Consider the following 72089-nt stretch of genomic DNA (forward strand, 5'->3'; position numbering starts at 1 on the left):
TAGCACATAATTTCATATTGCCATAGTTGAAGCTTTTTTATTTAATATCACTCTATTTTAATGAAGATCATAGAAAACAATTCATTTGCTCAAAAGTTATTTGGAAGAGATAAGTTCACCTTTATACAAATGATTAATGTTATTTTTCCTGTTTTGTTTTGATTTTTGTACAATAAAGTGTTTTTCTACTACTACTACAATAAAATTCGCATTGCCAAAATATTCTAAAGTAAAGACCAGTATTAAGTTTTTCAAGTTAAAAGAAAACACAACTTTATGAATTTATAAACACTCACCCGGAGAATTGAAGGCTTCTATGAAGTGGGTAGCTCAGGATTCCCTGGCCCCGCTCTGATGCTCGGCTACCTGGCCCTTGTAGCTCTGCAAGCAGCTCCCGTTGCCCGAAGTTGTTCGGAGAATGCCCGCTAGGGCTCAGCTGATGTCTCTAGGGCTCCTCCGGACTCCAGAGGCTCCGCCGTAGGTCTTCGGTGACTCCACTTCGCTGATGGTCTTCTGTCTTCTGTGGCTGGCGTCCCGGGCTGCGCAGGCTCCGCTAGGGCTCCGCTTCGGTCCCTGGGGCTTCTCTGGATCTCTTCCTTCTTCTTGGTTCTTCTCCTGGAGCTCTTCTTAGTTTGGCTGTTGTAGACTGAATGAATCTCCTAGGCTTTTGGCCCGTCTATTTATACCCCCTAAATTATGGTATTATTTTGTTTTGTTCGTAACCATGGTTACAATCGTCGACTTCGTCACCATCGTCACCATCGTCGCCTAAAATATCTTTGTACTCTTCTAACAACCACAACATGCATTTTTTTTAGCTAAGGCGTGCAAGCAAATTTGAACTTTATATATATGAAATTAAGGTCCATTTTTCAATGACCCTGTATACTGCAAATTTTCCTATGAAAATTGTTTTTCTTACTTTTTACAAAAATTACTAGTTTTTAAGTGATTTTTTAAGCTAAATTGGATGTATTTATTTTTTATCTACGATTTTCAATAAATTTCTTCCATCAAAACTCTATACTTTTGAAGTAATGGACAAAAACAATCTAACATTTTATTTGCATGTTTATGTGGAGTTTTTTAGTATTTCCACTCTTATTTATGGCTAAAACTAATTCTTAAGCTTATAATCTAATTTACTATGGCATTATTTAACAATACAAACACTATTTTCATGTTTTTTTTTACAACTGAACTTTCCTTGCAAAATTCCATTAGTACTAGTAAAAATGTGATCTTTTATTATTTAAATGTCCCATTTTTATATACAATATGCTTTATAAATTGACTAGAATACACTACTCTCATACTTCCAAATTCCCCTAGTCTCACAATGGCATACAAAATTAGCTTTTCTTGGTCTATATTCATACATAAATACACTCAAAAATTATATGCAAATTTTAGCTTTTAAGACATTATAAAATTTCAATGCCTTACTTAATTACATTCTACATAAATGAATCATGATATGCTTCTATAGTTTTAACAATTATTAGCAAGAACAGGTTCTCATTTTTCAATTTATTTGCTTATTCCATATATGTATGAAGGAAATATTTATTTTAATGGATTGACTAATTATTAAATTCCTATGTACCATACACATATAATGACTCATTTTACAATGAAATTATGTATATCAGTTCTCTAGTTTTGTAGAAATTAACAAAATTAAGTTTTTTTTGTATCAAGCGAACACTAATATTGTCATACTTAGCCATAAGTGATGTCTACAATGTCTTATGTAAACCATATATCTTTCTATCAATTTATTTATGTTTACAGTTTATTTAAAACATCTCTACATACAAACAAGCTTATAATTAATTAGTTTAATGATGACAGAGAACATTATTTTTTAATAAATTTATTTTTCTCAATAATTCCTTTCTATGTAAAAACATCTTTATATGTAACTAAATGCCCATAACTTTGATGAACGAGCACAGAGGTCATCTGTCTCGTTTCACTTGTTTGATTTAAAATTGTTACATTTCATTTTATTTATTTATTTTTAATTGATTCATAAAATTTACACAGCATTACGGCGGACTAATACACTGTGAAATTTATAATAGACAGTATTTATACAAACTAGGTAATGGTAGTCTAGAAAGGAAAAACAGAACAAAATGTCAGAAAGAACTTCATACATTCTTTACACAGATCCATCCAACTACTTACTTGCAAATACATCACATTCCGGTGCTGTTGCGAGGAGCGCATTAATATATTGTAGAGCGCGGACAAGTGGTGATTTGCTATGGGACATAGTGCGTGTTTTAGGCACAGCTAATAGGTGATGACTTCGTGGTCGAAAATTAAATTGGGCCTTCTTAGCCATAGATGGAACGAACAGGCGTACGAGCTGTGCAACCAGTTCAGGGCAGTCCGAGTTCATATTAGTACCTTCACATTTCACAGATGCTCTGTTTAAAAGACTACATGCTAGCTCATAAATATTTAACGACGTCTATGTGTAACTTGCAACGTAACTCCCTGAAAACATCTGGAGACCTGCGAGTTAAAGTACAAGTTACCTCATAAATATTGAGCTCCGCCGCGTCCCGTGCCTCGAGCCGCGAACTATTGTGTTAGTTTCAGCGAAGGATGTGGACCGTGACCGAAAATTAAATAAGTTACCTCATAAATATTTACAAGGGGCAGCGTCGCTTTAAAGGATGGATTGAATAAGTGTTAGATTAATGGAATAAATTAAAGACCGCAGCGGAGTTCGGAAGGGCTACAGCGTTTACGGAGTTGTTGGTTTTTGAAGTAGCGTTAAAAGTGCCTACTTTGCTACCCACTGGGTAAGGGCCACCCCACATTTAGCGTCTTTCGAGCGTTGGCGCCTACAACTTTATGGCCGCTGCTCGACGCAACGTCGACGCAACTACGCAGCGACGTCATTTTCCATAGCGCTGACCAGACGCCGACGCTCGAAAGACGCTAAATGTGGGGTGACCCTAACTGTGCTCCAAAAGATTTAATTATGAAAACTGTACCACTACCTCATAAATTTAAGTCTTACAATGTGATAGTCTGCTTTAAATCGGAATACAAATGTGTAGGTAATCACTATAAAATTTGATTTTGTAGCAAAGTAGTCACATATTACGGTACATAATATACAGGTCAATCGACAAACTGTAACAAAGGTAAGTATACTAAAATTTAACGTATCATTACTTTAGGGTAACATTTAAGTACCTATTTATTGCTTAGAACACGCCATATACAACATATAAATATATACAACATATATATTACATATAAATATTTATTTATATATTGTTTATTATAATAAAAACCAATATGTTTAATTTAGGTAATTCTAACTTGAAGCAATATAAACGTCAGAGCAACGTTTCCGCTTTAAAACAAATCGTTACAGCGTAAATCACCTCGGAACTTTTGATATTTATAAACGAGGATAAAGGCTCGTTTGTTCCCGAAAAGTCGTACAGTCGCCATCAGATATATCCTAGCGGCCGAGGTGCTCAAAAATATCTGAACACACACTCTAACGCCTTCACCATAGAGTTGTTTTCAGATATTTGTGAGCCTCTTGGCCGCTCCGATATATTCGATAGCGGTTGTACAAACAGCAGCACTTTACCGAACAATTTTGGACTTTATCTCTTTGGTTATAAGGTCTTCAAATGATCAAATAACAGATGTATTAAAATAATGTATTATGTTATGATTGTTGAGCTTTTACCATCAGCCCTCTTGATTGCTTTGCCGAAAATGGAATTGCTTCTCTGAAATATTAAATAATCATACTCGTGTATTGTCTTACGACTTACGTTTGTAAGTAATAGATAAAGTGACTAATAAATAAATAAATTAACATTAGGTACAGGACATTTTTACACAATTTGACTAAACCCCATGGTAAGCTCAAGAAAGCTTGTGTTGTGGGTACTCAGACAACGATATATATAATATATAAATACTTAAATACATAGAAAACAACCATGACTCAGGAACAAATATCTGTATCATCGTACAAATAAATGTCCTTACCAGGATTCGAACCCGGGACCATAGGCTTCATAGGCAGAGTCACTACCCATTAGGCCAGACCGGTCGTCAAGATAAGAATAGTAGTTTTTGTGACTGCTTCATAATGAAAGGCATTAAAATACGAGTGTGGGTTTATGAAACGAGAAGAAAGAGAGAGCAACGTTGAAATTTGGACTTACCGATAGCAGTTCCATACGACGTTACGACCACCATTACCTACGGCATTTGATATCTAAGGGCCCGATTCGGATTTTGAAATAGACATCTATTAGACATATTTAGACATCACCAAGATACGATAACGATATGTTTAAGATCTAACCTGTCAAATTTGACATTTGCGCGATTCTGGAGATACTCTGAGATCCTATTCACATCTAACAGATATTTTACTCTATCTAACGTAAAAGTGACATTGGTTGCCCGAATTGCGCTGCAAAAGAGAACTAGTTGATATCTAAACTATAACGTATCTAGAATGGATCTAGTACGTGTCGTCTCTTGTGAATATCTTGAAGTTCGAATACAGCAGTTATAATATGCACAATGTAATAGAATTCCGAAAAGTATCCTAATTAATGAATCAGTAGTGTTAAAGCCTCGTAGTTCTCTTTGTTGCATTGACTGGTAGAGAATGCTTTTTGGCACGAAGTCCGCCTTTTGTACGATTTTTTTTCATTTGTGCAATAAAGATAAAATAAATAAAAAAACCTAACACGGTTCTTAAAATTCGTACGCCAAGGTTATTTAACTCTACATTTGACCGGTATGTATCAGGTAAAATGTATGTACTTACTTACTGCCGTGGCGCAGTGACCCGAAGTCCTCTGACCACTAAGAAACGCCATGCTTCTCTGTCTAGCGCCGTTTCTGTCTCTGTGTATGTGTGTGTGTGTGTGTGTGTGTGTGTGTGTGTGTGTGTGTGTGTGTGTGTGTGTGTGTGTGTGTGTGTGTGTGTGTATGTGTGTGTGTATGTGTGTGTGTGTGTGTGTGTGTGTGTGTGTGTGTGTGTGTGTGTGTGTGTGTGTGTGTGTGTGTGTGTGTGTGTGTTGTGAAACGGATCTGGTAAAATGTACATTATACAATTTGATATTGAAAATATCGTGGATGTAGGTTGCTGTTTATCAAATATCTGTTTATTTAAGAGTATAACTTACAGTATCGAGACTTTTGTGTGGCCTAAAAGGAAATCTAACAAAATTCTCCGTTCAACAGACTTTTTAGCAAATACCCTATTACTTATTTATTACTCACTGACCCAATAATTCAATTTGTCAGCCATAAGTACCCTCGCCCACACTATTAACTGACAGTTGGTAAACCTTATTACAGAAGGCATAAGGTCCATCGATGGACAGTTATCTCTATAACTACAAACAGCAAGTTATCTCTATAACTACAAACAAGAGTGTTAACACTCTTGTTGCTGTTTGTAAGTACAGTCGCTATTGGCTCCTCTACACGATGGACCAACGCCGGCTACTCCAAGGGACGCAGCCATGCGGTAGAATGAGATAGCAATGTCACTTGCTCCCTCTAACGCATAAATGCGTCCCTTGGAGTGGCCGGCGTTGGCCCATCGTGTAGAGGAGCCATATCAGATATATCGGAGCGGCTAAGTTGCTAGCAAATATTTGAACATGCCTTTATCTTCAAGGCGCTAGAGTGCGTGTTCACATATTTCTGAGCGCCTCGGCTACTTCGATATATCTGATGGCATGTACATGAAACAATAGCGGGAAACCAGGCCGCACTCGAATAGATCGCCAATGAATATTTGATCCCGGTACTGTCGCGCCGCACACAATGGACCGGTCTGGTTTCTGTTGGAGGCTGAGTCGAACGGGATCCTGACCAGTGCCATTGATGACATTAATGTCAAATTAAAGATGACATGGTATATGGTACAAATGTCGGTACATGAAACAATAGCGGGAAACCAGGCCGCACTCGAATAGATCGCCAATGAATATTTGATCCCGGTACTGTCGCGCCGCACACAATGGACCGGTCTGGTTTCTGTTGGAGGCTGAGTCGAATGGGATCCTGACCAGTGTCATTGATGACATTAATGTCAAATTAAAGATGACATGGTATATGGTACAGATGTCGGTACGGTCGTTTCTCAAAAAGTTGGCACCGCCACCTGTAAATAGGTTTATGTTAGAACTTTTTTTTCGTTATGTACTATTTTTATATATAAAAAATTAATACATATTTAGAGAGACTTTTTACACAGAGGCCTAATACTTTGAAAAAGATTTAATAAATATTGATTACAAAAAAAAATATTGTAACTACGTTTATCCGTTAACCTGCCGTGTCCCAACGCGAGGTACTGATGTTCCGAGCTATGAAAACCACACAAAATATTAACTTAATTTAACGGCATTACCGTATTTTATTAACATATATCCTTAAGTTTTAAAGTATTACTATCGCATAACAATATTATACTTATATTTTAAGTTATTCGGCTTCAAAGTTTGTCCAAGGCAATTCTTAACAGTCACCTGGCGCGTCACATTCACGACGATTGTATAACCCCCACCGCACCTTTCCCGTCTCACTCCGCACGAGCTGAAGCCGTCACTCATCAGCTATCACCTGGTAGGACGAAGACGTGGTTATTGTGCTTCGCAAATAAAACACAAACGACAAAGTATCGGAAATTGGAGTTTGTAATGGGTAAGTACTCTTTATCCTGGAGTCGATATCTTGCTAATTATGTAACCTATCGCATTACTATCAAGATATGTAACGTAAACAATAGTTTAGTTTTATATGCCTAAGTATGGAGTTCATCAAGCTAATACATTTTGTGTATTCGCGATATAACTGCCATTTTCCCCATCACCTGCATATCGTCCACCTGGCTAAAACTGCCAGGTGGATGAGATTTTGCGGCAGGTTAATGTCACTGATACCACAACTAATACTCGTAACTATATAATTATATAGCGGTTATATCGCTTTTGTGTGTTAATTTAGGAATAAAAACTATCCTGTCTGTTAAAGCTGCATATTATTGAAATTTTTGTACTTTTGTCTTAAGTCTCGTTAACCTGTCCAAAAAAGTCAGGTGAATGATGCAATGGCAGGTGAACGAAGCGTCCTTCACCTGCCATATGACAGGTGATCGATAATTATTAAAAATCCACGTTACATATACTGAAACTAGATTTGTGACGTCCCACGGGAAAAGGTACCTTATGAGGGTTTTTAGTTTTAGACATATATTAAAATGTTTTGTAAAAAGTATAAGTATATGCAGATTAGTCCCGTTCTTGTCAAAACCCAGTTCTGATGATGGGATCTATGAAGAATCGAGGGAACTCCTCAAATCTTAAAGGCATACATATAGTGATTTTTGTGTTTTTATTTACAAATCAAGCATATACATTCACAAAAGTGACATTGGATGAAGTGGAACTGCTGATGAAGATCAGAACGAAACTCTTCAACGACACATAGTTCACGTTTGGCGATTTGTCCTCTTCGTTATGTTTGTTAAGCAAGATAAGTTTATAAGCTGCATTTTTGTCAATCTCGAGTTCTGATGATGGGATCCATGAAGAATCGAGGGAACTCCTCAAATCTTAAAGGCATACATATAGTGATTTTTGTGTTTTTATTTACAAATCAAGCATATACATTCACAAAAGTGACATTGGATGAAGTGGAACTGCTGATGAAGATCAGAACGAAACTCTTCAACGACACATAGTTCACGTTTGGCGATTTGTCCTCTTCGTTATGTTTGTTAAGCAAGATAAGTTTATAAGCTGCATTTTTGTCAATCTCGAGTTCTGATGATGGGATCCATGAGGAATCGAGGGAACTCCTCAAATCTTAAAGGCATACATATAGTGATTTTTGTGTTTTTATTTACAAATCAAGCATATACATTCACAAAAGTGACATTGGATGAAGTGGAACTGCTGATGAAGATCAGAACGGAACTCTTCAACGATGCATAGTTCACGTTTGGCGATTTGTCCTCTTCGTTATGTTTGTTAAGCAAGATAAGTTTATAAGCTGCATTATTGTCAATCTCGAGTTCTGATGATGGGATCCATGAGGAATCGAGGGAACTCCTCAAACCTTAAAGGCATGCGTATAGTGACTTTTGGATTTACATCAGAAAATCAAGCATTTTCATTAAAAACTGTCGCATTTGATGAAGTGGAACTGCTGATGATGATTAGAACAGAACTCTTCAACGATGCATAGTACACGTTTGGCGATTTAGATTTTGACTTGGATTGGGACTGGGGCTGGGACCCGGACCCAGACTCGGGCCCGGACTCGGACCCGGACTGTGACTCAGACCCGGACCTAGACTCAAACCCGGAGTCGGACCCGGACTGTGACTCAGACCCGGACCTAGACTCAAACCCGGAGTCGGACCTGGACCTGGATCCCGGCTCTTATCTGAACCTGAACCCGGACCTAACCTGACCTGACCTTGCACCAAACCTGAGTTCCACTAGGTACTGCGAGGGTTCAACATCAGCTCTATCTTGGGTACTGCGCTCCCAAGTGCTCATCAAGACGAGTCGAATGACCAAAACAGCATGTGTCTATGTTGCATCAAACCTGAGTTCCAGTAGGTACTGCGAGGGTTCAGCATCAGCTCTATCTTGGGTACTGCTTTCCCAAGTGCTCATCAAGACGTGTCGAATGACCAAAACAGCGTGTGTCTATGTTGCACCAAACCTGAGTTCCACTAGGTACTGCGAGGGTTCATCATCAGCTCTATCTTGGGTACTGCTTTCCCAAGTGCTCATCAAGACGTGTCGAATGACCAAAACAGCGTGTGTCTATGTTGCACCAAACCTGAGTTCCACTAGGTACTGCGAGGGTTCAGCATCAGCTCTATCTTAGTAACCACTTTTCCAAGTGTTCATCAAGACGTGTTGGATGACCAAAACAGCGTGTGTCTATGTTGCACCAAACCTGAGTTCCACTAGGTACTGCGAGGGTTCATCATCAGCTCTATCTTGGGTACTGCTTTCCCAAGTGCTCATCAAGACGTGTCGAATGACCAAAACAGCATGTGTCTATGTTGCATCAAACCTGAGTTCCAGTAGGTACTGCGAGGGTTCATCATCAGCTCTATCTTGGGTACTGCTTTCCCAAGTCCTCATCAAGACGTGTCGAATGACCAAAACAGCGTGTGTCTATGTTGCACCAAACCTGAGTTCCACTAGGTACTGCGAAGGTTCAGCATCAGCTCTATCTTAGTAACCACTTTTCCAAGTGTTCATCAAGACGTGTTGGATGACCAAAACAGCGTGTGTCTATGTTGCACCAAACCTGAGTTCCACTAGGTGCTGCGAGGGTTCAGCATCAGCTCTATCTTGGGTACTGCTCTCCCAAGTCCTCATCAAGACGTGTCGAATGACCAAAACAGCGTGTGTCTATGTTGCACCAAACCTGAGTTCCACTAGGTACTGCGAGGGTTCAGCATCAGCTCTATCTTGGGTACTGCTCTCCCAAGTCCTCATCGAGACGTGTCGAATGACCAAAACAGCGTGTGTCTATGTTGCACCAAACCTGAGTTCCACTAGGTGCTGCGAGGGTTCAGCATCAGCTCTATCTTGGGTACTGCCCTCCCAAGTCCTCATCAAAACGTGTCGAATGACCAAAACAGCGTGTGCCTATGTTGCACCAAACCTGAGTTCCACTAGGTGTTGCGAGGGTTCAGCATCAGCTGTATCTTGGGTACTGCCCTCCTAAGTCCTCATCAAGACGTGTCGAATGACCAAAACAGCGTATGTCTATGTTGTACCAAACCTGAGTTCCACTAGGTACTGCGAGGGTTCAGCATCAGCTCTATCTTGGGTACTGCTCTTCCAAGTGCTCATCATGACGTGTTGGATGACCAAAACAGCGTGTGTCTATGTTGCACCAAACCTGAGTTCCACTACGTGCTGCGAGGGTTCAGCATCAGCTCTATCTTGGGTACTGCCCTCCCAAGTCCTCATCAAAACGTGTCGAATGACCAAAACAGCGTGTGTCTATGTTGCACCAAACCTGAGTTCCACTAGGTGCTGCGAGGGTTCAGCATCAGCTGTATCTTGGGTACTGCCCTCCCAAGTCCTCATCAAGACGTGTCGAATGACCAGAACAGCGTGTGTCTATGTTGCACCAAACCTGAGTTCCACTAGGTACTGCGAGGGTTCAGCATCAACTCTATCTGGGGTACTGCTCTCTCAAGTGCTCATCAAGACGTGTTGGATGACCAAAACAGTGTGTGTCTATGTTGCACCAAACCTGAGTTCCACTAGGTGCTGCGAGGGTTCAGCATCAGCTCTATCTTGGGTACTGCTCTTCCAAGTGCTCATCAAGACGTGTTGGATGACCAAAACAGCATGTGTCTATGATGCACCAAACCTGAGTTCCACTAGGTGCTGCGAGGGTTCAGCATCAGCTCTATCTTGGGTACTGCCCTCCCAAGTCCTCATCAAAACGTGTCGAATGACCAAAACAGCGTGTGTCTATGTTGCACCAAACCTGAGTTCCACTAGTTACTGCGAGGGTTCAGCATCAGCTCTATCTTGGATACTGCTCTTCCAAGTGCTCATCAAGACGTGTTGGATGACCAAAACAGCGTGTGTCTATGTTGCACCAAACCTGAGTTCCACTAGGTGCTGCGAGGGTTCAGCATCAGCTCGATCTTGGGTACTGCCCTCCCAAGTCCTCATCAAAACGTGTCGAATGACCAAAACAGCGTGTGTCTATGTTGCACCAAACCTGAGTTCCACTAGGTGCTGCGAGGGTTCAGCATCAGCTGTATCTTGGGTACTGCCCTCCCAAGTCCTCATCAAGACGTGTCGAATGACCAAAACAGCGTGTGTCTATGTTGCACCAAACCTGAGTTCCACTAGGTACTGCGAGGGTTCAGCATCAGCTCAATCTTGGGTACTGCCCTCCCAAGTCCTCATGAAGACGTGTCGAATGACCAAAACAGCGTGTGTCTATGTTGCATCAAACCTGAGTTCCACTAGGTACTGCGATGGTCCAGCATCAGCTCTATCTTGAGTTCTGCTCTCCCAAGTGCTCACCAAGACGAGTTGGATGACCAAAACTGCATGTGCCTATGTTGCACCAAACCTGAGTTCCACTAGGTACTGCCAGGGTGAATAGACAGTAAGATTGAATGTTTACTTATTCACAGAAACTTGTTGTTAAATTGGGAATCGAATCGAAGGTGAGGTGGGTCAGAATCCAAAATTTTAATCATCATGGTGGACAATAAGGTCCCTTTTTACAGAAGATGACACATTTTTCGATTATTTTTAGAAGGCATTGAAAATGATGTGGTGGACAGGTGGATGACACTCATTACAGGTGAACGATGACAAGAAACCAGGTTAACGGCAACGGACACAGGTTAATGACGCCTCTCGATAACCTGTCAATATTTTCATTGGAATTTGTACTTATTTCTCGATAACCTGCTTCTACTATCGATAACCTGGAGACAAAATATCTTTCACCTGTCCTTGATATCATTAACCTGAATTTCAAACGCCTATATCTCCTAAACTAATTGAAGGAATTGCTTCCCTTCCACATTTTCTAATAGTTAAAGTTGCCTTTTAACGATCCCAATAAAAAAAAATGCGAAAATGCAAAATTTTTGAAAAACGTTAACGTTAACCTGGCGGTGCCAACTTTTTGAGAAACGACCGTACATGAAACAATAGCGGGAAACCAGGCCGCACTCGAATAGATCGCCAATGAATATTTGATCCCGGTACTGTCGCGCCGCACACAATGGACCGGTCTGGTTTCTGTTGGAGGCTGAGTCGAACGGGATCCTGACCAGTGTCATTGATGACATTAATGTCAAATTAAAGATGACATGGTATATGGTACAAATGTCGGTACATGAAACAATAGCGGGAAACCAGGCCGCACTCGAATAGATCGCCAATGAATATTTGATCCCGGTACTGTCGCGCCGCACACAATGGACCGGTCTGGTTTCTGTTGGAGGCTGAGTCGAATGGGATCCTGACCAGTGTCATTGATGACATTAATGTCAAATTAAAGATGACATGGTATATGGTACAGATGTCGGTACATGAAACAATAGCGGGAAACCAGGCCGCACTCGAATAGATCGCCAATGAATATTTGATCCCGGTACTGTCGCGCCGCACACAATGGACCGGTCTGGTTTCTGTTGGAGGCTGAGTCGAATGGGATCCTGACCAGTGTCATTGATGACATTAATGTCAAATTAAAGATGACATGGTATATGGTACAGATGTCGGTACATGAAACAATAGCGGGAAACCAGGCCGCACTCGAATAGATCGCCAATGAATATTTGATCCCGGTACTGTCGCGCCGCACACAATGGACCGGTCTGGTTTCTGTTGGAGGCTGAGTCGAACGAGCTCCTGGCCAGAAATTAATGACATTAATGTTTTTTTTTAAATTATGAATGGGCTTACTCATGGCCACAGACTAGCCGAGGCGTAGACGTGGCCATACGATGGTTTTGGTGGTGGTGATGATTTTGATGTCATTAAAAACGGTAATGTAGAAACCATTTTCACCCCACCAACCCGTAAAGGCTTTCTATCTTCAAAAACTGATGAGAAAGTTGCATTTTATCCACAAGAGTAGTTCTTAAATTATGCAATGTATAGTAATATACGTATATTATGCAATTTATAGTAATATATTATGCAAATTATATTCACTCGGGAGCAAACTTTGTTTAACCCTTGGCCTTAGAATACTCGCAACGCCTCAGATTCTACTTTTCGAACCTCTCTTCACTCACTTTTGGGCTATAACGTTTCAAAAATGTGTTCTTATTAGTTAGCTGCCGACTCTCCCACTCTTTACCCATCGGAATTACATTCAGCCTGTGTATTATTGAATGAGCCGCATTCGGTAGTCTATTGAAAATAGCCATTTCGCTAATAATCTATTCAGTGGTCTGTTGCCAGCCACACTTACTGACGCGATTTAGAACTAGATGTATGTAGGTATTTAACATAGATCTAGAATGACGCTTAAGCTTGACGATAATTGAAAATTTAATTATACAAAAGGGAAGCCATAAAAAACCGGCCATGCTCAGTGTAAGGGATCATCCATTAATTACGTCTCACGAATTTCTAGGTTTTTTGACCCCTCCCCCCTCCTTGTCACACTTGGTCACATTTTGCAAACCCCTCCCTGGTGTGACGTCACATGGCAATTTTGTTTTCAACGAAATCGGCAATACTAACTCGGCATTATTTACTTAATAAAAAAATATTTCTGGTAAAATAAATATTAGTAATTTTATAACAAAAAACCAATTAGGAACGAAAATTGCATACTTCCAAAACCTCACTACCTATTTAAATGTACAGCGAATAAAAAAATATAAATTAATTTTCAGTTACTGATGAATAGTGATGAAGTTAAAAATGACGTCACAATGTTTGTGACGCCCCCCTCCCCCATGTCACAACATGTCACATTTTCTTGACCCCCTCCCACCCCCTAAACGTGTGACGTAATTAATGGATGACCCCTAAGGCTCCACAGTTATCCGTCTGTCAAAATAGGCTGCCTTGAACAGTGGGTATCCTGTACAAAACAACAAGTAAAAGAGAGTACGCATCGTAGCAATTTTACTAAAAAGGGAAGACTCTATGCAAAAATTCAAAAACGGCTTAACCGATCACGTTCTAACAAACGTTTTTAGGGTTCCGTACCAAAAGGGTAAAACGGGACCCCATTACTAAGACTTCGCTGTCCGTCCGTCCGTCCGTCTGTCTGTCACCAGGCTGTATCTCACGAACCGTGATAGCTAGATAGTTGAAATTTTCACAGATGATGTATTTCTGTTGCCGCTATAACAACAAATACTAAAAACAGAATAAAATAAAGATTTAAATGGGGCTCCCATACAACAAACGTGACTTTTGACCAAAGTTAAGCAACGTCGGGCGTGGTCAGTATTTACTTGGATGGGTGACCGTTTTCTTTTTGCATTTTTTCCGTTTTTTTTTTGCTTTATGGTACGGAACCCTTCATGCGCGAGTCCGACTCGCACTTGCCCGGTTTTTTCTTTTCATGCGAACCGATTATTTCCGAAAATATTATGTTTATCAAAAGATTATTCTCGAAGACCCCTAATTTGTTTTGAAGGACCCATCCAACGACACCCCGCACTAACAAGTTTGAAGCAAAAAACAAAGCCCACTCATGAGCTGTGGCTATAAATCGGGACAACGCCAAGAAGATATATACCACTAGTTATCAAAGCAATTAAAATTTTTCTTAAAACAAACTAAGGTAAAACGATTCATTTTTGTACCTCCAACGATTGAAATCTTAAAAATTAAAAAGAAAATATTCAAATTTCGAATTACCATAGCTATTAATTGCTATCACAAAACAACGAAACTCTTCATCACAGTTGATTACGATTTCAGTTAAATTTCAATAAGAAAATTGCTGGAACGTTCCGCCGGTTCCCGTTCGCATTAGTCGTCCGTCAGAAAAACTTGTGTTTTAGGACGCGGGCCAAATTCGCACCGATTCATTACGAATTTCGCGTCCGACAGGAAACGGAGAGCAGTTAAATAATGAGTGGGCCAAGTCACGAGAGTTGAAAACCTACTGGCCATGAGGTTAGACCGAATATATCTTAAGGGGCTTGCAGTTTTTATCCGGCTGATTGAAGGGTTTTTCAATTGTCTAGTTATAGAAGTTAATACATATTTGTTTAAGTTATACAGAAGGAATAAAAACGACTAAAATCTGGGCCACTTTATAGAAAATTATACATTCCTTTTTAAATTACTCGGAATAATTAGTACCTATGGAAAAATCTTGGGACTTTTTCACACATCGAACAAGAACGGAATTTCGAGTAAAAATAATATAAGGTCAGGGGGTAAGAGAACTACCACGGGAAGACAGACACAAATCATAAATTTTATTATCCTTACGACTAAGTTTGTGCAAAGTTAGCGTGGTCAAAAACTAATGTTTCTTTTGCTCCGAGAAAAATAAACTATGTTCCTTTCACCCTACCTGACCTTTTACAAGTTCCCAAATTAAAAAAGTGAAGTAGACAACTTTCTTTAAGCTTTTCCACATACATACATAAAAACCATAATCAAAGAAAAAGAGGAAGAGGGAGGTTAAAAAGTACGTGGAAGGATGTCATACTGTACGTACGTTCTAAAATAAGCGTTAAGCAGAAAAGACTCAAAGAAATAATATGACAACTGCTTCAACGTCAAGAAATTTTTCAGTAAGTGTAAAATTTTAAATCCACCTCTCTCCAGTAATTTGCACCACACCCCTTTAGGTTTTGTTTCTCGTCCGAGTTGGAGCCATTTCAATTAACGTGGAATGTGAAACTACGGCCGACACCTCCGTCCGCATTACCGGCGCTTTGCCGCTCAATTGTGACTAGTCTGGCTTTTACTGAGCATTTAAGTAGTAACTTCTTTTCCCAAATAAACTGTTAATTGATCTTTTTCGCAACTCAATACAGCACTTACTTACAGTGACATGAAAAATAGCAACATTAATAAATACATACAACAACAAAGGCCCGTTTCTCAAAAGCTTGTAACTTGTAATACAAGCGGGGATGTCACTTTTAACTTGTGTCATTGTCTATGTATTTGTGTTGTCATTACAGATTGGATTTTATATGTGGGGGAAACGTGCATTCCCCCGGCAAAAACTGGCAGAATGATTTGTACGATGAGATATAATTTGGGCTCCTCCCTTGAGTCCCTTCCGACATGTCGGAAGCCGGTGTTGCTCGAAGCATCTGGATATAATTTACATTACGGAAGATAGAGGTTTTAATACTTTTAATTGATGATCTGATACCGTTTGACTTTCATATATTGATAGAACTATCTGTTAAACTTTAATGTCCTCCAGACACCCAAGTTGAAGTTTCGAACCTGTCGCCCGAACTTTCCCGAAGACGCTTCGGCAAACTTCGTCCGCCTAATGAGTCTAATGACCGCTCATTGGAGCAAATTAATCGATTGTTTATTATCGTCGGTGCTACTGAAGGACTGATTAATTTGTCACGGTTCGTTGGCTGGTAATTACTGGGTTCTTTTTCCTCGGGAAAGGTTGGATTAGTAAAGTATTACCTTAACGTCGTAGGGCTTTCAAAATGTCGGAATCCACATGAGAGATTACCTGCCGATGAATGTCATTGTTATCTTTTGTTACACCAAACCTCTAATTACCAGTGAAAATGGAATGAAATAATAACAAAAGATTCCATACAGATAACATCTTCACCGCTTGAAGAATAGAGTTAAATTACAATAGTAGGTATAGCCTATACCTACTCGATATAGGACCTCGATGTCTCTCTTCCTTTCTTGCTGTATCCGGCAACGGCGACTCCATCGACAGTTCTTATCCGGATTATGAAATGCCCTAATGTGGCTCACAAAACCAAACTTTGGGCCCGATTCGGATTTTGAACTAGACATCTATTAGACATCACCAAGATACGATAACGATATGTTTAAGATTTAACCTGTCAAATTTGACATTTGCTCGATTCTGGAGATACTCTTGAACGATTTCCACAGGATATGACTTAGAGATCCAATTCACATCTAATAGATATCTTACTCTATCTAACGTAAAAGTGACATTGGTTGCCCAAATTGCGCTGCAAAAGAGAACTAGTTGATATCTAAACTATAACGTATCTAGAATGGATCTAGTATTTACGTGTCGTCTCTTGTGAATATCTTTAAGTTCGAATACGGCAGTTTGTCTTGAAGATGCGGTCACACGATGCACATTGGAGTTGTCCAGTCGAGTTGCGGGTGTATGTATATAAGGGCTTAGGTCGCGTCTTGCGGATATGTCGCTTAGCATCTAGATCTTCCAGACGCTGCTGCTCAAATTGATTTACATTCGCAGGACCTCGATGTGGTACTGGTAAAAGCAAGCAAGTATTTAAAGTGGACGTTCTGTCATAATATACTCTGTACACGGGTCCCACAGCTCCGTACCCAATTTAGATATAAAATTTAAAATTCCGTTACTTATCGGAACTTTTTGCTCTGATTTATAACGGGTTATTTAGACCCGGCAGATAGATGGTAATGGGAATTCTGATTATCAAAGTTGAATAAACAATGTTATATATTGAACATTAATCTGGAGGCTGACGGGAAACAGGTATTGATAAATAAAGGAGCGTTTACATTGACATTTATAGAAAGGGAGGCGAATTCTAATTTAAATATTTCATACCCATAATCATAATACTAAACATGGATGCAAACATGGACACCTGCAACTATCGGAACGGTTAAAAGTGCGTTGCCGGCTTTTAAGATGGGATTCGGTCGGAAAAGAGTGTTTTTCTTAAAGGTTTGCATTTCTATACTTTTCTATGTATTCTGAGAATGAAATAAAAAAGTAACAGAGGCAAAAAGTACAATATTCTGAATGAAAAACATTTTTACTAAACAATAAATGAAATGATACTTAGAAAAATATATAATGCTAGAATTAGATTTACTATAAAACCACGATAGAGGAATGTTCCGAAATAAAACATTTCTAAGTAATAATAAAACAAGATACCCAGCTAGCTATAAAATGTATTGCTAAATGAAGTAATGGAAAACCATGTTTTTATTTAAGCGTATGGGGTATTAATATTCTAGGCAATATAATCAAAAACAACGTTAAAGGAATGGTATTCCAAAGAGAACATTTGTATTAAAACTTGGTACAGTCAGCATCAACACCAACAGTTACAGATAAAACTATTAGCCAAGCAACAACGAAGCCGCCACATTAATGCAGCTCCAGTTGAAACCTAGAACCCTAAGGTTATCTAAGGTTAGATTTGGTAAGAATAACACTGGGGTAAGACAAATACTTGTAGGGAATCCTCACACTGTTTCCTTTGTCCCGAACAAAATAAACTATGCTTCTCTTGCCCCTCATGACAGTCATGACCGTATCTCAAAATAAACTATGCTTCTCTTGCCCCTCATGACAGTCATGACCGTATCTCAAAATAAACTATGCTTCTCTTGCCCCTCATGACAGTCATGACCGTATCTCAAGATAAACTATGCTTCTCTTGCCCCTCATGACCAGGGGTCGGACAAAAAGTGCGGATGACGTAAAAATGACGTAATCTTGCACACAGGATGTTTGAGTTTGTATTTAAACTTCCGTGTCACGTACCTCCCTCCAAATACGGAAAATTGCCACAATATTCGAGTAAAGATGACATTTAGAGCGTTTTCTTATACATTAGTAAATATAAATTTTAGCTAAATATAATCGTGAAGATTCAATAGCTAAACAATAACGAAGTCAATTTATTGTTCATCTGATTGACAATGTGTCAGTCAAAAACGTACTTACTCATTTCAAGTGGCGATATCGTTTAATAAAGAGGTTGATAAATGATAAGTGATAATTGTTTATGAAAATCAAAAATACTATTTGAAATCATCCTATAAGTGGTTTGACGTCATCCGCACTTTTTGTCCGACCCCTGCTCATGACAGTCATGACCGATCTCAAAATAAACTATGCTTCTCTTGCCCCTCATGACCGTATCTCAAAATTATTTTAGTCAGGAGTACATTTCAGATTGCCGAATACCTAAGTCGTCCATTTTATTTGATTGTCCCCGCCTGAACCCATAAAATAAGCACACACGTAAAGCGTGGATTTTATTACACACTCACGCTCGCCTCTAGACTAGATGAGGCTCTTAAGTTGATACTACAAAAAGTACTAAAAACCCTTCAAGTTTTACTACCTCGAGTCAATCTTTTGATAGGACAAGGTTGCAGTTTTTTCAGTCTCTATCAGATAAATCATCATTTGACAACTTCTTCATTACTTTCATCCTTCGCCTTCGATTTGAGGCCATGATGATTCTGTTTTCAAAGTTTAGTATGCTTAAACAGATTAGTGTATTCAACTGAAGCATGTCAAAATGAAGTTAAAGCTATTTTAACAGCAGAATTCACAAGATTAACACACGCCCCGTTAACTTTCAAGATCCATGAGTATTTTAAAAACCGAGAGGTCGCTAAGTACTGCGGAATAATTTTGGTCTCTTTGTCTTAACTAAACTTAACTTAAAAATTCAATAGGCCATCCCTGTTTTATATTTGGAAGACGGTTATAATTAATATGGTTTATAGTAACTATAAAACAGTTCAAATATAGGTAATCATTATAAATTCTTGATGTTGTTAGTACATACTTTGTAATTTTTCAGGCATTTATCTATACCTAAGCCGTGGCTACGAGCCGACCTGTCAAGCTTGTTCAATGTTTATGGCCTATAAGCCGCCATCTTGTAAGTGAATTTTACGCAAATGACCCTCTTCCCGCGGCGCTGTCTTCATTAAAATGGAATGGAAACACTTGTGTATTCAAATCACAAAACCTTATAAAGGTTTTGGGTATGGGGATGTTTTAACTAACCAAAAAATAAGTAAAAACAGAAACTATTTTGATATTTCTAATTTTTAAGCACACCTGGAGCTTACTACCTATTTTTAATTCAGAGGTTGGTAAATATTTTACAATAAACAAAGTTGTAAATACACGAAATCATTACCGCACCCAAACCCCTGGAGCTTATAAAAAATAACTTTTGCCCGCAAACATATCCGCGTAGGATGCATTCAAAACTTTTAAACCCCATTTTCAAAGTATGGGATTTAAAATTTTGTAGAGGATCTGTACAGCATTTGAATTATATATATTTTAAATTTGAATGTCGTCCCTTAAACGGTTTATGCTGTACTTAGGATTAGACAGATACCTATTTCGTAAATAAGTTCCGAAAGACTCGAACCGGGATTCAAGGCTACCAACGGTTCGCATTTAATATCGATGTATGAATACCAATATTTCAGGATCCGTTTAGATCACTATATATTCCAGAACCTTTAGGAATATCAAGATATTGCAGCGAGTGTCTGGCTTGTTTTGTTTATGGTCCATAAACCTCCGTCTTGTATCGTCAGTGAATCTTATGCAAATGTCGGGACTCGGCTGCCTCTATTTAAAGTGGAGTGGAAACAGTCAGATACTCGAATGATATTTCCAAACCTTTCGCGAATCAGATTTTGGAATACAATTTCTATGGCATTTTAGTAAAAATGTCAAACCTTAAAACCCAGTTTCACCATGTTGAAAATTTAGACGTGCTTTTGTCGGCAAAAACGCTTATAAATGTATATAATTATTTAAGGAACACCACAATTAAGCCCTTTATATGCTACGCTGTAACAAACTGTAATGAGCAAGTTAGTAAATGTTGTAGTCAAAGCTTTCACAACAACGAGATCATTTTCCGGCTCTCCTAGTTGCGGTCAAAACGGACAGGATAGGACGACTGTATATTATTTGTATACATAGACACAAGACAGACAAATCCTGCCAAGTGAATACACTTCGTTATTCTATATTTCGTTTTTTTAGCATTAGAAAGAACTTCGCAGAAGTAAGCTTGTGGTTCCAAATCCGGCACTTTTAACGGTAATAAATTGAAGTAAATTATATGTATTGACCGTGCTACATTAGATAATTCAATAATTATTAAGAATTAAAGAGGCTGATAGAAACTGTACGCTTACTTCTCTGGAGTTCTTTCTAATGCTAAAAAAAACGAACTATATGTAGGTATAGCCTAACCACTAACTTGATACTGTCATGACACTGACATATTCACTATCACTTAGTGTGCGTTTATTACTTTGTATGCATCTCGCTCGTACTGGCATATTAGCGCGAGCGAGATGCGTCGATATGTATGTCAGTTTGACACTGATAAGGCAGTCGTAGTCAGGCTACAGATCTTTAATCAACATAATTGGCCTACCCGGCCGTGCCGGTTTTTACGGCTTATAAAGTTATGCGGTAAGAAATTCTTACCCGTTATTTCCGCAGATCATTTATAAATTTCCATCTGTGCCCGGCGGGGACAGATAGGAATACACCACCCAGAGGGGTGCAAGTACATAATATAACCGTCATCTTCTGCCTTGTCGAAGCCGGATGGTCCGTAACGGCCAGCCCCGGCCGGATCCGGCCGGAAGCGACCCGACCCGCGGCAATGGAGGCATAAACTTTCGGTTGCCCGTGGTTTAGACGATTGCTTTTAAAGATTTGAGTTACAACATACACTAGCGACCCACCCCGGTTTTCTTACATCTAATCCTTCCTCAAGAATCACTCAATTGACAGGATGGTGAAAAGGCTTTGTTTATCTATCTTTACATCTTATAAAAAACCGGGCAAGTGCGAGTCGGACTCGCGCACGACGGGTTCCGTACCATAATGCAAAAAAAAAACAAAAAAAAGCAAAAATAAACGGTCACCCATCCAAGTACTGACCACTCCCGACGTTGCTTAACTTTGGTCAAAAATCACGTTTGTTGTATGGGAGCCCCATTTAAATCTTTATTTTATTCTGTTTTTAGTATTTGTTGTTATAGCGGCAACAGAAATACATCATCTGTGAAAATTTCAACTGTCTAGCTATCACGGTTCGTGAGATACAGCCTGGTGACAGACGGACGGGCGGACGGACGGACAGCGAAGTCTTAGTAATAGGGTCCCGTTTTACCCTTTGGGTACGGAACCCTAACAAAGTCCCCCACCGCGTCTATTTGTTTGTGTGTATGTATGATCGCGATAAACTCAAAAACTACTGAACGGCTTTCACCTACCAATACGAGTAGAGTGATTCTAGGAATGTTTGAGTGTATAATTTGTTAAGGGGCTCCCCCACGCCAATGACCTTCGATCTGAATCCCTTAGTTTTCTAATGTTTTTTGTAGCTTATCATATTAACAGCAACGGCTTTAAGTAATATAGTATCCCATATTTACTTTAAAGTTCATTGTCTTCCAGATATTTGGCATCAAAGTTGAACAAATTTAGGCTAAAAAACTGGTTTTCTGGCCATAACTTTTGTGTTAATTAGTTTAAAATTAAAACCTTGGACACGATTTTCGACGCTTCAAAGACGAACCCAAATATGTAGATTTCGTACATGTAAGATCCTTTACTGCAAACTAGATACGAAAAAAGTGTTTTTTTGGACAATGTTTAAAAAATTCATACAAAAAATAAGTATTAACCGGAGATAAAAGATTGAAGAACCAATAACCGTTTGTTTTATAATTCTATCTGTAGTGCAAAAAAAGGAGATACGATTCAAAACTTGTCAAAAATCGATGAAAACCTCGGGTAGCCCCTTAAGGTGTACCCCTACGGGGCGGGTAAAAAACATGGTTAGGGAACAGTATGCAGTCTAGTGAAGATAATACCTAAAACAAAAGCTGAAGTTTGACAAAGAGAGCATCGAACTAGACCGAATAGTCCGTGATGCATTGATTAAACTTGTTTGAGCGCGAGTTGTTCTGTTCACCGCGCTTTGACCGGCGATCGAGCTGTCTAGAACTACGTAATAATGGAGCACTTTGAGTTAGATTATAACCAGTCAAGTGTAAAAAGAAGTACAATAAGGGTGTAGGAGAACCCTGTCTATATATTATTATGAAAAGTGTCCGTCAAAAACCTTAAATGGATGGCGCCACAGTACCTAAAATATGTGTTAAAAAAAATCAAATTAGCGCATGTCACACCGTCAATTCAAAAGTAGCTAAGCTGTTCATGGCTATTATAGCGCCACTCATGGGCTGTCACATAATACAAATGTTTTTGAAAGTATAGCACACTAATTTCACATTGTAAAAGTAGACGTGTACCGAGCTACTAACAATGGCGATGACGGCAATGTATGCAGCTCGGGTGCGTGCGACCGCCCCGACCCCGTCTCAAAAAACAATCAAAATTCGAAAGACTCTCCTTTTCGAACGACTGTATAAACTGTGCTAGTCTTGAAGTCATCTTTGACGCGAAAGCAATAAAAACCGGACAAGTGCGAGTCGGACTCGCGCACGAAGGGTTCCGTACCATAACGCAAAAAAAAACAAAACAAAAAAAGCAAAAAAAAACGGTCACCCATCCAAGTACTGACCACTCCCGACGTTGCTTAACTTTGGTCAAAAATCACGTTTGTTGTATGGGAGCCCCATTTAAATCTTTATTTTATTCTGTTTTTAGTATTTGTTGTTATAGCGGCAACAGAAATACATCATCTGTGAAAATTTCAACTGTCTAGCTATCACGGTTCGTGAGATACAGCCTGGTGACAGACGGACGGACGGACGGACGGACGGACGGACGGACGGACGGACAGACGGACGGACGGACGGACGGACGGACAGCGGAGTCTTAGTAATAGGGTCCCGTTTTACCCTTTGGGTACGGAACCCTAAAAAGGTCGCAATGAACTGCCTAATAATTACCTATACAGAGAAAAGCAATAACTGCTCCTGACTCCTTCACATTCGGCCATATGACTGCACCCAATATCAACGTGCCTTAATAATCCAGGCGTATTCGAATTTTAGTGATTCGATCTGTTTCGGATCTGTCATTGTCAAAAGTGACATTTCTTCAACCAAAAGCGTCACTTTTGACACTGACAGATCTGTATCATGTCGGAAACAGATCTAATAACTAAAATTCGAATACGGTTGGATTATTGAGATTTATTCCCAATAATCAAGCACCATCCTACACCTTTACCACCTTCTATTAAAGCTGAAAATCGATTGAACCAACAGCACACTGACTTTGATGCTTTTGTATGCTTCGGAATTTCATGCAGTTGATTTCAACCGTTTGTGATTGTAATAAGAGTTGTTTTTCAATGTTTTGACGGTGTTTCTGTGCTGGTCGTGTATTCAATAAAAGGCGGAAAGTGCAATGAGCGTCATATGTTATTGAGTTAGTGGTTGTTCAGTTCATTTCAGTGTGAAGAGCTTTGCTCGAATTGCATCTTTCAGCGAGTGTCGGGCTTAAACAACATTTTTATACAGTTGTTAAAAAAAGTTGTACTTTACTCGTACGTAGCTGTTTAGCCTTTGCAACGTTGGTTTTTGCGAACTATTGCTGTTTACTTTTGCATTTTTCAAACGCTCATCATACTTCATGCTTTTTTCATGCTTTTTTTTTTGTTCATTTATTGTAAACTTCGTGTATGTGAGGTGTGCAATAAAGAGCATTGTAATGTATTGTAATGAAACTAGCATCAAAATGTGCTATTTAAATGTTCATGTGATCGTTTAAAGCTGTCAGATGCAATTTTTAAAGCATGTATTTTGATTTTTGAACAAACTATTTTTAAACAGCTTTTACCTTTTGAGTACCGAACCCTAACAACGAACGGATGCCGAAAAAGTAGGTTAGGTTAGGTTAGAACCGCGACCCCCTACAAAAACGAACAGCTGCCAGAAAAGTAGGTTAGGTTAGGTTAGATTATGACTTCAAAAACACTCTGCAAACCATTAGTAAACCTAATAATAGGTACCTATGTAGAAAAGTGAGATATGGTGATATATACTCAAGAAAACATCATAATCTATATTGTACTAGTATAACGTATATTCTGACTATATTGTTCTTCACAGGAGAATAGATAAATAGAAACGTTTTTCTCAGTACTCTGGCAGTTTCTTTGTTTCGAGGGCGGACGATATTAGTTTTTCCACTATTTGCCGCTCCGTGAGTTCTGGAGCAGCCTTTTAGTGTCGTGACTGTCATATTATCGGGGAAATTACCAAATGTTACATTTGATTTCTTACCAATATTAAAGTTTTAGTTTTTTGTGTACTAGCACATTGAGAATATTTTAATAGCAAAGCCTCCGTGATTCACAGACATATGACGTATATTAATCCGCCGAATCATTGGGCGCGGAGGGCTGCGGCCTACAGTCCGCGCCGGTCCGTCACCGTCAACGCAAGCTCCTGATGATACTACTCGGTAGGGAGTGAAACATGACGATCGTCAAGATCGTATCAAAGCCAATTTTACTGTAAAAAGTTGATAAATTTAAATAAATATTTTCAAGAAAGAGAGAGAAAGACATAATCTCAAGTTGTGTGATAATAAATACCTAGTCAATATTCTTTCCAAAATGTATCCTAAGGTATTTTGCTGTAGCTGCTTTGTTCCAGAAACTATGCCAATTTCCAACGTCGACGCATCGACAAATGCCTTTTCTAGCTCAAAGCGACATTCCTCTGAAAACCTTCTAGAAATCTAGACTATTTCTCTTAAAAGCTTTACTTTTTACGCTCGTGCCCAGCTAGGTGTCTGGGCGTTTTTAATAAAAACCAGGAATGCGAAATGTTCGAAGATTAGGTCTTTCCGCAATAAAATAGACGACGCATTCTCTTTTTAATGTTGTAATACCGTGCCGAGTTTCTGACGTTGTTGGAGATAGAAGTAGTAACGGACCGGTGGTAAGGTTTTGGTGTTCTTACTTACGCATAGAAATATAATAATACGCATAAAAATTGAAGGAAATATGGAATAACTTATCACTTTGGGCAAGATTAGAGCTTGTGACCTAAGGACTCTGGTCCAATAGCTCTTAACTAACAGAACTGAGCTGTCAAAGCTTACCAAAACCATGCGAAGTTTTTTGTTTACACGCCAGCATAGGACCAATTAATTTAAGTTTTTTCTTGGTCTTAAAAAGTGCGCCCAAATGTTTTCGCAAAAACAAGTTTCTACTCCTAAATAAAACGCTTGGTTGTGCTAAGAAAAATGAAAATAACAGTCACCTAAATGCTATTTTACTGATATTCAAACAGTTCCGTACCAGCTGCCTAAAATTCTTATTTTTCTCGGTTCTTTAATAAACTGTCCATTCAAAAACACGCCGTATCCCAAGTAGCTACAGCTCTTTTTCCCTTACATGTAGTAAACATGGAAACATTAGGGATGTCAAAACGACACTTTAAAGTTTGACGCAAACTCTTAGATCTTCGTTGTTTTGGTGAAACTCTACTGTTTCTAACTAAGTACAAGCAGACGCGGCACGTCGTGGCTTCTCTTTTAACAAAACATTGCATTTCTATAGAAATTTTAGCGTAAGAAGATTATTTACTAGGTAGAGTGGCTAAGTGTAGTGAGGCAAAATTGCGGTCAAAAGTTTCAAGTGGCCCAAACATACTTGAAATATTTCCTTGTTCATTGCATAAGGGAAAATCGGGTTTCCTGAATAACATCTTAAGGCCCCATGGGTTCAGGTGCTCCTCTCACTCTCACTGAGCGAGATGGCGTGTCCGGGATCGCGGATGTCATGTTATAAAAATTTTGTGTTTAGGGTTCCGTACCCAAATGATAAAAACTAGGGACCCTATTACTTAAGACTTCGTTGTCCGTTTGCTTGTCACCAGGTTACAACTTTATAAGAAATTTTCACAGATGATGTATTTCTGTTGCCGCTATAACAACAAATGCTAAAAACAAAATAAAATAAATATTTAAGTGGAGCTCCCATACAACAAATGTGATTTATTTGCCGTTTTCTGCGTAATAGCACGGAGTCCGTTTTTAGAAGCAATTTCATATTTTAGATTTTGTGCAAAATTGCTACAGATTTTTATAGAGCGTTTTAGACATAATTATGTTCGTGATTACTTTCTATCGAGAAAATAAATCGGGTTTTGAATAAATGAATTTACTAGAGAGGGGCCTCAAAAATGTTGATTAAATTTTTGGCAACCTTATTCTGATTAAAAAAGCAATACAATTATTCAAAAACTGCTGGCTGAACCTACTACACCTTAACGGAGTGCGGAAATTAAGTGTTACTTTTGCAATATAAGCAATTTTCTTGGTTCGTACACAAGGATATTCGTTTAAGATTTGTGCCACGAATGATTTATCTCTGAGTTGTTTCCGTGTTTTTACTTACTGCTTCCTTGTTTATCGGCAGTAATATATTTATCCAAGTTCGGAAAATAAGCATTTCTTAGAAAGCGGACGCGAAACGTCTTTGTCGAGGGTTAGATCAAAGACATATACAGGGTGATTCAGGAGACATGAGCAGGACTAACACTGCGCATTTCGTAAATTATAAGCAACTGTTTCGTATCAGTATTAGTGAGGTTAACGTAAATTTTGTAGTCGTGTTGAAAATAAAGTTATTAATTTATTTACGACACGCATGGTCACCCTACAATTAGAATACTAAACTACTGATCTTCTATGTCAAATTGAATGTCATCACGGTCCGGTTACTTTTAAAAACTCTTATCACACTCGTTTGACAGTTTATTTTCTTCGTAATCAAAATGCTGTCATTACGGTTAAAGAGGTTTTATGTTTATTAATTGGGTCTTGTAGGGTGACCATGATTGTAGAGAATTACAAAATAGGAAAAAGTGTGGTTGTTTCACCTAAATACGACGGTGATCGATCAATTATCAGTTACTGAGTATGTAGGATTAGTCCTGCTCACGTCTCGTGAATCACCCTGTATAACTTCGTATAAGATGAATAAAATCTAAAAAAAAAACGTGCCTGGGAAATCAAGAAAAAGTCATTCTCGGATAGTTGGCGCACACACCTTTGGCCTATGCTCGGCTAGATGGCGTGACGACACCGTTTCATATTTAACAATTTTATAACAATTTCATATTTAACATAGGTAGATATCAGGGAATGAACATGGGGGAATGAACAAAATTATATAAAAATAATAAAATAATTTATTTATCCATATATACACTTTTTTTGATAATTTTACTCGTAACATACGTTTTCATTTTGAGTTTTAGTCGTGTGTCGATAGATGGCAGTAATTTTACAGTGACTACAAAATTTACTATGACAGAGGACCCCTCTATACTATCTATTATCTTTGGTTAGATGTAAGACGGCACGTTCGCGGATGGTAGGTAAGTGACGTACAAATAAATATGTGCCTCAGGCCAAAGGAAACAAAACACTACACGAATACAGCAAAACGCTTTTTGAAATCAGTAACTATTACTTGCAAATGAATGTAAACTAATCATATATGATTCATAATTGATACATACTTGCAGTGACTTATTTTTCAAAAGTGTTTCTTAAGACGAAACAGGAGCTGAGTTTTAAATATTTTACGTAAATATACCCGTCTCGCTAACGAAAGCGGCTCCTAAAACTAGTGCGATAAGGACAAGACGAAAAATCCTGCGTAAAAATCTCAAAAATCGAGGTTTCGTACTCGACTGTTTCCTCCTCCAAAACTTAACCAATCGTAACCAAAGGAAATCTAAATGATTATGAAATTATCTGTGTCGTACCGTTTTGCTTTTTTGGCTAATTGATATCAGTTTTGAATACTACGCCTCTCATTGCGGCATAGTCAATGAGGCCATTTTGGCCATTTTTGAAGGACTCTATCTCTCTTAAAAAACAAAAATATCAAAAAGAGCAAAACGGTCCGACACTGTGTTGAAAAAATCATTGCTCTAGCATCAAAACCCACGGAGGAAACAGTCGAGTACGTTTGTATGGAGAAATGACCACTCCTGTTGGCTCTTAATAAACAGACGCATCAAGATTGTTAAACTGTTTAGACGACAACGGTTTCACTCACTTGAATTTTTATTCGCTATTGGCGACATGTTTCGGCCCGTCGGGGGTCCTTCCTCAGGCTCAATATTGGTCAAGATTGTTTATATTTTTCCTAATGCTATAAAAAACTAACTACTTACTTCCAGAAACAGTTTTTAAAAGTCGTAGCGCGTTTTTTGGTTATTTCTATATCTGGTTTAATTCATTGCCCATATTGAATTTACACGCCGCGCCGTAGATCTGTAATTTATAATCAATAATCATCATAACGATTAAAATCCATAGCACCTATAGAAAGTTTTGAAATAAGACACCTATAATATTGCTCTTTGAATTATTAAATAGGGAAATTTTAGAAGGGATCATAAATTTAAAACTAAACAGGTTTTTAATAATTCGAAGCTCGAAAATATACGTTAATAACTGTTAGATTTGAAAAGTTTGAAATTCCGAGTTGGAATATAGGGGGAGTTGGGATTGGATGGGCCCTGGGGATTTGTGGTACCATTTCCACGTATCGCTTTTGGATGATTTAGGAAAATCCTAATAATATTATGAATCAAAAAGTTAACACTACGCAAATAGCATTTGCAAGGATTTAAATGTATTTTAGGACACAGATTTGGGAATTTTTACCTCAGAGCGCTAATGAAGTTTTTCAATAAACGCCGATGAATATGGTTTTTTGACCCAAATGGCCAAAAACGAGGCCATCTTTATTTTTTGCTTTCTTCCTCATTTAATATACCTGCTGTAGACGGAGAGACAAACGCTCAGCTTGATGTGAGATTTACTCCTATTACCCCGTTTGGATAGGTAAAAATCAAAAAATCAAAATATACTTTATTCATGTAGGCCAAGCAACAAGCTGTTATGAATCGTAATTAATCTTAATCTAATTATCAGAGCAATTTATTGATGTTAATATTATTCCATAATAAAATTGGATTATTATACATATCAAATTTAACACTAAGAATTTCACAAAAGGATCATCAAACATTAAAAAAATTGTATAAAAAAAATACTAGTCTAGAATGTCTAGAATAAAATGAAAATGCCAAAAAAAAAAAGCATAAGTAACAAAAGAAGTAGATAGTATTACATCGGAATATCCATTTCATCATTTCGAATAGTAGTCTGCTGGTAGGTACAGGCAAGTATAAAAATATGGGTGCATTCAATCATACTCAAAAATATGGACATAGCTTGTGAGGAATGGAACGTTTCCCCGCTCTATGTCATAGACTACGCCGGCTGTCTTGTCTTTGTTACCAAACATAACTGTAGACTAAGTGTGTTAATAAAAACCTAATTAATTAATTTAGGCTCTTTGCTTCAATATAATAATAATTGGCGACGAGGATGGGGCTTATGTCAACGAATGATTAAGAACTATGGGACATATTTTTGAGTAAGTTGTATGCACCCATTGGAGTAGCTTCGAAAAAGGTGTATTTTTCGGTGTTAATTACCTCCTCAAACCTACACAAGATGTCATGATAAGAGTTGCAGTACCTAGCTTAATTTTCAACATAACCTCGCTTTCAGTGTAATCGCAAGTCACCTTATAGGTCATCTTTTTAATTGTGCAAGGCATGACAAAGAAACAAAAGTACATTTTTACACTACAAAACATAACCTTCTTTTCGTAATTTGGACAGAATTATATGCACTCAGAACCACAAGAGTTTTACTTCAAGATTTAGTGAAATTAAAGCATTAAAGTAGTCTATTTTAAAAACATTGCATTAAGCGGCGACAGCTTGAAATGCATTTTTCATTAGTCGTTCAGGCTGAAGTCTAGGACTTATTCTAAACCCTAGCCGAGCTTGGGCGTGAAGAAAATCTCATACCACTTAACCATTTGACATTCCATTCCAGTCATTCGATTTCGAACCGTAATTCTTATAGTAGAGATGCGTTTTTGTTTTTACTATTATGGTAAGTATGTTGCCGCTACGGACTAAGGCCCACTTGTACCATGCCTCTAACGTGAAGTTAAGCGGTTTAACCGTCAACCCACAGTGTCAAATTGTATTGGTAACCACGGTTACTCCAGGTTTAACCGGTTAACCCCGGGTTAGTAGAATGGTGCAAGTGGGCCTAAAGGGTTAAGTATCCAAATTATTTTGTCATGCTTTTCAGTTGTGGTCAGATATATCGGAGCGGCCAAGGCGCTAGCAAATATCTAAACACGCCTTTATTGAGAACGCGTTAGAGTGCGTGTTCATATATTTTTTAGTACCTCGGCCGTTCCGATACGAACGCCACCACATCCATACTAATAATATATTATGACTGCAGAAGTGTGTCTGTCTGTTACCACTTCACGAAGTACCTAGCTAGAACATTTATTGGTTAACCAACCAAATACAAAACCGCCTGGATCAGTCACAGAACGACCTGACTTCTTCAACCCATAAACAATATAATTTTGTAAATAATCGACAAGTAAGTAGGTACATACTAACAAAATGAAGGTACGATGACAACGAAATTACTTCATTTCTAGATAATATCATTTTAACATCAAAATGATGGTTCAAATTGGCCTCCAGGTCTGTTCACACTGGTTCGCCTGTGCTCGCTCAGCCAATCAGAAAACAGTGCGGACTTATATTTACCGACAGAATGTTCCAGACAGCGCGACCAAATGAGATTCATTTTCGTCAAGAAAATAATTATAAAATATAAATATCACTTAACTTATAAAGGTTGAACAACAACTTTATTAAGTAATTATGATTTATTTAACAAGCAACAAAATTATATGTCTCCTGTCTCCTCCATATATTATTATATTGTTTACGTCGAAATAAATTATGTATATCATTACCACAAAATTATATTGCATACAAATCAAAAAATAATATTACATACTTGATGGTATTACGAGTAAATAATTTTATCTCCACTAACATTATAAATGCGACAGTACCTCTGTCTGTGTCTGTAATGGCTCCTCTACACGATGGGCCAACGCCGGCCAATATAAGGGACGCAGCCATGCGGTAGAATAAGATAGCAATATCACTTGCTCCCTCTAACGCATAAATGCGTCCCTTGGAGTGGCCGGCGTTGGCCCATCGTGTAGAGCAGCGGTACTCAAACGTTTTTGGTGACGGAACCCTTTTGACAAGCGAAATATTTGACGGAGCCCCAAATTAATTTTCGTTCATCACTGGGTGTATAGAAGAGCTGGTTTTTTTCTTACAAGTATTTTCGCGGAACCCCAACAGAGGCTTTGCGGAACCCTAGGGTTCCGTGGAACACACTTTGAGAATGGCCGGTGTAGAGGAGCCATAACGAGTGGCTGCGGTGGGCGACGGCTACGTCACAAATGGTTTAGATAACTAAACTAGCAAGTAGTGTAAATATTAATTATCTCAAACCGCAGTTGGGTAGTTGAGGACTGTTTGTGGCAACGAATTAAATTGTGGACAACAAAGGTCCATACATTACACATAAAGGGCAAAGGGCTTACTCCAACTGAAGGGATGTTTACAAAAACAACATAACTGACTACACTGGTTGACACCTGAAACGATTAACAATGTTCTTAAAAAAGTGTCAACCGCTTTAAGCAGTTAATATGTTGTTTTTATAAACATCCCTTCAACTACCTTTAATACTTTAAGCCACAGAAAACGAAATATAACAGAAACATGACTATGCTAGACGTATTGTAATTACGACTCAATATGTTGGGTTATGGAGGAGCGACCATGGATTTAAAAAAAATAAGCAAAACAAGGACGCTTGAACAAATGAACGACTGTCATGTACTGGCGCCATAGGAATGCCCATTTTTCGTTCATTCGTTAATAGGTAACAAATTCAAACTCCCATTTTCTGTTGTAGGTAAGTGTGAAGTGAACCGCCTCTACCTACTATTGCTTAGCCCAACATAGGGACAGTTAGAAAACGCTTATTTACATTTTGTATTTTGTGCAGTGAAATTATTATGTATAAACAGTTTTTTGATGGTATTTTTTATTTAGCATAGGCAAACTTTCATTCGATCCATTTAAGTTGGCATCCGATTTGATAACAAACGGGCTATTATAAAACAGCTGTTTATAAACAGTAGCGCCCTTACTGTGGCGCCCTCTACCCCAGCAATAGTCTGTATCTTTAGGTACTTAAATAAAAGTAAAAAGCAATTGCTAGATTTTAGAGAAGTTATAACTTTTATTAGTTAACCATGCAAATATAAAACCACCTGGATCTGTCACTCAACGACCTGACTTTAACCTATATTATTTGATCATGTAATGTTTTCATCTACCCTCAACTGGCTTAACCCTTATCTTGGCGTTGTAACACCCGTGATACATGGAACTTAAAAAAATCTAGCAGGGTCACTTTATTACCTAACACAATAATTCTGCCATCAATATGTCGAGCTACCCTCCTTACTTATAGAAAAAAATAATGGACACGAGTGTCATTGTAAATTAATTAGTAATAATCAACATGGCGCTGCGGAAACAAAAGATTTCAGTTCGTACTGGAAGTTTTGCATTTATTTCTTAGATTAGTATATATTTTTCCATAATCTACATTTTGATGTATTTACTATCTCTTAGTGCGTACATATTTACAATGCGTTCGAATTTAGAAACATTTAATACACAGAACCTTACATGAAACTGTTATGTATTATATTTGATACAGTGCCAAGAACTCAGAAATGTACATATCGAAAGGATTGTATTACATTTAATACATTGCCAAGTTTTCATCAAAATAGTTTTACATGATTTTGTATTTTTTTTGTATTTGTGGGGTTACAAAACATGTTTCAATTATTGAATATTAGTTGTCGTATTATTTAGTTATTAAACTTTGATTTTTTTAAGTACTATATGTTATTTAACTATATATTCGTACGCTGTAGCACTATTGCTACGCCGTAGCCCGTAGCACGGAAAAATATGTGAGTGGCAAAAAATGCCCACAAAGTAATAAAAAAAATATTTTTTTTGACTTTTATTTATTTGATTACTTTTCATATTTTACTCAACTTTTTGCTGACGACTTTTTTGAAACTTTACGGGATCAAATTTTCCACCCATGTGATCAGGTTAATTGTAGATATCATTTATTCTTAAAGGTTTTATAGTCATCTGATGCTTTAGATTGCGTTTAATTAGCAATAAATGATAATTTCTGTTGCATTACATGTTTTATTTTTATGAAAATCTAAATTTTTCTTCTAAAAAGTAGGTAACTATTTTGTCGAGTTATTGGCATTGTATCAAATATGATACATATGATTTTCCGAAACTGGAAAATCCTGGATTTTTTTCCTTATTTTTTAATAGTCTAGTATGCTCTATATGTGACAAAAAACTAAAAAAATGTTTATATTTAAGATATTTTGAGCCTTGCCAAGATAAGGGTTAAGGAGATATTTGAGGGTAGATTTATTTTACTCTTTTATAAATACCTAAAGAAATAGACTATAGAGGACATGCATTATCAGGGCTTTAAGTCAAGTAAGTCAGTAAAAGTTTAACGCCTGCGTGTGACTTTTCTGCGCCACGTGTGTGGTCGAGCGGCACGCTAAATGTCCCTCATTTGCCGGTTGAATGCTAATTAACCGCCCTTTAATCCACAACTAGTTTCATATTCACCTGAAATACAGAAAGTAGTCTGTCACTTGACTATCTTATACATTCATTATTATACTTGGTCAAGCCAATCTTGTCGCTAAATAAAGGCGCGAAATTCAAATTTTCTATGGGACGGTATCGCTTCTCGCCTACATTTTTCAAATTTGGCGCCTTTTTCTACTGACAAGATTTGCTTGACCAGGTATATATGACGAGTAAATAAGGTAAACGTACTAGTGCTCGACATGCTAAAGCCCAATAGAAGAGACATTGCTGTCACCTCTCTTGACAATAACTTAAGTTTCAAGGTGACATGTACTGGGACCGCGTTGAGCACCACGCAGTAGGTACGTTTACCTTACATCTGCTACTTGTAATTAGTGATAAATGTATCATAAACTCAAAATAAACACTCATCGTTTTGTAAAATAGCCTTGGTTTAAGGTCAAATACACTTAGGGTGACTGGCACTTCACAAGCCCGACGTTAACCGGTTAAACCTGGAGTTACCATGGTTACCAGTACAATTTGACATTGGGTTAACGGTTTAACCGGTTAACCCGAGGTTAGTGGGATGGTGCAAGTGGCGCTTAGCCCGCAGCCACACTTGGGTAAGTGTTTAGTCCTATTTATAATTCACTTTCCATGTATTATTTATGTACGTAAGTAGGTACAGTCACCGGCACTACTATGTTACACAACGAAGGCCGCAAAAATATCTGACACGATCTTATTTGTAGAACCTTAAGAGCTTGTCACATATTTTTGCGGCCTTCGAAGAATAACATATTATTGCAGGTGACTGTACATATCCGATATCTATTTAAAAATTGCTTGTGCCTGATATTGGGCTTATTGCAGGCGCAAAAACAATAATTTTAAAAATAATAATCAGCTAAGAGAAGAGAGAATATTTTGCCTTCTATATTATAAAAAAAAAAACAATTGATTGTACTATGTAAGTAGGTTTATATTAACTAATACTCTTTGGCTTATTGTAGGTACCTAGTTATAATAGACAATAATGAGATACTTTAACAATAATAGTAAGAGGATAAAATTATTCCTATTTTCCTTACAACCGAAGGCAATTATTGGAAATAGACTCACAAAGGACCGGATATAACAAGTACTCTGGAACATGAATTTATGAAACAAAGAATACATCAAAGCATTGTTAGAAAAATCAGACGTAAATGTATTGTCTTAGAAACATTTGAAACCATTGAACCATAATGTACCTAACCATAAATAACCGTTGTTATTTAATTTGACCGCAAATACAGTATAAAATAAATAAAGTAATATAGGACCCGGGTATGTCCTTAAACTGCGTCCAGGACCCGGGTATGTCCTTAAACCACGTCCAAGACCACCGGTGGACGGGCAGCAGCGTCCCTCAAATTCGGTGTACTCGACTGCGATCGCCAACCCGCCTGCCAAGCGTGGCGATTATGGCATTCACCCCCCAAAGGAGGGGGAGGCCTATGTTCAGCAGTGGACGTCTTATGGCTGAGATGATGATGATGATGATGACAGTATAAAATATTTACGATAATTTCGTCTCGAGGTCACCCGCATAGCGTGACAGATAAAGCACAGCGCATAACAGCGAATTCACTCGACTGTGTGAACGCCCAAAGTTGCAGTGCCACAATTCAGTTCAGGTCACAGCGCACGGCAGTAAGGTAAATTTGAATTGCATACGATTTCGAAACTACGGAGGTGAGAATGGGGAAAACGGTGCTCGTAGCGGCGGGGAATTAATGTTCGGAGTCTGAAATATTTATTGGTCTGCTTTGGGCCAGGTCAGAATTACCTCACTATCGAGTTTTACCTGCAAGAGCAAACGTCTTAAGTTGTTATAATGATGATGATCAAGGTTTACTAGTAACTAAATAGAATTGAGAAATATTTTTCATACCACGTTATTGGCAAACAAGCTCACGGCCATTCTACTGGCTCCTCTACACCATGGGCCAACGCCGGCCACTCCAAGGGACGCATTTATGCGTTAGAGGGAGCAAGTGATATTGCTATCTGATTCTACCGCATGGCTGCGTCCCTTGGAGTGGCTGGCGTTAGCCCATCGTGTAGAGGAGCTATGATAGTATAAAGCATACCTATGCCATTTGACCTGCTGACGTGCTTTTTTTTTTTTTTTTTAATCTTCGTATTTTAAAGGGAACCTTTATCAAACGGGACATGTCGGCTCCGTTGGGCTGACGTGCTGATCCATCGTACTTCCATCTTAAATGTCGGCGAAGCACTTGCAATCTTTCTGCGTAGCCCGTGTCCATGGGCAGCTGGAATTACTTACTATCAATACGATTGCATGTTTGCCACCTATATCACAAAAAACATTCGTAATGACAAATCTTTGCACTGGTTTTCTGTGTTAGTTTAACGTTTATCGTGATTGCCAGGCTTTCTTCTACGACGCGACTAGGCCTCGAGAATCTGCCGACAAACTGACTGATGACTTGGTAAAAGCATCAGAAATAAAACAATAGAATGCTCACTTGTTACCAAAACGGAAGGAACCTGAAAAATAAAACTGGCTTTTTGATTATTAAAATGTCAATAATTATTAAATATGTATTTGTTTTTTAATAGTCCAGTTGACAAGTTACATTTATTTTCTAGCTGATTTGAAAAATAAAACTGGCTTTTTGATTATTAAAATGTCAATAATTATTAAATATGTATTTGTTTTAATAGTCCAGTTGACAAGTTACGTTTATTTTCTAGCTGAATTTTCAAAGGAAGAAGATACTACACAAAAAAATAAGTAAAACAAAGTAATTTACCACGCAGTGTATAGGTACACGAAAATACCTTAATCTGGATAAAGTTAAACCTTTTCCTTGTCCAAACTAAATTAACTGTTAACTTAGTCCCAAAACCGACCCTTATCACATCCCTTATACAATGACTTAGAAAAACAGCAAACTTTCTTTCACAACATTAACGGGATATTGCAACATTTCCTCTATGAATAAACAAGTCCAATTCCACTTGAGCTCTAGTTAGCTTATATTTGTATGGCGTCAAGGGTCCGGTTACTGGTATGTTGATATTTGTAGTAAAGTGATGGGCTCATAATAGTGTTGTTTCTGACTCGAGTCATTTGAGTCTGCTTTAAGGCTTGACTGTGTTTTTTAAACTCATAATATTAACTTTAGGTCAATGTTAACTGGAAGAGATAACAGGGATATGTTCGCCTTTGTTGTATTTAATTTAATTCTCGTGTTTTTATTTCTATGTAAAATAAAGTATACACATACATACATGATATTGAAGTCGAAACTTGAGTTCTTTTCAATTTGTTAGATCGAGTATCTGTAGACACTTGAGTCAATTTTAGAGAACACACATTTTTAGTGTTCAAAATGCATTGTCATTATGTTAAATTCATGAGTTAGGTACCCAATATACTTACTAACGTTTGTATCGCTATTAATATTTAAATAAAACCTACAAAATTGTTCATTGAGTCTTTATACAGAGGCTCGAGTCCTTTTGAGAAAAGAGATTCAATTCGTAACTTAAAAGACTTGCAAGTTATTTAACTCAGTTTTGCAAAAACGGGTCGAGTTCTTTAAAATAAGACTCAAAAGACTCGAGTTTCTACCAACACTAGCAGTAAAGTGATAGGCTCATATTGTGTGTGGATGTTTATGGCTGCCCTGTTCGGTTATGAGCGCCATTTGTTACGCCATGGCGAATCTATGGCGGCTATGACGTAAAAAAATTACGTTTGTATACCGTTCGCATTCTGACTACACCATCATCATGTATTGTTATGTATTGTGTTATTTATGTATTACTGCCGACTGGGATCCGTATACGTTTGAATTTACCTGTAATCTGTGATTACATTAAAAATTATATTAAAGTTTATGACATTATAAGTTCTCAAGTCTTTTTTGGTTTGTTTTTTAACTTACACTCGTAGTATGTATGTGTACTTTTATAGCACAGTTACAATTTAAATGTTTGTTTCTAAATAAATAAATAAAATTAATTTTGAATTGGCCTCTAAGTCGTATCAAAATAAGATGAAAGTTCATACAATTGTAAAAACAGAACCGGCATGTATACATTCATGAATTCAATATAAAGTTATAAAACCATTGGTTATTTACCCATCCGTTTCCCGCTATATGTTTGTCCGGCAACTCCAGTCATTACTCAATTAACACTTCGGATGAAGTTAAACCCGTAACGAAGTTACGAGTGCTATTCCCGGTGGCTTTCGCTCGAGAGCTGGAATGGCGTCGTTTCCGCCCACTTTTACTTTTTGTTAGTTGGTTTTGATTTACTTTGTTATCTGTGGGTAATAGTTTGGTTCTGTTGGGCAGCACGTTTATTTGCCAACGTCACCTAAATGTGATGTCGAACGTGATTCGCTAAAGCTTTGTTTTCCGAGGATATAGCGGCCTTCTCAATGCAAAATAAAACGGCTAAATATACGGAGGAGTAGTATTTTGTATGAAGACGGCACCGCTATCCTAGGAAAACAGAGCTTTAGGAATTTTGGCTGAAGGGTGTCAAGTTGCGGCACTTGCGGCGGTACCGCGGCTGGCTCCTTGATCCAGCGGAGTTGCGAAATGCATCGCACTTCGCAGCTATGTGTGTTATTTTATAATGAGTGCTAGAAAATAGGTATTTTCTATGGGGTGCGTATCATAATGAATATGCACTTTTGGTATAATTTCAGTTTATAAACGTTCAAAAAGTATAATCATCTTATGTATAATGCACTAAATGTATATTTTCAATTAGTATAACATAAAAATAATATAACATTCTATATAAATATCGTTGTTTGGTATACTATACATATAAACTAACTATATTTAATATAACATTTATTACCCATATAAATTAAAATAATGAATAAAATTTCATATAATTATCTGAACAAAACATTGGTAAAATTATTTGGATAGGATAGCTCAGAATTTCAAAATTGATAGTACTTAACTAATAATAACTGTCAGAAAAGTAGGTTAGGTTAAGTTTGAACTGTGACCCTTAGAGAAAAAAAACTCCTAACAGAAAAGGGGGTTAGGTTAGGTTTGAACTGTGACCCTTAGAGAAAAAAGACTCCTACCAGAAAAGTGGGTTAGGTTAGGTTTGAACTGCGACCCCTAAGAGAAAAAAACTGCTACCAGAAAAGTGGGTTAGGTTAGGTTAGGTTAGGTTATGGAAAACACGTAATTACGTACTAATCACGGCAAACTCAAAGTATATTGTATATACAAAAAAAAATTAAGAGTGAATATAATTTCTCTTCTTACCCACACATAATGAGAAAAACATTTTATGGAGCAACTATCCATGCTATCGTCGTAATTGCATCTCTTATATTTATTGTGTGATATTCGTTTTGTATATTATATTATTTCAATGTTATACATTTTCCTACTTATCATAAACGATATTATATGTAAAGTACATTATACAATATAAAATTATACAATTCATTGTTATACGTATCGCACGTTATACTAATTGCACGTTATTCCATTCAAAATTATACTAATTGAATTTATATATTCTGAGCAATATATTATAGGTTTGTATACGTTCTATTACTTACCCTTTTCTATGGGCCAATAGTTAAAATACATTCCATAAAAAACCACAATATCATCATCAGAGAGCGGCAATCAGCCGCAACAAAGCTCGGCTCGACGGAACTCGCAACTCGCACGTTCAAAGTGGGCCGGTTGGTTCACACCAGATACTCTAACCCATGAGGTCTGAAGGTAATTTCTAATTAAAGGCCCTGTAGGTTCGTGTTGTTTTCTCACTCTCACTGAGCGTGAACGTGAGCGAGATGGATGTGCGTGCTTGGGACCGCGGCAGGTATTATGTTTTTGTTGTGTTTTAATTATAAAAAGTAATCGCTAATTTGCCTCAAGCATAATATTGCTATTTTTTTTAATAAATTTCATATTTCAAATGAAAAAAAATAAATAAAAAATAAATGCATAGTTAAACAGGTTCGTGATTTGTTTCTATCGAGCGAAAACTCAAGAGTTGAGTCGTTGAAGGCCTGTGACGTCGCTAGAGCTGCAAGACCTTAATAAGCTGCGATGTTACATACGCAATTATGCATATACAGTAAACAAGCCATGTTTGTCGATACTATGATAATATAAAGTCACATTTCTGCCACACGTGTCTCCATTGACTGGGCTATCATTCCGGGATGCTCCGTTATTACGCGCCAAAAGTTGCCAAAAGTAAACTGCCGGTTTTCATGAGTTTTAATTAAGGTTTTAATGCGAAAAATTCGTAATTAGAGTCCGGCTGAGGGTTTATTTGGGCTCCTGGGGGTGCAGTGTGTGCAGTAAACAAAAAGTTATGCCGACATGCTTTGTGAGATCGAAACGGCCTCGGATTTGGGGCAACAAGAAAATTACAATCAAACATTAGGTATTAATGGGAAAAGGAGGTAGACTATTTTAACAATCTGTTATGGCGTTTACCTGGTCGGCTGCCCTAAGCAGAAAACAAGTAACTCAGTTTTGACAAATTTTTGAGGAGAGCAAAAAAACGTAATTTGTCTGTTTTGTTAGGTATTTGGTCTAAAATATAACATTTTTTTATACCATTATGTTAAGGGCGATAAAATTAAGCTTATACAGACTTTATTTTTTTATATTCTTGTATATAAAACTTTGTACAGGCATAAAATGTTTTCTGTGTAGTTTACTGCCCGAAAATCTCAGAACCATTCTACACAAATTCAAGTATCTCGTGTTTAGCTTTGAAATAGCAAGCACTTTAGCTTCTTAAATACTAAACATATTTGGCTCTCCGTTCAATAACTTTTCAAATTTTCATGTAATTCTGAAGGAAATGGTATCAAATGAAAGCTAATGATATAAGCTACCGATAACTCATTTTTGTTTCTTTCTGGTTTGTCGACTTCAAAATTTCTGTTACATAATAAAACGCTTGAAAGAATTATATTTTTTTTATATATATTTTAAACTCATTTTCTCTTGGAAATTATACTTTTTTTTATTAGTAATTGATGTTGCCATCCTCAGACCTTCTGACACATGGTTATTGGTAGCTATTTCATCGATTTTATTTATTGCCAGCGATTATTTTGTGATGCAATATCCCATTCCTTCAACAAACCCTCTGTCTTCGTGGGTGGGTGGTTTCAAACTTCTAAATTAACGTAAAAAAAGATACGGTTGTTTATGTCAAAATACGTAAGTATTCGACAGTCTCAAATGAATCAAAATTTAAAACTGGTAGGTAGTAGGTAGCTTAAGGAAGTCCCTTTGACCTAGAACTATGAAATGTGGCAAGTAATATTGTCTTACACTATAAGTATGGGAATAATCTGAAAACTATAAAGTACCTACTAAAAAAGAAATAATTTAAATTTGTAAGGTGGGCAAGTTCGACTTGCGCTTGCATTTTTTATAGTCCTATTTGACATATATCTTTGATAGGAATGAGGCTGGTGCATGATATGGTGAGAGCTGGTGAGTCCATAAAAATCAATATTTGGGGACTGAGTACTAGGTGACGATGCCGACGATATACATACTTGCATAGATAAATACTTAGGTGTACATAGTTACTTTATTTACTATTTAACTTTACTTATGTAACTAAGTAAAAATCGAATTAAGTCCTTCAAGTCAGTTTTCCCTATTTCTTATAAATCAATATAGATTCTTGGCTATGTTACCTATTAATATGGTAAGTAATTGGTGGTTCTCTTTAGTGGCTAGAGTTAAACCAAAAACTGCAGAGATTTTGACAGCACACGCAGTGCAGGTGTTATTTTAAACGTCAAACTTCTATGAAATTATGATATAAATAACACTGGCACTGAGTGTGCTCTCAACATCTCTACAGACTTTTCTTGGTCTAACTCTACTAATAGCCTCCTCGAAATTGATCTCAGATGATTCACTACACCACATAATATATTTCTTTATAAAAATTCAATTTCTGGATTAAAATAAATATTTCCCTTTTGGTCAATTGAATCCAGTCAGTTATTGTTTGTTTCTATTTTTTTCCAAAACCTTTGGCATGGATACGGCATGATTATGATTTCCTCTTTCTTTGGCGTAGGCGTCTATCTCATGCATTCTAGTGTTCTGTTTTCATTAATGTAGACAATACAGATAATTTTAATTGTTTTAACAACACTTTTTCTTTATACTTAAATCTCACAGACTCTTCACGTGTTAGCGTTTGACACGAATATTGCTAAGCAAATTTGTTCTCTATGTACTCGTCAGTATATGTTTAAACAAGGTACCTTCTGTATAACTATGTAACTAATTTCTTACCTAAATTGCAGATTGTGTTGGGAGATACTTGTTTTACCATTGTAATAAACTGATTCGCAGTTACGAACATCTACGCTAAACTCAAGTATCTCGGTCATCTATATGAATTACAAGTATCTCTGTTTAGTTACTTGAATTTAGCGTAGAAATGGGACATATACTTGAATTCAGCGTAGAATACAGGGTCAAAAAAAGATACTTGGATTTTAAAAACATGAATATTTTAAAAACTACGCATTATTTTACATTTATTTTTTTGGTGAAAGATGCGCCTAAAATTGTAGATTCCGAAAATCCAAAAAACCCGTTTTTGAAAATTTCCGAGATACTTGTTTTCTGCTTAGGGCAGCCGTGGTATTGATATGACCTACTTTGACCAGTCATATATATATGTGTGTTTTCTTATTTATTTGTTTTAGGTACCTAAGTATTCAAAGTTTAATGAGGAGGTTAAGGACTCGTGACAAAAAAAAACATGTTCGTTTTAGGCATTTTTAAACTCGTATCTCTTCCAAAACAGGAAAGTTACAAATGACAAAAGCTTTGTATGAGAATTTTCTCATGAAACTTTTCGGAAATATTCAGAATGTTATTTAGGTTGCATATTGGTACTCTTGGTGTGGTATTTCGTGTATATGCAATCGTTTAATCCATTTAAAAAGTAAGTGAAACGGCTGCATCGCCAATAAAAGCCCAGTGGTCCGGAATGACGCTCCGATGTATGTCGGGAATTCGCTCCATTCATTGGCACAGTGGGCTAGGTCACTGCGATAGTGTGCAAAAAAAAACAAAACAGATCGGGCTGTGAATATCGAATGTGCAATACAGGGATATGTTTGTGGGAATATGATCTAATAATTGGCACAGTGGGTAACACCGGATGCTGCGCAAAAAGAGGAAAATATAATCATCGAGCTGTGAATGTTGAATATGATTGACGAGTTGAGAGAGGATCAGTATAATTATTGGCGGTCCTTCCACGGCGTCGCGCGTCGTCAGGTGTGTAGTGACCCTGCGAATATCCGTTCTGTTGTCATAAAATAGCTTTTCTATGTATTGTTCCCACGTTCTGCCCTGTTCATCTCTATCTATTACTAAATTATGTGCTAATATTTTTGTATGAAGTCTTAATTTTTTTTATAGGTTAAGATTATCGTGTCATCTTCATCGGCCTTTTCAATTCCATCGCATTTATTTCGTAGATATATCTTTCTTTCGTTTTTTGTTCACCTTATCTCACCGAATAGCCCACTGTCTGACCGCTGATTGAATTCCATTTAGTTTGTATTTGTTATAGGTTTTTAACCCCTGGTGCAAATAAATCAGATTGGCTTCCTTTGACTACGTCGAGTGTTGATTTTGAATGAATGTCAGTGAACCAGGGGTTAACAAGCCAGGGTTAATACCCTGGGGGTTGATTGCGGAAAATTACCTACAGCGTTGGAAAATTGCTAGAAAATTTTAGGAAAATTTAATAGGATATAAAGGAAAGTTTTCATTAAGTTAACTTTCCTTTTACCTATCTATATTATCCTATCCTTTATTTTCGATCCTCATACAAAAATATGGCACATTACATTAGGCAGGATTCGTGGCAATAGGCAATCGGCTCGATGCGGGAAATGAATTAGATACTCACTAGATATGAAATAGTAAAGATATATGACGTTCCACTGCAAGAGGTACCTTATGGCGGCCGGCGCTTACGTCGCATAGCGCTGCAGTAATATTGGAGCGGCGTTAATAATAACGTACCTAAGCGCCAACCGCCATAAGGTACCTTTAACCGTGGGACGTCACATATCTTTACTATATCGTATCTAGTTAATCTGTAATTCATTTCCCGAAACGCGCCGAATGTCCAAATTACTTTTCTTTAATAAAGTGAGGCGCGTTTATTTGAGATAGGGAATAGATATACGGCTCGATTCGGGAAATGAATTAGAGATTAATTAGATACGATACTGTAAAGATATGTGATGTTCCACGACAAAAGGTACCTTATGGCGGGTGGCGCCGCGATTCGGGAAATGAATTAGACATTCACTAGTTTGAAATAGTAAAGATATGTGACGTTCCATGGCAAAAGGTAGGTAAAACCTTATGGCGGCTGGCGCTTACGTCACATAGCGCCGCAATAATATTGGTGCGGTGTTAATAATAGCGTAAGCGCCAACCGCCATAATCTTTATACGTGGGACGTCACATATCTTTACTATATCGTATCTAGTTAATCTCTAATTCATTTTCCGAATCACGCCGATATAGGGCTACTAAGCATTTAATTAGTACTCCACCGTAGATGACTCTAACTCTACTCGTTTACATATAAAAATGTGACGTCCCACGGCAAAAGGTACCTTATGGCGGTTGGCGCTTACGCTATTATTAACGCCGCTCCAATATTATTGCGGTGCTATGCGACGTAAGCGCCAGCCGCCACAAAGTACCTTTTGCCGTGGAACGTCACAAATTATTAAAGGGACCCACCGATTACCAGTTCGCCGGACGATATCAGCCTGTCAGTTGTGCGGAACTGTCACCTTTGCGTTTAACTGACAGGCTGATGTCGTCCGGCGAATTTGTAATCTCTGGGCCCCTTAAAGTACCTATATTGAACTATCTCTACCTACCTTCTGACGGACATTAAAGTTTTCAAGAAAACTCGCAAAATTTATGTGTAAAAACAAAAAAAAAATCCGCCTCAATGTAAAAAGAAATAACGTAATTTGCGTAGAAAAGACACCAAAAAAATTGTCGAGTTTGACCATGAGACTTTCAACATAAGACATACTTATAAAGTTTACCTTCGATATGACATGAATTTAGGCACGCGTAGTTAAAATATGTTAGTTCATTCGAGCCCACGGTGTAATAATTATTTACCTACGTAATAATAGTTATTTGTTTTACAAGGGGGCAAAGTTGTCGTTTAACCGTTCGTGCTAATGTTGATACCCGAGCAAGCGAAAGATTCCAAAATGAAAGATTCGAAAAATGGAATCTTGCGCGTTGCGAGGGTTTCAAAGCACGAGGGTTAAACAAAATTTGCCCCCGAGTGAAACACAACATTTTTGACCACACCGACCCGAAGAAAATATTAAATGTAAAATATCAAACCAAATTAAATTCAAATGAATGTTATTAAATATTTACTATCCAAAATCATCATTTAAAAGTAAATTCTACCAGAAAACATAAGAAAACAACTCAAAAATTGCATTTGCTTACTTTGCCTCCCATGTGAATAAAATGCAACTTTGCTATCAGTTTTTGAAGTGCAAAGTAAGCCTTTCCGCGCTGGTGTGGTGAAAATAATAATAATAATATGATCCTGTGAAACTAATTTAAACTTTCCTTAAAGTTATAATAAAAATAGTTCCTGAGACGTTAAAAATGAGACCCGCCAAGAAAGTAAAACAAAATCACCTTTTGCTGTTTGTTTAATAAGTTATCGCGCCCGCAATCAGGGAAATGCAGAAACTAAGGCCAAGTTATATTACTTGCCGATCGCGTTAGAAAAACCGGCCAAGTGTGTGTCGGATGGTGAATGGAAGATTCAGAATAACGTTTCTTTAAAAAACATAATACTTATTTTAAATTAAGCAAATTCGCTTTAAAATGGCCGCGCAGAACTTTTTTGGTATAATTTTTATTTATACAAAGTAGGCAAACGGTACCGCATGTACAGCGTATCTACACTAGCGCCATCTATGATTATTTAAAAAAACCGGACAAGTGCGAGTCGGGCTCGCCCACCGAGGGTTCCGTACTTTTTAGTATTTGTTGTTATAGCGGCAACATAAATATATCATCTGTGAAAATTTCAACTGTCTAGCTATCACGGTTCGTGAGATACAGCCTGGTGACTGACGGACGGACGGACGGACAACGGAGTCTTAGTAATAGGGTCCCGTTTTACCCTTTGGGTACGGAACCCTAAATAAAAACGAATAAATTTAAATAACACTTTACAATAAATTAAAATTACACTACATTAGGTCATTTCACTTATACTTAAATAAACAGTGCCATTTTTCGAAGGCTATGGAACCCAGAAACCGTAATTCATACTGGGATTGGAAACCGAGATGACAACTTTGAGACGTATTCAAATCAGAACTTTCTGGAAAGTTGTCTGGTTTCTGCGGGCGTCTGCGGTGTTTCTGTTTTGTTTACGATGAGATTACCTTACAAGTTAGGTAGGAAAAATGGAATTAATAAATGTGACGTTGCTCGGCAAAAGGTACCTTGTGGCGGCTGGCGCTTACGTCGCATAGCGCCGCAATAATATTGGAGCGGCGTTAATAATAGCGTAAGCGCCAACCGCCATAAGGTACCTTTTGGCGTGGGACGTCACAAATGAAGATTGGCGTCTAATGTAAGCGATTTTGTTTTGAAAAGAGCTTGAAAGGTCACCATTGTAGGACAATTTTACACAGTTTGACCTAGTCCATCAGTACGCTCAATAAAGGCGTGTTGAGACCTACCACCGTTTGACACTGACATATTTGGTATCGGTTAGTAATAAATAGCGTATAAGCCGGCGAGGCTCACTCAGCGATTTTGTTCCTTTGCTACAGGTAGCTAAAAGTTTGGGGAAAGCCATAAGCTGCGCGTGGCGCTGTCGTCATCTAGCGGTCATATCTGTGCTGATCGTAACAGACGCGTTTTGTTAGAGAGTGAGTCTTCTGTACTGTAGTACTATTATTTATTCTGTGGTATAATTATAAATTAGTGCGAGCAAGATGTATGCTATAGTTTTTTTGCATTAGTAAAAGACTACGTGATCTTACCGTGTCTTTTAATTTAAAAATGCTTTTTAAAAATCAGTAACTACCTAGTTATGAAAGCAAAAGAACGTAAATGATTCTATGATTCATAATTGTTACATGTTTGCCGTGACTTATTTTTCAAAAGCGTATTTCAATAAAAAGACACGTCAAGATTGTTTACTTACCTTTTTTTCTAATGCTGAAAAAAACGAACTATACTAGTAGACAAATTTGCATAAATAGGGCAAGGGTGTTCTCATAATGTGGTTTAAAGAAGGCACGGAAACCTAAATATGTCAGTTTGACACTGCTGAGGCAATCAGGGTAGGCTACTTAATGTGGCCCACTGATTACCAGTCCGCCGGACGATATCGGCCTGTCAGTTGTTCGGAGCTGTCAAATTTTTGTTCTGACAGGCCGATATCGTCAGTGGTCGGCTTAACGATCGTTTTGGCCATTGGTGCTTTACTCACCCACGACTTTCACCTCATTAAAATTTCGCAAGCTGAATCAGTGTGAGCAATCTTCGAGTTCGTAATTTAAAATACGATCAAAATGAGTTGTTAAATCTAATTCGCCGGTCTCCCTGTTTCCTCTTTCCTCAAAACTGTGTTTGAGGTTGCGTTATTTCGGCAGACAGTAGCGAGTAATCGCTATCACAACCTCAAGCGAGTCGCCAACAATAAACATTTTGCAAAGGCCTCCGTCTCAAAGAAACCGAGATAAAAATAAAAACACTTTGAGCATTTACTAAACTAGCTCGTGTAGCAAATTTAGGTCTTATTTTTGTGTTCGTAGAGTCGGCTTTAGAGTGTAAGGCAGTTTAAAATTCTGGAAGTAGCGAAGATATACCTACAAAGAATCTTCAGCACAAAGAGTTACGTAAGACTGCGGACGTTTATCACCATCTCTATGATTTCATTTTACTTTGTGTAGGTACCTATAGTTAAAGCCTAACAAGTTCCTTTTTAGCCCTCGCCACGTTGCGGATTTTCGATGGAACTAATTTATTTTAATGGCAATTATTTTGTTTGACATCCGACATTGAAAGTCATTGAATGTCACCGATGTAAACAAATCGAAAATGATTGTAAATATTTCAGGATAATAATAGATTTTGCAATCAAAATGCCCAAAAAAATTCACACCGATGCTAAACAAATAATTTTAAATACATTAAAATACTTGCGACAGAAAAAGGATACGGGATTCAGTAGCATTCCATTAAACAAAGTTGTGAAATTATTTGTTGACATGACGGGTACTGATTTTCATAGTGAGTTTGTAATAAACTGGTTAGTTTTGTACTAAATATGAATATTAATTATTAAATTATTATTTTTCTCATTTAAGGCGTCTTTAGTGCTATAATCAAAAATATTTATTATAAGAATGAGCCATTACCACCACGAGTGACTGAATCTGGTAAATATATATACGGAGGTCGAATATTTAGAATCAAATTATGGCGGATAGGTAAATTATTCATACTTAATTATCAACTAAACATGCTCTTTCGATTGGGTTTCGATTGGGAAACATACTTCTACAACTCACATGTACATAATTGTATACCTCACTCGCTCTTGCACGATGCCAATACACACTGTCCCGACTATTCATGACGTACACGTATTGTTGCTATATGTAAGCTGTTTGTAGCGACATTATATCAGGGCTAAAAAAGAACTTGTCAGGCTATACATAGGCATGGAAACATAGGCCGATTGAGTTACTACTATACAGAAGCCATATCAAACAATGAAATTGTCGCAATCGCAACCTGGACCACGCGACCAAAAGTTGTAAGCGCCGTAAAATTCATGGCGCTTACGCGTTTAGGTCGCGAGATTCACGCTCCGCTTCTATAGTTTGTTGTCAAAACAACATCATCTACTCAAAGGTTAACTGGAAGAGATTCCTCAAAGGGATAAGTTCGCCTTTGTACTTCTTGCTAATTGTATGTTATTTTTAATATGTCTTTTTGTACAATAAAGAGTTTACTACTACTACTACTACTACATCAACTAACTCATGGCGCAAAATACTGGTTCCCTGTGCCTCTATCTCTATCTGTGGTTCTGTGTGTCTATTAATCATAATAGTTTATTGGTGACAATAGCAATGGTAGTTTGTATGATCTGGCTACCGCTGTGACCTGTATGAGTAAAGCCGACCACTGACTAACAGGCCGCTATCGGACGATATCGGCCTGTCAGTTAGAACAAAAAGACAGCTCCGAACAACTGACAGGCCGATATCGTCCGGCGGCCTGTTAGTCAGTGGTCGGCTTTACGGATTGAACGTCATAGCCAGAGAGCGCAACTTTGGTGCCGATGACGTCATTATGACGTTAAGTCGCATATAGGATGTTTTTTAAAACAACATTGTAACACCTCAATGATTCTTAATAATGATAATATATATATATATTTAATTGTTTATTTATAAAAATGCTTGGTTATTTACACAAAAAATAATGTAAACATTAAAAAACGATACGAAACGATCTCCTTCTCGTTTAATATGCTCTGTTGTTTTCAAATGTTTCTCTATATTGCTTGCTTTTGCTGTTAAATTTTGGTCACATTTTTTCATTTTTTACAATCAGAAAAGGAAATTTCTGCGAATACGGGTGCATAGACTCCATAGCGACTTCAAACAATAATATTTCGGTTATATTTTACTAATAAAAAAATAAGTAAACAGTAATTGGTTGTCATTTCCAACAATCTTGTTTTTAACATGACAAAGACAGTTCGTTATGTTTTTATACGTGGCCAGTACGTATAAAAACTCTCAACTCAAGTTTCAATATCAGTAAACTAAAGAGGCTAATAAGTTGTTATATGTTTAAGTATCTATAATCTAGATAACAACACTCTGTATTTAGCTTCACGTCATACGTCTGTCATCGGCACCAAAGTTGCGCTCTCTGGTCATAGCCGTGGCTGTGCACGTTATGCGGCGGCGAACGTCACTCATCAAGGAAATTGACAGATACAGCGGCGAGATCGAAGCCGCCGCAATAATGTCGCAACAGGAATGCAGCTGCAGTGGAAATCTGAACGTTACCTTAACTTACCTTAATCGATTATATATTTGTTGGTCTATTATAAATAATATGAGTTAGAAAGTAGGTTGAAACTGTTTATCGTTAAAAACTCTAACAATTTTCCGAACTGCAACGATTTTGATAGCATGCGTAATGCATGTATTATTTTCTAAACGTCAAACTTATATGAAATTATGACCTACAAATAACATTTGCACTGCGAAGGTATGCTATCAAATTGCAGATTTTTCTTAGTCTGACTCTAGCGATTTTTATGAAATAAAACAGCACAAACACCATTCAGGTGAACCGTTTATTCTCGGTAAAATATAAGCTTTGCAAAGTGAAGTTGTAACTTGAGACTTTCATAGTGGAAGTTAGCCTTTAGTTAAGTTGATCAAGCAATTAGGGCCCTGCTCCGTTTGTTCTGTAGCAAATTCCGCATTTTAAGTGGAACGCTGCAAGAAAATTATAATAAGTAACAGGTTTTGAACTTGATCTGAATATGTTTCTTTCAGTAACAAAAGTGAAATATCGAAATCAAAATTATGTACTTAATTTTTCTATCACTCGCGCGTGCATTTCGCTTGAGTATGTGTTCGTACATGTATTGACACTAGCGAGGTGCATAGGCGAATGATAATAAACACTAACATACTGTAATTTATTTATGTAAACCTGTATTATAAGTTAAACCTGTATTTTAAGTTTTTTTTTTTGTACTATACCGTGTAAGCGTTTTGGTGAAATACTGTCAGCTTATATGTGGGAAATAAATGAAATTATACACGATAAAGTAATTACTACTTTAACTACTGCTATACTAGAAATCGATTAGAACTAACATTTTAATGTAAAAATGAGATGTCCTTTTGATATAATTCGCACGTACTTTACGCTCGAACTTGTTCGTGCAGTATAACAGCAACACACGAGGTAACGCTGCCAGTATAATACTGGGCACCATAACACAAATGACAGCGACCTGGGGAGCATTTTTTATTTATAAGATTATTTTAAGTTTTGTATTGCATGTAGTTTAGTTTTATTATTGTTTAGTTTGTATTTCTATGTCCCAATAAAGTCTCACCTTTAAAAAAATTAAGTTTCAGTTGGCATCCTGTGCGTGGTGGGCACCGCTTTAATTATTCTGCCTATAGCGTTCAATATGGACCCCAAAGGAATCGCTGATTAAACAGGTACCCGACCATTAATTACCGTAATGTTGTCATTAAAACCCCTGATTAGGGTCGAGCTTATTTGGTACAGTCAGCACTGTTGCGTTAACGAAACCTCGTAAATTAACTGGCTAATAATTAATTCTTACCTAAATAATAATTTTGCATGGAGAATTTTATATTTCCATGATGTTACACACTTAGCGTCACTTGCACCATTCCACTAACCCGGGAATAGTGGGTTAAACCTGTAGTTACCATGGTTACCGCTTAACCCCGGGTTAGTTTACGCTCCCTCTTAATGAACAGATGTAACAAATTGGTATCAGAGCAATCTGAAATAAATATATACCAAAATTGACTATGTAGCATATACAACCGAAAATTGGTTTTCACCACAATGTTTTTGTCAACTCGAACAACGGCGTATTCGGCGTTTTGGTGGTATAGATCACTTACGAATAGACGAAGCGTAAAATGCGATTTACGGTTAACTCATTATCATACTTGAAGCCGTGTTAAAGAAGAGGTAAAACAAAATTAATGGAATTACACTTACATGCAGGTAGCACAGAAAGTATGAAGATACAGTTTCGTGTTTATGTATGTCATGGCCAAATCTTACAATTGATCATTTCATGATTTGGCAGTCATTTTATGAAATGATCGGTTGGCCATATCATGACGACAAACCTAATAAATAGTTATGAAATGAACAATTCTAAAATGGCAATTCAGGAAATGATCAAGATGTATTAGTCTGGCCATATCGTGTCTATAACCGACATATTGTTGTGTATGATCGTACTTTTCTGTTGTGTAGATTTTTGCGTTCTGTACTCATGTAAATTACAAAAGTTATTTTAGGGATAAAAGAGCTGTTTGTCGTGGCATCTTAATCGGAAAATTATTTTCTTCAAAGACACCAAACAGACAGATTTTTATGATACAAAATAACCTATATGACTACGAGTCCGTAAACGGTTAATTATGCGGTGTCTATGCGTGGTGGTATAATATATGCAAATCCAATTGTTCCTCGCTCAGCGAGTATCGCAAACACAGGGAAAATACGAATATTTTATTTGGCTTTGTTTGAAATTTGTTTATTCTGATATTTACGCCAATTAGACTCGTCTCAGCCGCAGAAAGACGAGCTCAAACTCATTATTTGTGACGGTTTTAGAAGGAAGACATTATATTATAATATTATAGAATTATTAAATTACATATTCTTTCTCTTCTTCCTCGCGTTATCCCGGCATTTTGCCACGGCTCCCATAGGAGCCTGGGGTCCGCTTGGCAACTAATCCCATGATTTGACATAGGCTAGTTTTTACGAAAGCGACTGCCATCTGACCTTCCAACCCAGAGGGGAAACTAGGCCTTATTGGGATTAGTCCGGTTTCCTCACGATGTTTTCCTTCACCGAAAAGCGACTAGTAAATATCAAATGATATTTCGTACATAAGTTCCGAAAACTCATTGGTACGAGCCGGGGTTTGAACCCGCGACCTCCGGATTGCAAGTCGCACGCTCTTACCGCTAGGCCACCAGCGCTTATTATTAAATTACATATTATTGGTTTTTATTATTTGAAGTAAATTTTAAGCCGAATACAGGCTCGTGATAAAAATGAGAATAATCATACAAATAATTAAAATAAAACTAATAATCATTATCGTCGAGCAACTTTCAAAAATGGCGCACTTTTGTATGGAACGACCTAATTGTAAGTCTCTGTAAAACCGATACGACCTTTTCAAATCTTCAAAAAAAAGCGTAGGTACTCTAACTGTAGGAAATATCAAATTTCAAACCTATAAATTTCTCGAGAAAATTATCTTTTTAACATGGTTAGAAAACCTAATAGAAAATTAAGCTATTGGAAAATTAAAATAATGGGAAAATATGCGAATGGTTAAATATTATTTCAGAAAGGAAGCTATCGAGTAAAAGTAAAATGGTAAAAATTGAGAATTGCAAAAACATAAATCTCGAAAAACGATTTTCGGAAGAGACAGTACCTACACACTCGACCAAATGTATGTAAGATCTTGATTGCCCCTCGCCGCGCCGCGCACCTTGCGTTCAGTCCGCGACCGGAATGAAGCATTGACTTATATATATAAAGACGGGCCTTACGGGCAATAAGAATGGTGCGATGCGAATTCATCAACCAATTGCGTTGTGGCTTTAGTCTGCACGATTAGCTCGAATTCGTGTGCGTGACACCGCTGTACTGGCATCATTTTTAGTGCCCGTAAGGCCCGTCTTTACGAAGTAATACATAAGTCAATGGAATGAAGAATTTCAATTTCGCGCGCCATCAGCGCGGAACGTCGCGCTTTTTGCGCGGGGCTTTAATCCGCCGACGTTAACAAATTATGATTCTAATCTAAAATGCTGAGTCGTGAGTCTAATCTGAAATCTATTTTCAGCAAAAAATTTGCGATAAAATATATTTTTCTTCAATGTACTCGGAAATGATCGTTCTGTCAACTTCTTAGGGCGATTGTGCACTACAATGAATTTTACTGTCCGCCAGTCCAAGTTTTCGTGGTTCGATATGGCATGAAAAAAACGGATGATTGGCTTGTGCGTACACTTGTCCGTCTTTTTACCCGCAGGTGCGGCGCAGTGGCATGAAAAAAAAAACGGATGATTGGCTTGTGCACTTGTCCGTCTTTTTACTAAAAGAGAGTTAACCCCTAGCCCGCCCCCGCCCGGCGAAGTCATGAATAATACAAATTCCAGACGCAGTGCACATGCATAAACACTTTTTTCATAGGTGTCATCTCGGACCGGAAAAAAAACTGACCGGAATGGGGAAAAGTAAAATTTCGGACGGTAAAATTACGTCTAGTGCACAAGCTACTATATACATTTAATAGCGTGCCATATCGGACCGTAAAAACACGGACTGCCGGACAGTAAAATTCATTGTAGTGCACAATCGCCCTTAGGGTCATCCACCTACAACTAAAATATTAGTAGGTTACCTTCAATAGAGAATAATGTTACATTTGTCAACATATTTTTGGTCCAGCCTACAAATATGCATTAGCAAATAGAAAACATTTGATCGTTCTCTCTAACACAGCTGCACAAACATCGGAAGACAAACATTGACTGCATTTTCTCTTCGAGTCGTCTCCGATAAATCCAAGCCTTCACGTGAGTGGATATGCGAAAATGCACGCTATCCGTCAGTGTCAGCGATAGGAATGCATATACCGAACCGAAGGTCGCTATTGCACACTAGATGGCTCATAAAAGACTAGTGAGACTGGGTTTGACTAACACACATGTCGGGTATGATAGGTACGTCAGACGTCTGTGCTACGGCAACCCTTAACGTCAGCCAACGTCACACCGCGTCACTGCCAGCGTACGTAGTGCATCAATACACCGTTGTGCTTTTTGGGATTGTGAAATCGATATACCTTTTAGTATAAATTAGTTCCAAATCATTACACATCTTGACATCTTGTTTAATATCTTATTGTAATTCAGCACAAAATATATTCAGTAGTACAGAGCTACAGAGTACAGACCTTTTATCATTTAACTCCTCCGCTGCTGCTAGGCTGCTACTCCCATCAGTAGGAGCAATTGTCCAGGTCGTATCAAAACAAGACATTCGTCACAATACAGGATCTATTGAGATAACATCTAAGCTTCGATAGCATTTGAGCTTCTAGCCTAGCTTGATCTAGAACATCCCATGTGCTATAGGACATCGCGCCGTTCTATACCTTATTCTCCTGAGTTACTCTGAGTGAAAAATACCGATTTTATATGTTACTTTAGCGTCTGAATACATTTAAATCACGGAATGTTTTAACGCATTTGCTTCAGCTTCGTGAGAGAAAATGTTGATATTGAAAGCTTCTAAGAAATGTTTTAAAATTATGTTGCTTTTGGTTTTGTTCATGAGTATATACTTAATGCTCTTGCCGTACGAATGTGTCTATCCTAGTGGGAATCACCCTGAGACTATCGACGATCTGTCTACGCAGAATCATTGACTTCTTCGGTCACATAGCCAGAAGACACGACACTCTGGAGAAAATGCTGGTGACAGGAAAAAAGAGGGATATCGAAGAGGAAGAAATCCTATGCGATGGCCTGATTGAGTGACAACTCCGGCAAGAAAGTTCACGAGGCCATTCACACTGCCGAAGACCGAAACACGTGGAAAGCAATCGTTCGAAAAGTAATTTATAGAAGTCACGACCCTCAGCTATGAGGAATACGATTCAAAGGAGGGAGGATATAATGCGTTTAATACATACATTAAGTAAAGTAAATTCAAAGACGATTGCAGCTGTTTTACTGTTGCGCATTGTTGCACTGCCAATTTCCTTGATAAAATTGTGAGTAATGGTAACATTCCATTTCTGACCGCAGCTGCACTACCGGTACTGAACGCGTCGCTGTCATTGTCAATTTCCATAGTAAAATGAACAGCAGTCCAGCTGTCGTTGGAAATGGACTATCACCTTTATACCGCAACAGCAATGCAGCTGCAGTTGCGATCGGAATGTCACCTTAAAGGTACCGTTCGGATTCAGATTGCACCAGCATTACTGCTGCAGTATTGCAAAAAAATCTCGATCTAGCAACAATATTAATGATAACTCTAGTAAAAACTTAGTTTATAAATTATAAATGGCTGAAATATGCTTAAAAAATATTGAAAATAAGAATATTTCCTTAAATCCATAGCTTTGAAGTGAAACCGCATAATACCTATATGAAATGCAGCAAGCCCATTTGATGTTATGATGAAACGTGCCGATGGATGCTGCAGGTGCATGTGCAGACGCAAATGAGGGAAGTGTTCCGCTGCATACTGAACAGGGCGAAAATTCTAACTTGTTACTAGAGAAAAACTCAGAGATCTTTGAAACAACTGGGGTAGGTACTTAGCTTAGGACAAATTTGATGTTTTTAGGGTTCCATACCCAAAGGGTAAAAACGGGACCCTATTACAAAAACTCTGCTATCCGTCTGTCGGTCCAACTGTCTGTCACCAGGCTATAACTCATGAACCGTGATAGCTAGGTAGTTGAAATTTTCATTGATGGTATATGTTGCCGCTATAACACAAATACTAAAAACAAAATAAAATAAATATTTATGTGGGGCTCCCATACAACAAACGTGATTTTTTTGTGTAAATTTTGCGAGTCTTACTCGCACTTGGCCGGGTTTTTTTATACCACATCGGCGGCAAGAATTGTTACATGCGCGTTGCAGACACTTTACGAGTAAAAACCTGTACACACCTTTTTTGAACCCCATACTCTATAGCCTCTCGAGAAAACCTCGGCAGGAAACTCATTTTTAGAGATGCCACGAATATTCGGCAACTATTCGGTATTCGGCCTATTCGGCCACTTTGCCGAATATTCGATATTCGGCCGAATGTTACTATTCGGCCGAATACCGAATATCTGTTACACCTACCAGGAAGGAAAATTTCATAAAAAAATAACCAAAAACTATATAGGTATTTAATATCTAAAATGTATTCTTGGAAAGTGGTTAAATAAGAAGGCCAGTTTTTGAGCATTTGTTGATTCCAAATTATTTTATTTTTTATCATGGGTCTGATTTGATTGACTCTACTATATTCATTAATTCTGTTCAACATAAACATACCTATATATCTTAGCAAACGTTGTGCTTTGTTGGCAAACAGTTTTCGTAATAATTGTGACTCAAAATGTTCGCATGTTATGCCGAATATTCGGTATTCGGCCGAGAGAGGGGGCCGAATATTCGGTAGTCGGTATTCGGCCAAATTCACTATTCGGGGCATCTCTACTCATTTTCATCCAAAAGGTAAATAATATGATAAACCTACAAGAAATTTTAAAAATAAGGATGATACGTAAATTCAAAGGCGGTGGAGACAGACAACTGACTACCCAGTCCCAAGTCTCCACATCACAGACACACACGCATGCTCATTTACTTGTTTCGCGATTCGCATGAAGTTTCCAAATCGTATAAATTCTCTTTTTTAAGTTTTATTGCTGTAACTTGCGGAGGATTGCTGGGTTGTTGCCTATGTCACCCAAATTTGTTTAAAATGGGCTGATAATTAAAAAAAATACAAGAATTTTGTTAGTCGGATCATTTAGAAATTTAAACTTAATGAAACAAATATTCCAGACTTAAGTTATGTAGACTGCAACCTCAAGAAAAAATGCACAGTGAAGTTTCACGACCGTACTCTCTTGTCAACCCCAGTTATTGCGAACCACAGGGACATTTAATTTACGCTAGATGTTCCGTATTTTATAACATGGCAAACCTGCACGGAGCAGCCACCGGCACCGCGCATACTAGCGATGATAAAAAATTATGCACTTGTCATTTATCTTTCGTTTTTTATAAAGTGCCCACAAAAAGCGACAACTAGTGTGGCTACACCGATGTGAAGGCTAAGGCCTAAGGCAGGCGTGGCTCACTCCGCGATTTCGTCGCTTTGCTACAGGTAGCTAAAAGTACATCCGTTCTACATAAATTTTGGTGGCCAGCCATAAAAGCCGCGCGTGGCGCTTGCGCCACCTAGCGGTCATATCTGCCCTAATCGTAACAGACGCGTTTTGTTAGAGAGTGAATCTTAATATTCTGTACCTAGTACTATTATTGTGAATGCTGAAACAATTAAATAGGACGTTTATTATTATTAAATAGTTTTTACTGTAGCCAAGTTAACATTTAACTACACTACGGGACATCCAGCTTATATTAAAGGTCCATGGCGTACAAAAGCGTGTTTCGTTTGTTTTCCCGCATTTTTCACGACAAATGATTCTGCGGCGATATTGGATTCGCCATATTTAGATATTCTGCCCGCATCCAGCGAGACCTTTACTGGGGCCTTTTTACTTGGATCTCTGTAATCTGTCTTTACATTTTAGACGTAATTGTTGGCTTTAGAAACAATTTACCTACTCGTGGTCGTAATTTTGTTGGGCATTTATTTTCCATATCGTCGGCTTAATTCGTAAACCTCGTAACTCCATTTCAAGGAAATTAGTAATTGCTACCTTGGACAACAATACTTATAGTCGCAAATCTCGTAACTCCCCCGGAGGAGTTACGAGGTTTGCGACTTAGACAGACGATATTATGACCTCATACCCTAGTCTATAGTCTTTATCTTTAGGTATTTAAATAAAAGTAAACAAAATCTACCATCAAATGGTTCTTGCCAGCCAGTTGAGGGTAGGTGAAAACATTACATGATCAAAATAATGTAGGTTAAAGTCGGATCGTTCAATGACAGATCCTGGCGGTTTTGTATTTGGTCGGTTAACCAATCTTAGAAATACTTACCCGAAAATTTTATTTACTTTTATTTAAATACCTAAAGATACAGACATAGTGTTGTGAACTAGTGACTGCCTACGAAGCCGAAGGTTCTAGGTTCGAGTTATAGATATTTCCTTTTGTATTTATTATGTCATGGTCTAGTATTATTAGTAACTAAATAGGTAGTGAGACTTGAATGAGTTGTGTAAGATGGTCTCATAATAATTCTAGTTTGTATGCGGTATGATGATGATGATTAATTAAAACTAATATATTTAATCCTTCCCCGGACTTCAAACTATTTTCAATGAATCGGTTCAGTTGATCAAGCGTGTAGAGGTAACAGACAGACAGACAGACTTACGAATTACTAAGGATTTTTCATAATTTTACCTGTAACTAGGTAACACACGTACTCTGCATTTTATCGCATCCTATTTTCGTGTCTAGTTTCTCGCTGGTCTTGTCTTGAATTTTCCCTGCATCTCGTCACGCCAGCAATGTTATCACGTACAGAGTTTCCCGCGCACGTGGACAATGTACACAAACGAGCGATTTAAAGAAACCTCCTGCCAGAGTAGATTTTTGTAAAGTATATGTATCAGAATGAAAGGCAAAGAAAGAGACCCATTAATGTTTGGGTCATACTGAGCAACTTGACTATGGGACAAACCCCGAAAACGTGGAAAAAAATTGGATGTTTCATTTTGTTGGTCTGATATTGAAATTTCCTATGGGAGAGTCAATTTTTTTTCCGCATTTTCGAAGTTGGTCCCATAGTAAAAGTTGCTCAGTATGACCTAAACATTAATGGTTCACTTTCTTTGTCTTTCGTTCTGATACATACTGTATATAACTATGGTGCAATAAAGATTATTTACTTACTTAATTGCTTAAGTTAAGGCATTCTAAAAACAGGTGAATAACTAAAGTAATATTTTAGTGTAAGATTCGTCAAGATAACCTATAATTGTTAAAATTTAAACATGTCTAACACACAAATGGATGAAATGATATTGATAAAACACGTCTAAGAACCACCGTTAAAAACGTGCATCTAATAAATAAGTTTTTGGCAATCATTTCATTTTTGGTACAAGCTTTTATCGCTGACTGTACTTTTCTTTCCACAGGCAACTAATGCTCATCGAGACAATTCTAAAAACCCCAAACACAATTAGGATTCGTTGTTTTATCATATAGTTCCTATGGCCACCATCAGATCAGCTCGATGACACCATAATATTGCATTGTCACCCGACTTACGTATGAATGCAAAATTTCAGCTCAATCGGAAACCGGGAAGTGGATCAAATTTAACTTGCAAGATTTGATTACACACAGACAGACAACGGTCAGGTGAATAAAAGCTTGTAAAATTAAACGCATCCATAACGGTTCAGCCGTTTAAAAACACTTAGAAAATATAACCATCGGAGACGCCATGTTATAATTTTCGGTACAAAATAGTCTGCCGTTTATTGCGGTGGAGGGGCACATCAAATAAACACAGCCATGTCAAATAAACGTCAGTCCATACATGTGGTTGACCATTAGCCGCCTATTTTCGACAGAGGGGAACGCCTGTTAATGACCACTCCATTTGGTTATATTCTCTAAGGTTTACAATTCGAGGCCAATTCGTAAATATACTGACTTCAGAATGATTTTTGAACGATGTCATTTAGTTATTCTGCAACTCGCTCGTGCCAATACCTACATGTACCTACCTACTTACCGAGAAAAAGAATAGATAGTATACATAGAGGGGTCCTGACATAGTAAATGTTGTAGTCACTGTAAAGGACCCCGCAGCAAACATGGGGAAAAAGTGGTTTCAGTTAAATCTCACGAAATATTAGTATGATGTTAATTTGGCTCTCCTGATTATTTTTTGTATGGGCATAATTCTCTCAGATGTATACTTTCATAAATAATCAATATAATTGTTTTATACAAAATATGTGTTTGTTAACCATTATTTACGTAATGCCATCTATCGACACACGACTATAACTCAAAATAAACACGTATAAAATTATAAAAAAAATGAATATACAGGTTGAAATTTAATTCACTGGCCAAATTGAAACAACCGAAAGAACTCGAAAAAATATTAAACACGTGTTTTTTCTTTTAATACCGCTCAGTACATTTTTTTCGAAATAACTCATCATCAAGTTGTCCTAAAAACCTCGTACGTTATGGTGAACCGACAACTACCCACTACACCCGCTTCTCACTTATCAGTTAAGGTCATTGACACCCCGCCCCTCCCGCTGTTTGCAATCGCGTCACCAATTATGAACCCTATTGCAGCGAGATTACCTACATAAGTTGCTAATTTTTCCTTTCATATTAACGGGCTTAGAACCGTCAAAATGCAAAGGCAACCCATTTTTAATCTAAAATGTTATTTCTGACTAATGATTATTAACAAAACGTCCGTGGCTTAACCTTTTGGCCGCCGGACCTAGTCCGCAAAGACGCTCACTCACACGCCAGAGTAAATTCTAAGTAAACAACTAATAAAAAGTTTAGGGATTGCAAAATGTGATATCGATATTTACAATTGATGGTAAAAATCTTCTCAATTTGGCTTTGTTCTTAACCAACTTTAATTTATTTCGAGAATGCCAAAAATTAACATATTTTTTACACACGACAATGTTAAAAATAAAGGTCTTTATCATTAAAAACAACCACTAAACAATATCGATTCATGACGTAATATCACCGCACTAGGCTCTACGAGAAGTCTTGTATACATGACAACGGCGCGCATGGACTGCCCGCAGTGCAGACCGACAAGGACCGTTTCCGCGCGGATTAAGTAATAATAGTCTCTAGGTCAACGGCGTAAGCGCTTGTCGGTACGTAAACTTTATTAGCGTATGGTTAGAGCCGCGCATCGTGTGTCGATAATATAAATGTACCGGAACTGCATTGGGGAAAATGACACGTGGGTTGAATTGTCAATGAGTGAAGAACAATAATATTGGAAAAGGGTGGGGATCAGAAATGTTCGGGAATGCATGTTTCACATTCGACATGTTCCTTAGAAGAGCTTGTCAGTTCCCGTATTACACCCTCCCTACCATAATAATTTTTCGTCAATTTCAAATACATAACATTCTCATAGTTAGGCGACACTGACTAGTCCGAGCGTCCGCCTGTAGGTACCATTCTTGTGCGAAGCGGTCACTGCAGGGTATCACTCCCCACTACACTATCATCTCAAAATGAATCATTTGTTCTGCAAATAGACCACAAGGACAGATTTACTTGTCTGACTCTTTTATGGACAGCTGAACAAGTTCCCTGAACTCCAGCTATAGTTATGCCTGTCTCTCTCTCGTTTAACGTATTCTAGTTACTAGTTATCACCAATTGGCATTTAACAGGTGTTCAAATGCTTAAATAAAACCAGATTGGCCACTTGATATTTATTTTGAATATTCTCTAGAGATGCACCGGATATTCGGTTACTATCCGGTATCCGCCCTATCCGGCCGGATACCGGATAGTGCCCTACTATCCGGCCGAATACCGGATAGTACCATTGTTTGATTTTGGAGTAAACAAATTGGATTTAAGAAACAGTCACGGTCATAATCGTACTTGTTTATTATTTTAAAACAATTTAGAGATTCAACTAACTTGCACGCGCACTCATTTCGAACCTAGAAATGTGTCCGCGCGAACGTTCACTTAGAAACAGGTCAAAACTGCAGAATGCGCACCTGAAAAACCGAAATGTAGGTGCAGCTCTGCTGGCCGATATTCGGCGGCCGGATACTGGATATTCGGCCTGACCATCGGCCAAACAACTATCCGTTGCATCTCTAATATTCTCATATCGAATTAACATTCCCATCCCTAGCTGTCTTGTATACAAGACAACGGCGACGAGGAACATGAAAAACGTTGAAAACTGGAGCAATTTTTTTGATTGCCTTATTATAAAAGAATGGATTTATTTATCTGCTTTAAATGCAATTATTTAAAAAATCAAAGACCTAAAACATTAACACGAGTGTAAAAATATACTACAATTGATGTTTTTTCACATTTACCGAGCGGTTGAATTTGTGTCTTGTATACAAGACAGTGGAGCCAGTGTATCGTTCTATCGTTGTCTTGTATACATGCCAACGGCGGTCAAAGGGTTAAAAACAATGAGTAGAAACTAGGTCAGGAATCTTTGCATTCAGGCGTATTTAAAAAATTGAATCAACTTACGTACATTTGATTAAAAATCGACGCAATTAACGAAAGTCCCACGAGATGGTACTCTTGGATTCAATCCTTGTCTGCGAAGGCGTGGAACGGATTCCATTTCGTATAATCTTTGTGCACCACGTAAACACTCACCACTTAATAAATAACACCGTACCACTTCGTAATATTCCCGGTTCGAAAACATTTTTTTTAACCTTAGTACGCGCGCGATTATTATTTTAAGGTTGGCGAGTGACGAGTGACTAATTATTTATGCTTACCGTTATGTTTACCGCTAGCGCGGAATGGTTTAGTTTAGACTACCCTCGAAATTGATAAACCTGCCTACCATCGCCAACACTAACTGGGTGGACCCTATTGCAACGATTATAAGGTTTAGTGAAGGTCAGATAAGGGTTTTGCTGATGTTGTTGTTAAAACCTACTATTAGGTTTGTTTAATTTGTGGTAATAGGGTGACCACGACTCGTGGAAAATATTTAAAAATTGAAAAATGAAAATTAAAAAAAAGTGTACTCTTTTTTTTCGCTAAATAGATTCCTTAAGTGTAACCTAGTGCCGGGAATGAATATGGCCAGTGATTTAAATTTCACCCTGTATATGGATAAATGATTTTATTATTTTTGTAACATTTTGACCCATGTTCATTCACTCATATCTATGTGTTAATATTGTTAAATATGAAACGGTGTCGTCACGCCATCTAGCCGAAAATAGGCCAAAGGCGTCTGCGCCATCTATTGCGAGAATGACTTTTTCTTGATTTCCAAGGCACGTTTTTTTCTTAGACTTTATTCATCTTCTACGAAGTTACATGTGTCTTTGCTACCGATAAGCAAAATAAAAGATACCTGAATCACATTGTCACTGTACTCGTATGGTCTAATAAGCCTGACACACACTTATAACACCCCTCATTTTGCGTCGGGGGTGAAAAAGCCTCAGAGCTAAGAGCCAGAATGACAAATTTACAGCTCCGGGTGTACGCGGCGCTCCGCCTCTGCCAGTTGCTTTTTAAATATTTCGCAGCTGGCTTTTTAGAGATGTGCCGTTGCCAGAAATCATAAGAGTATCTTGGGAATACTGCCACCAATAAAAATGTTTTCTATGCATTTTTGCTGACACATTTAATCTCTTCTCGGTGTGTAATTATAAGGACCCTGACCGAATATTTGGAACGATTTTTTCTGCTTTGTACCAGCTCAACTGTTGACCGTTTGACCCTTGATGTTTGACCACCACAATAAATATATAAAATTTTAATCAAGATGAAAACAAATTGCATGCAAGCACTAATTATAAGCACAATACTTAGTGCTTGGCTTCAACACAAATGTAAATATTAGGATGAATTCAACCGCCGTAGAAATCATAATTCCATCAATTAATGACATGACTAAATTTCCCAGTTTCTTTAAACTGGATGCTAAGAAAAAATGTTTGCCTCTCACCTTAGCCATATTTCTTCCAATATTTACAATCGACTCAAAAACATTCGAATAAGTTTTACATACGATTACTGGCAAAGTTAGGCAATATTTCCCAAGCACGGTACATATTAAATTAGGAATTAAAAAAACTAAATCCTATGAAAAAGTGTTGCCAGTTAGCAATATTTCTCGAAATATTTACTATTACTGCCAACGCTAGGCAACATTTCCCAAACACGGCCCATCACTACAACCCCGGCATGAATATTCCGCGGGCGACTCATAAATAAACAGTTAAATGCGTATTCAGAAGGCATTTAGCGATAAATAAACTACAGAATTAATTATTAAGAGCTTTTTTCTCCAGGCAGTCGTTTCTTAAGTGTGCCGTTAGCTGCCACGCATTTTTTAGGCTCGGGGAAAATAGGGGTATTAGCGGTGTATTTAAATTTTTCAATGGAGATTTATAAGTCGATTTAAGGGATGAATAAAATAGCTTTATTGTTGAGATTCGTTTAGCTTAATTATTATTGTTTAGTGTGAAATAAAATCACAGTAGAATCGATCCACGCTAAATATAAAGGTAACATTCGAATTCAGACTTTGCAGCTTGAAATTATTGCCGACTGCTTTGCTGCTACAAATGTTGCGAAGTAGCTGCCCGAATTTCTGACACTTGCGGCAGCAATACAGTCGGCAGTAATGTCGCGCTACATTACTGCAGCAGTAATGTCCTTTCGTCCATCGTCCAGTGTCGTATTCTCACTTTCTTGATGGTAATGATTTCAATCAATCAATCAATGAAATTTTATTTGCTATAAATAAGCACAGTTGCATGCATGATATGATATGATATGATATGATATGATTTATTTATCTCACAATACACAATGTCACTTAAAATTACTCATGGTAAATTTTTTGGAATTTATATTGTGATACAAATACAGTTAATTTCACTGAATAATTTAACAAATTAATTAATAAATTTAACAGTTAATTTTACAGTTGATTTAACTGGTTAACCCCGGGTTAGTGGGATGGTGAAAGTGGCGCTTAAAGTAACCTATTCTATACCTACGTAGGTACTTACCTTCCTACCTCACCTACAGACCATAAATAAATGTTAGCATGCAACTCTATCGTCATGTATTCCCATTAAAGTTCGTGTTAGCGCTCCAGTTCAGAATTCCATTTAAATTTGTCCAACACGTTGAAATACGAGCTGAGAGCTAATGGACTCCAATAACCTAATGCATGTGTTCGACATGCACGCCATTCTGGCTCCTATGCCAAAAGCTTAAGCTCCAAAGTTGTAATATAGTTTTTGGTTTCGATAATTGCATCGTATTTCGTCAAAGCGAATATGAAATGTTGTTATTAAAGTTAAATAAAAGGATTTATTATACAGTCATTATTCTCTGTCAGTGTTCGATGAATTAATTTCATATATATATTTGGATAAAAGGAAATCCTGGGAAATGAAAGTAAGATAAATAATAACCAAAGTTCAGGTGAGGTGGGCCGATGCCGATATATCAACTTTTAGAATTTTATTTTACACCCGCTGCGTATTTTTTTCTGTTTGCGGATTCGTACCATCGTCCACACTGTTGACTGTACATCGGTGGACCTTATGGCTTTTGTAATAAGGTCCAGTCTAAAGAAACTATACGTACTTAGTTAACAGAGCCGTTAGTTTGCCTTTCCGGGCCCAAACAGGAGGGGCAAACTAAGGTAACGATGGCGCAATGTTATCGCCAAAGATTTAAACCCACAGGGGGTTAGATAAAGACGAGGTCCGGAACAGAGCGAAGTGGTAGGAATCGGACCCCGTTACAGTACGGGACAAACACTGGGAGGATGATGATGATGATACGTACAACTTACGTCAAATCTTTGCCGGTCACACATAAACTCTAACATAGATAATTAAACGTGACGTAAATAACAATTTCACATTTTCGTTATCGTCATTAGAGTCTGTGCGGAAAGAGAAGAGTGGTAGAATGTATTGGGTCATACATTTCACGACTCTTCTCTTTCCACACAGACAGAGAAGAGTCGTGAAATGTATGACCCAATACATTCTACCACTCTTCTCTTTCCACACAGACTCTACAATATACCTATTCGAATTTGCCCATATTTCAATTTAAATTCCGTATTGTTTTAATAGACAAAGATTGGAGTTGACCACTTGACCAGCGTTACAGATTAAAAACTAAACTACTGCAGCCAGCTGCTACTGATGGTACCAGAGAGTTACGCGAGTTAATACGCGTATGATGGAGGTTCCAAAGCGCGTCAACATCCATTGTACAAGCTGATTGATTTGTCACAAACAATTTGCAATTGAATCTGTTTGGAGAGCTCACACCTCGCTCAAAATCGAGTTATACTACGATACGTACGGACAATTAGCTAGCTGTGTTATTTATGTTAGCGTTCGGATTCGGCCTACACCAGAATTACTGCAGCAGTGATGCAGCGCGACATTACTGCAGATTGCATTGCTGCAGTGAATGTCAAAAATCCGGGCAGCTACAACGAATCTCACATTTGTGGCAGTAATATAGTCGCCTAGTTGGCAGTAAATTGCGCTACAATAATATTATGTTGTCGACTGCAGTAAAAGTTCTCGTCTAGCCTCGACCTTTTCAGACATGTTTTGCAGCAATGCAGTCGACTCCATTAAGTCACACCTCGGACACTGGCGATCAAATGTATGAAACAAACGCGTTCCTACGCACGGGGTCTAAGCTCGTGTAGGTGAACGCGTACCATGCTTGTGTGAGTGAGATAAGATGTGCTAGGGTTCCCGCCAGTTTGTTGCCAAGTTCGATGACCTCAATTACTCAAAACTCATTGTGCGAATTAGGAATAAATAAGAATCGTATTATGCTGTAAGGTCGTAAAAATATACCAGCACTCATTTTGGGCGCGTAAGCCTTCACACTGAGGTCCCTAGTCCCTAGGTGTCCATAATCCCCCAAATCCCGTTTTTTCCGCTATCCCCAACGGGATTCCCGGTTTTATATTCATAATTAGACGTCCAATATGCGGTTAAATTAAATTTGCATTATTTCTGCATAAAATGAGATTTTATTGAAAGAATTTAATAAGATCGCTTTAATAACAGAGGGTTTTTTTATTTTTATAGTAAAGCTCTAAAAAATTAATTATTCTGGTGTTGATCTAATTGTTTACTTTTCTGTGAATAAGTACCTATTTCTTAAGCAAAGAGATTCGTTGGAAAAACTTTAATTTTGAAATCTAGTTATGATTAAAATTAAATTAAAGACGAATATAATAAAACTAGTTCGTTATTCGTAAAATTAACATTCAATGGAGAAGAATGTTATTTTTTTTTAGTATACCTCTGTATAGACTGAAAGAGATTGCTACTTAGCAATAAGTTCGACTTGCTTCATTTACTGAATCAAGTTATTTTTATTTTGTTGTAAAGCGTAAATAGGGATTTTCTTTAACATAATGTGTCTCAAAGCAACTAGACTGCATTTAAATCAAAACGGTGCATTTCATAGAGAAACTCACCTAAAAAGCGACTCATTTTTATCGCTCTCAAGTGTACGTTGTTCGCGGTACTTTGTTGGCAACGATCAACTTTTAGTGCTTTTGTGGGAAAGTTTCTGCCTCACATATAGGTATCTGTGGTTTTTAACGGCACTTTTACTGTTGTTACTATACTTATGTATGTATATTTATGTGTTAGTTGACAACACAAACCTTCTTGAGCTTACATACTTTGGGACTTAGTCAATGTGTGTAACAATGTTGTATAATAATTATTGTATTGTAATATGTAGTTCCAGTGTGGGTTCTATACGGGACTAATGTTTCCCGTATAGAAGAGTCATCTATCGGAGATTTTAATATATATCTTTTTTAAATATTTGATGACAATCTAACATAGATCGACCTAGCCCCAAACTAAGCAAAATTTTAACTTTGGGTTAGTACCCATATGGTTCGACCCATACGACGATGTTTCTAGTGACAATTAGGCATAGATAACATCAGTAACTCAGGAACTATTTCAATATTTTTGACTAAGGCCCACTTGCACCGTCCCACTAACCCGGGATTGAGCGGTTAAACCGTTGACCTAGTGTCACATTGTACTGGTAACCATGGTAACTCCAGGTTGATCCGGTTAACCCCGGGTTAGTGGAATGGTGCAAGTGGGCCTAAGTGTTACACGAACAAATTGCTCTTACCGGGATTCAAACCCGGGACCTACTGCTTCGTCATGTCCAGTTTGATGTAATTAGGTACCTATAGCATTTTAAAATGAGAGCGTCTGTTCCATTGTATGGAAGCGGCTTTTGGCGGCATTTCAACCAAAATGAAAGAAATACGAAATATCGTCAATTTCATTTAACTTTTTACTCAAATAGACATATCTAACCAGCCGTGAAATGTTAGTCACTGCGAAGAACTAAAGTTATACAGTGACTCCCGATGCATCATTTTGTATATTTTCCCTGCTCGGCAAAGCGCTGGCGGCCATTTTGAGATTGGAAGCCAATCGGAGCGGCACTTTGATGTTTGGGTTCGAATCGCTTGAAAAATAACGGATTTCCACTGGCAGGTTTATTTACACCAGTTGTCAAAGGTTTGCCGGTGTTCTGAACAAATACGGGAATTGAAAAGCACAGGTTTTGTCGATTGATGTTTATTCGATATGGGCATGTTATTTTTACGTTTTTTTTGTTTTTTGTCAACGAAGAAAATTGTAAATAATCAGAGGCCGAATATTTATCTAAATAGATGATTTTTTTGATTATTAAGAAAAGTTATACCTTTTGCGTCGAATGATGGCTCCTATGACAGCTTATTTTTATACGTGCGTAGACATTTTTTGGAGATTAGCACATATACGTGTATACACACATTATTACTTTTCAAAATCTTCAAATATGTAGGGTCGACGTTTCTATGTAGGTCTGGTTACCGAGAACGTTTCCGCTTTTTGGGAATTTTCTGCAATTTGTACATTGCTAGTCTGGTATGTCTGATGAAAAGCACTGTAGTTAATAATAATGTTCTTCCAAACATTTTTTTAACTAACCATTTAAGGTATGTGTTGGATAGTAATATTTAAGTATTTAAAAACATCCGGTTGGTTTATTTTTAGAAAAAACGTGCACTTTCAGTCCAACCTAAATAAATAATCGCATTATGTCATATTAAAAAAAAACGGATACCGAAGACCAGCACTGGTTTCATAGCTAGCATGATGCTGAGTTGGGCCTATTTTGTGATGCGCACTAGTTTACTTTTGTGGTCTGTACATACATGTTTGTGACTGTCACGAACAAATATAATGATTTTTATCTTTATATTTTATCTAAATTAATGCGCTTGTCAGCTGGCGATTATAAAGGCATAAAAGTAGGTTTTAATACCGAACCTGGAAAACAAACCAACGATAAACAAACGCTACAAGCATGTAACTCGACACCCGTCTCTAAAAAACTCAAGTCTTCGTAAGTAAAACATCGTGCAGAGAGCGCCGAAGAATGCCGGAGTTTCCCGCGCAGTTGACATTGTTCACTGTTGCCCCTCCCCCTCTAGAGGGGGCTTGCGCCTGAATATGTCGCTTCTTGTAACAGTCTCAGAGACAGAGACTGTACTCCTGGTTCTTTGAAATTGTACCTCTTTTACGTTATTTGTATATTTTGTAAGCTATAGTTTATTTATTCAAGTCATTCGCGAGGATAGAGATTTTTTGACATACATACTTTATAAGCACATTTTTTTCTTAAAAGGCTTTACCTTAAGTATCTGATATTTCAAGTGGTTCAAAAAAGTAAGTATAATGGTTTAAAGAATCAAGAGTGGAATCAAGAAGAGGTTCATTCAAGGAATGATGAAAAAAGTCGACTTACAAAACGAAGAATTGGGGCTCATTTAGGCGGTGCCAAACTCGCATGCGAGTTTAATTACATTACGGCATTTGACCGGTCGACTGAATAAAATGTAACCTCTTCATCAATCTGCAATGTAACCTCTTCATCAATCCGCAATGTAACTAAATTTGAATGCGAGCTATTACACCACCGTTTCTCCGGAATACTTATAGCTATAGGTGCACATTTTCCAGTTCGCTTACCTTACGTTTCGTATACATTACTGCGGCCGTTAGCGCCCGCTATGAGGCTTAAAAGTGGTCACATGTAATCATTTGCAGTGTGCTATCGCTATTATGAATTTTCTACACATGTGCGATGGCTTCCCTTTTCAACAATTAAATTATCTTTTTACGTAAGAGTCATTCAAGGTCTGTGATGACACTTATACCGGTGCAGTAGGCCCTTTATCTTTAGTTAGACCTTTCGCTTGGTTTCTAGCGTTATTTTATTATAAAAACCACAAAAACCTAGTTTTATTCTCTGTAAGCTGAGGCATGGTAACAACTTGTGTATCAAATCCGCGTTATATTAAAAGAACTTGCGAGACCCGGGACCGACGCTGCACAAACTTCCGCCGCGTGTTTTTACACATTTTTGCTCCTGCTTTAAATAAGAACTTTGGTTGCAAAGTTTCAAGTTTAATCTTGGGTCAGCTTGGAGCACATGACACACTAAATGATAAAATAATATTTTTATTAATTCCACGCCGTGACCAAGATTATCACCTTTTTCATCTGAGTCTTTATCCAGCTATAAAGGTCTATCTGCTAGTGTTAATTAATATTACATATTAAAATAAATGAAATGAAATAATTTTAAAAGGCAAAATCAAAACATTTTACGCACTTACTTGTGTGTAAGTGTGGGATCTTCAATCACAATTTCTTTATTTTTCATTCAATTTAGGCATTAACATAAATAACATAATGCACCTATGAATGCCAAAAAAAGTACACGAGTTGTACAGAATTCAAATTAAAAACATTCCAAATAATCACATCATTTTATATCATTTATTTGAATTAAAAGTACGGACACCGTATCGGTATATAAACCTAAGTACTAGTATCTGGTCTTAGTCCGGGAGCCGGCTGCATGAAACAAACCTCATCAAAAAATAGAATATACCTACCCTGTAGAGGTACCTGACATTTAGTAGATTCCAACGCACTTGGTCGGCCTAGGCTTAACCTGGCAGATTTTGTACAAATGGCAAAAACGTTGGACAAAAATTCATCAAAAAAAACCTCATCGAAAAATAGAATGAAACTTGTATGGTAGGATACCTGACCTCGAGGACAGTAAAAAAAAAGTGGTCGGCCTCACCTTAGCCTGGCAGTTTTTGCAGTTCGACCAGATTTATTGGGTCACGTGAGAGCTACAATTTACCTCATCGAAAAATAGAATGAAACAAACGGATTATAATAGCTAAAATAAGCCTGTTGACGTATGTCTTGGTCGGCCTCACCTTAACCTGGCAGTTTTTGCAGTCCGACCAGATTTATAAAAAAATCATCAAAAAATTTTTATCGATAAATCGTATGAAACTTGTATGGTACGATAGCTGCCTTTGAGGACAGTAAAAAAAAAAATGGTCGGCCAAATCCTGTGTTTGCAGG

This window comes from Cydia fagiglandana, chromosome 20 (assembly GCF_963556715.1).
Source record: "Cydia fagiglandana chromosome 20, ilCydFagi1.1, whole genome shotgun sequence".
Taxonomy (NCBI): domain Eukaryota; kingdom Metazoa; phylum Arthropoda; class Insecta; order Lepidoptera; family Tortricidae; genus Cydia; species Cydia fagiglandana.